Here is a 72,089-nt window from a genome sequence, read left to right on the forward strand (position 1 = left end):
GACAATTCAGGAATTAAAATTCCTGTTTCCATATTAACCCTTCATTGAATGCTGCTTTGGTAATTGTAAAACTTTGTTGAGATGTGTTTTTTGTTGCATCTTAATTTATATGCGTAAACTGTTCCTTATTACCTAGTAGCCTCAATGCCTCTTTGTCATATGACTCAATATCAGAGACTACGATCCCACAACCTTTATCAGCACTCTTAATAATAATATTGTTTATCTGCTGCAACTCTTTCAGTGCTTCTCATGCTTCCTTTTTGTCAGATTACTCCTGAAGAATGGTTTTCTGGAAGTAATTCTTGATCTACCTTTCAGGACTACTTTTTCAAAGGTCAAGACATCCATATGGACCTGGTTGTTAATTGGTACAAACATCAATTTTGGTTTTCCATCCTGAACCATTCTCTGAGGGGGACAATGTCATTCTGACCAAAGAAATCTCTCGCTCTAACTTTTCTTAAAAAAACAAAACTCCTAATTTTTTTTGGAGTTCAATTGTTTGTCGATACCATGATTTATCCTCTGTCTCTTTTATCTTCGATAGGCCTTTCTCCTGGTCCTGAAGAGATTGGATTCATTCAAACGTTCCCCTTCAGGTTGCTCCCTGGTAGCCATATTATGCAATGTCATGGGCTGTGGGCTTTGATTGCTCCCATCTTCGCCACTTGTCGGGACCAGGATCAAACCGTGCAGGTAAGTACAGATTGTTTATTAGAATACAAGCAGGTACAGGTTATCAGAGCATGCAAGAGTACCTGCATAATCTTTCTGTGCTATACCGCACAGCATGATGTTACAGCACACTGTTATTTAAATTGCCTTTCCTGGGATGGCCTGGAAACTTGATGTTCACAACATCCCCAAACTTCAAGGATACATTTTGGCTCCCTTGATAAGATCGTATCAGCTCTCCACTTTCCTTGCTAACCAAGAGGTCTTGCCCCTAGATGACGACACTTGATTTGCATTATGATTTGAAACAGGGATACTTTCATGACCAAATCCAGAATGCACTGCTACAGGGAGAGCAGTTTCTTGACTTCCACCTGCAAGGGACAAGGCTAGTCCACTCTCACTGAATACACCTAATTGAACAAGCTTATTGGCTTATGGATGGTACAGCACGAGGGTTAGATGTTCCATGCCCCAAATTTCAGTTTAGTATCCAAAATAGGTTGCAAATAATTGTTCATGATTACGGTCTCCAGAAGCCCTTCCTGCTTAAAGATAGATCTTCTCAAGAAAGCCATCCTTTTGACATACTCCACTAATCTGGCTTCAGGCTACTTAAATTCATAGTCAATCACTACCCAAGTAAAGTGTAAGTAGCAGGGTAGAGTCTCAGAAGGGCCAAAGATATTGAATGCTACCATGAGCAATAGCCACTTTAGTGTATCAAAAGATTAAAAGGTGCCCTGGATGCCCTGAGTACTTTGTCATTGTACTTTGTCATTGTTAGAGCAGCGGAAGCAGCTTCTGACCTCCAAGTTTATCTGGTGATCCACCACAAGCCACCCTACTAATTTTGTGACTACAATCTCCAGGTGACTGGAATTAGCTTAACGGATGACATGTTTCCAGACACACTCCAGTAGAACTATAAGGCCCCCCTTACCAAGTGAGGCCCAGTTACAGATTATTCATTGGAGAGCTCATTGAAGTGGTGATTTTCCAAGGTATGGACAAAGTTGGGGCCAGCTTTTCCTCTCCAACCATGTATTTTGAGGACCCAATTCACCTTCTCCTCTCACACGCATTTGTCTTCTGGGATATCTGCAGCCAACTCACAGACATAAAGCCTTTCTATGTGTAAAGCCCCTGCAGCATCAGGCTTTGGAATCCTTGAAAAACAATATTGATGAATTTTGAGATCATAAATATACTCTTAGAGCCACAAGGATATAAACAACACTCTGTGTGATGCTTTGATTGTGCCACCCAACACTAGTATTTGCATGAACGGCAATAGTCTGTCATAAGGGAAAATGGAGTGTGCATGATGTATTTCCAAAAGTGCTGCATGCCTCACCTGCATGCCAGTGCCTCACCCTCAATGACAGAGTCAATGAACTCAACTCGCCCGAGGGTCCTGAAAGTGAAAGCCACACCATGTTATATTCCACCTGCCAACTGGCACAACGCAGCTCTTTGACCTTTACTGATGGCATGGATGGACCAATGGTTGCTCTTCCAGTGTGGAAATGCTGAAGCAATAGAGCATTAGTGCTATCCCATCAGTTGGCATTAAAGGCCTGTTTCCAAATAAATCTCACTCTGGTTTGAAATTGTTCTAGGGCTGTATCTAAGTAAATGAGAGAGGTTTTATGTTAGGTTCTAAAAGTTACTGTGATTTTTTTTCTTGTTTGAACTGTCCAAGATCTTTGTTGTTACACTTTTGTCTATTCAGCTATCTTATTGATTCTCTACCTATTATGCCCACTATGAATATGTATTTTATGCAAAACAATGAATCCTTTTGACTATCTGATTTTTATTTTGTAAACTTATCTTATTCTGAAACTGATTCAATTGTGTTTTAAATTCACTTGAGATTATGTTTTTTTTTTCGCTATCATATTGTTTTGTGCTTTTCATTTAGTTTATTCATGTATATTCGCAGTTGATTTTTTTTTCTTGTATCTTTTTGTAAAGGTTTGTTATAAACCAAAACAAATAAAATAAAAAAAAAATAATAAAAACAAAATCTCACTCATTTATTGAGAAGTCTCCATAACTGTTCCACCTTTGTAGGAAAAATGGGAAGTAGGTGTTTTTTGTGGGGGGAAAACACAGTCTAAAAGAGTGCTGCTTATATCATGTAAAAAGTGCCTCTCAAGAATAGTCATGTCACTGATAGATCAATGTGGTTTCTACAAATATGTATAGTTGCAAGCTTCGAAACATCACCATGAACTTGTGTCAGGAATCAGGGGCCATACGGGACATTTTCTATCCTTCTCGCCATGTCCTCTTTCCCCTACCCCTAGAAAGCACATAATGTCTTAAGGAACATCTGGAAAGTCTTCTTGCCAGGGTTACAAACAACATTGTTTTCTATTTGTATCATGAGCAGGCCAAGGCTGTAAATAAACAGATATATATATTTGTATTTGCGCCGGGGAAGGGCGCTCAGCCAATCAGGTGGCTTGTACAGAGGGTGAGAATACACAATACCCATCCGCAGTTTCAGTCCCCCACAGCCCTTCCCCAGGTGGTGCTTATTTTTCCTTTTCTTTTCTAATACTGGGGAGGCAACAGGGAGCCTCTCCCTGTTGACACCCCATTCCCCCAAATCACATGATTCCCCTTCCCACACCCCACTTACCTGCGGGACCGGAGCGTTGCACTCCAGTCCCTGAGCTAGGCTCCTTTTCGGGTGACGGGAGATGGGTTCACGCTGAGCTAATCTCCTGTCGGAAGGGGAAAAAAAAGAAATCTATCCACAGCCCGGTAAATCTCAGGGTGCAAATACCTTTCAGGCCCCAGCAGGAGGGGTAGACATGGCCTTTAACGGCCCACAGCCCGAGGTGAGGCATAACCTCGGGCCTACCAGAGCTTAGGCTGGCGGGGTGTTAAAGCCTATGTGCCCCACCCACCCCCCAACGACACCTCCCCTGCCCGGCGTGAAAGCTATAATCTGGTCCTCAGTCCAGAAATAGAAACGTTTGTGTTTCTTCTATTTCAAGCACGGGACCTGACCGTGCTATAAAGATTTGTTTCTATTTCCATCATTGGCAGGCGGTCTGCTGAAATTATATTTCAGTCATGCTGCAGCATTCCCCCACTCAAACCCAAACTAATCTTAACCCAGGTTCCAAAGAGGAATGCACATGATATATATTTGAACATTGGATAGTATACACATGGTGAGCCTTTTCTTTCAGAGCATTGCTGAATTTCCACAGTTAAAGGCAGTAGAATGATCTATAAGCACACACTATACTATTTTGAAATCGATTTGTTCCTCCTTTATTGTGTTGATAAAAAGCTAGGTAGACTATCCCTTTTGAAATCCCAGTTTACTGGAAGGAATCGTAAAATAACCTTCTGTCCATCTTTTTCATACTTCTTAGACAATCTTTGTGTTTTACCTCTTTGATTCAGTTGTTGCCTGGCAGACGTAGGTGTTGAATCAAGGCACCGCCTTTTCAGCTTTAATACCAACGCTCTAAAGTCTATTCTATATGACATCATTGAACCATCCAGCCAATTAGGGGGCTCGGAATGGGGTATGTATGGCACAAGGTAGCCTAGTCCATAGATTCTAGGAGCCGCAGGTTGTAAAGGAAATCTTCATTAGTTACCGATATGTTAGCCCACAGGGTTACAGATCACAACAGTTCAACTATAATGAGGAATATCCGCAGGCCACCGTCTCACTCCGCCAGCCTCTCTCCAACTGTCATGGATGGAACATTCAGCAGGGAACACTACCAAACACATTCTACTCGTGACATCACATCTATACAGAGCAGACAAAGCAGGAAGAAGGTACATCACAACACATCTCCCTGCCCTATGTGGAATCACAGATGACCACAATAAAAGAGATGTACACTTCAAGAATAGCACATGAACAAATATGCATCTCTCAATACTGCAATTCTAAATCCATTGTTTCCAAAACCTTGAGCACCACACGATCCAACCACCAAAATCCTACAACCATCCTCTAATGCCAAACAAACACACGACCACACGACAATGGGACAAAACAACATCAAACCCTGCCACCCCTCAAATTACACGAGATAAGATTCGAGGTGACAACCTACAACTATGAAAAAGGGTACATTAACAAAACCTCTCAACCACTCTCATTACGAGTTGGGCGGTAGCCCTTAAAGGCGGCTGTAACACTTTACCGCCACATTTAAGGGAAGGTCCTTATACGAGTTGGGCGTAAAGTTTGAAGTTTTACCTCCAGCTTTTTGCTGGAGGTAAAAATCCTACTTTACGCCCGTTTTCAGACCTTTTCGGCGCTATTACCACTGGCACAATTACTGCCTTTGGTAATAGCACCTCCCAACCCCAACTCCCAACCACTAGCTACAAATTACCTGCTGCTAATAGCACAGGATCGAGCAGCGTTATTTGCGCTGGTGGTATCCTGGCGGTATTACCGCCAGGATACCGCCTGACTGGTGATGCAGCCCTTAGACCCTCTGACTAAATGGCTCACTGTTCAGTAACCACCCTAGGACAGCAAACAGATCATGCACAATTGAGACATACACATGTGATGTGCGCACAAATCAGACTTCAAATTTGATCTAAACTCCAACAGCCGGGGACACCAAACATATCTCGCACTACAACATCCACTGTGTTAGCGGAAGAACCATAATGTGACCCAGTCACTTGGCATGTTTCCACGACTGTGGCATGTTCTCGTATGGTGTCCAATACCACTTTAAGTCATCAACTATTGTCCAACACTACCTTGACTTGCCAGATTTAACACTTTTTGCACTTTGCAGTGAAAATGGGCAAAAGTGCATGATGGAGGCCAAAGTGCACAGAAGTGCAAAGTAAGCGGTCCCCTTCATGCGAATTTCACTTCTTTTAAAACACTGTTTTTGAGTCCTTACGGTCTTGAACTTGCCTAACATATTATTTCACTATTATCTTAATGTTTTTTTCATATGCAGGCTCCTCTAACATATAGAACAAGTTCAGGAGCAAATGTCAAAAATAATCCTTGAACGGAAGGAAACCTCTCTCCAATTAGTAGAAAATGGCATGAGTGCCCCGTTTTCTCACATTAGGGCTCAATTTCGGACCTGCATACTAAAAATATAATGTGTGAAATCCCTGTTTAAGGTGTTTTCGAATTGCATTTCTGGTAAACCACATTTTCGTCAATTTGTATGGCAGAGAGGAAGGGGGGTACACAACTTGTGTTTCCTCCGATCCCTTCCTATGCGCCATGCAAATACTCCTGCATTTGCACTGCATGCATTTTCATGCAAGCACAAATGCTGGGGATCCCCTTGGAGCCGTCGGCAAATTCCACATGGATCCATTGTAGACATAGTCTGTCATGCATGTCAGACAGCCTTTACAATTACAAACTTTTGTAATGTAAGTCAGTGTTCAAAAAATGAAAATGAAATGCTCTCTGACATGCGACCATGCCAAGAGCATTTGATTGTATTTGTGATCACCGCTTGCCATTCAAGTATAGCAATGGCGCTCACAATCAAAAGTAAACGGTGCAAAGAAGCGTTTTCTCACTTTGAACTTCAAAGTGCAAACGTGAAGGGCAAAAGACAGCATACACGCTTCTATGCTGCCTTTCGCACTTTACATATACACCCTGCTGTGCAAATAACAAAAATGTGCTCTAACACCTTGAATCGTGTCTTGTGCTAGATGTAATTACCAATACAGATCTCAGACCAAATAGCAGGACAGACTCAAGGAATATGGCAATGTATTACTTTATTCTCAGTTTAATAAAGCAGGGTCAACGGGCAAATATCAGACGGATGCTTGCACACTCACAAACACACTTGATTAGACAGAGATCTTATACCACAATATGCATCATCTATGGCATCATCCTACGTAACAATCCATAAAAAGTATTACTGGGAGTGCTTGGTTAGGGGAACGTATCTACTTATGGAATATATATGGGTTTATACTTCATTAGCTGTCTCTTATCTGTAACAACCCTCAAATTACCTCTAAATACATATAATACTGACTATTTCGGACACAATGACAGCAGATTGGTCTATTCAACATTGTATAGCAGGTTGCCCCATAGACCCATTGATTGGTTGGCATTCTACCCCAACCTTGGACTTTCGGCTCGGCTATCAGCATGTAAGGAAACCGAAACCCAGGTGCTTAGATCCCATCAGATTACTCCCTACTTTCCCAATTAGTCAATCATCTCTCATCAGACCGGCCATCAGCCAAAGTTTCCCAACTGTTGTTGACCTTGTAACCTATCCTCTGTTCTAGGGCATTCAAGGGAGTGAAGGCACATCACTATCTTCATCCAAAGTATAATGAATAGCCCTTGTTTTCAACTTCTGAGTCACATGCAAAGAGACCACAAATGTGTCCATTACTTATTTACTGCTAGTTAATTTAATTATACTGGTTGTCATTGCTCCTCTTGTCCTCTTGAGACTTGCTCACTCTACCTTGTACAAACTGTATACACTTTTAATTGTCCAATACTTGGCTCTTGCAGATGTTTTTCTTCTTCTTTAATCTAAGAGAAATATGTCCCATCCATGACTTATCCATCTGCCTCCCTTTGTACTGTGCAGCTATTCCTTAAAAATAGCATCCTTGATCCCAAGCCAACATTGGGATTCATTCTAAGCTCACCGGCACCCTTGTATCCAGACCAGCCAACTACATGTTTGCCTGCCATGGCCACTGTGCCCAACAAGTCTGACCCTGCATTACCAGATGTGGTATTGTGCCTCAAAGGAAAAGCACAGACAGGCTCCTGCCTTTGCTGTGTGCCTTCACTGGGTGACTTTGCTGGGTGACATTGGTGTTTCTGCAAGTCCAGTCTATTCAAAGATTACTACGTCCTCCAGTGCTAAACGTATATGTCCTTTTCCACCTTCAATGTAATGGTGGAAATGGAGGATGTACATTAGTAGTACATACCACTATTTACATCTCTTAATGCAGAAAAGGGTCTATATTGACCCTTTGTTCCATAACAAGAGAAAGGTGGTGGGTGCCGGGCATCAAAGATATCCTCCTTTTCACCCCTTCCCATGGCCCATTCTAAAAACATGTTTCACTGTATTGATGTGTAGAGAGGCGTGACCCAAAACTGGTACAATAAAAATAATCCAAGAAGGCCAAACAACCAATGCATGGTTTTTCAAGGGAAAGCAAGGTTTATTGTATGCAAAGGTCTCAGACAGTCCTGTAGAACCAAACTGATACAGAGCTAGTCACGCCCCAAGAAGTTACAGGTTATATAGCGGAAAACCACACATAAGTCACACCTTCATCCCACCACCCTCATTGGCTACCACCTTTATGACATGCTAATACCCCCCTATAGTACCTGGATCTGTAGGCCACACCTTATCTAGTCCCATTCCCTTATGCACGTGGTCCACTACATTGTCACTATTGAATCCTAGTACATGATTGGCTAACAGGTATATTGAAACATTAATACATCTTAAAAGTCACATGATGTGCACCCCTCGGACCCAGACACGTTCAAAGTAAGACTGGTGAGGCCAACTCTGCTTTGATAAGGCAATGGCCTTATCATTATACCAGAGGCTGCAGGGCACACAAGCTGCACCCCGACCTTGGACTAAATGTACTGGAATCACCTCTGCTCCTACTATTCCAAATCACGGTATGTTCCAGGCACAGCTCAACCCTTATATATTCAGACCCCAGGTGCCCAACAATGACTTGACCAGGGAAGCACTCTTGAAGCTGAATTTCAAGGATGTATTTACCAGGTTAAGTGTCTACTTGTAATTCAAATGGGATGACCACTCATTGGGTGAGGGAAGTTGTGCTCAAAATCTTCACCTGGCCTTTTGGCATCAGAAAACCTTCTGCCTTGTATTCATGAATTCATCCTTCAAAGAGTGCATCCCTACCTACACGCCCCACATCTAACAGTCCATTCCCAACGCCTTTGAGCTCCGCAGCAAGATACAATTAGCATTTATCTGCACCACACTGGTGCCTCAGACATTGGCTTCTTTCTTGGAGAATGGGAAGGGGATTTGTCTTGGGACTGAGTTAAACAGAGCCACAGCTCCACATCAAAGCCTTCAGTAATCCGATAGTTTTACAGTTTAAATGCAATTTTTTGTGGCTTTAAATTAAGACGTGGTAGCCTTCACTATCATGTTAGGGATGGAAATAGCATAAAATTGTATTTTCTGAGGAAAGTGTATATGGTACCACTTTGTAATTCAATACTAACATGCCTTATGACAATATGTACACATGTATACAGTTATAGAATTGTAAGTGAAATATTTCCCACCAAAAAGTGCACAAGATTATTAGAAGGATGAAACAAAGTTGTGCAAACCTGGGGGTTGGACTGCCATGCTCTTTGTGGAATATGTCATTTGCCTATGTGATTTGCAAAAGTGCCACAACTGTAAAAATGTGTGATTTATGGCCTAACTGATTTTTGGCAAAAAGGACTGGGGATGGCTCTATGCCTCATAAAAACACACCCGATAAAACTCATTTCCCTCCTTCAGCCCAATCTGATTCCAAGGAGGAGGTGACATGACATAGGCTGACCTATCCGATTCTTAGGGGTAGGTCTAGCTTACTTCTGCCCCACAGTAAATCCTGTGATGCCACCCGTCTTATAAAAGGGAGAAGCTCACAGAGACAAAGGACACACTCATCTGAATTTTCCAGCTGCTGCGTATCCAGACATTTCATATTCATCCTGCAGATTCCAGATCAACTGCCAGGCCAGAGCATTGCTGTCAGGAGTGGCACTCTATTAAGAGTGGCACAGGACACCCAGAAAGGGTTTGGGTGGTTGTACCAAATAAAGTGGACAGACAAGAACACACACAGCGGAAAGGAAAGAGAACGAAGAGTAGGCAAGAGTAGCAAGGGAAAAGATACAGAATGAATACCCTCTTGGGGTGTATGCAGATATAGGAAAAGAGTATTCCACGAACCTTGGTAATACTCTAGCCTTCTGCACAGTTTGCTATAACAGAGGCCCACGCTGTTTGCTCATGACTTGGAACAGCAGCTATGGATGTCTGTAATGTAGAAACGAGACAAGGGAAGGGGCAGAGGTTGACTGATGGGAACCAACAGACAAGCTCTGTACAAAAGGGTCTACAAACAGTACAAGAGAAGATACTACAGACAAATCCAGGAAAGGAGGTGATAGCAAACTAGCAGAAGGAAATGAAGGGAAAGTCGTGTAACAGGATAGGATAGCAGAGGACAGTAAGGAACAAGGTTGAGAGCTCAGAGGAGCAGGGAAGCAATGAGTAAGCCCACAGGAGAAGGACTGTAAGGTAGAAAGCCCAGAGGAAAAGGGCTTAGGGCAGCAGAGTAAAGCAAGCTGCACGGCAAGGAACCCAGAAGGCCCGGGCAGTAAGGAGTGAACCCTGAGGGACAGGGCCGCTGAACGTAGAAGGTACCAGAGGACTGTAGAGGGCTGCTAGGCCGAGAACCCAGCGGAAAAGGTAGGTAATAGGCAGCAGAGCGTGATAAGCTGCAAGTAGGAAGGCCCAGAGGACAAGGGCTGTAGGCAGCCAGAGTGAGGTAGGCTGCAGAGCAGGGAGCCCAGAAGACAAGGGCTGAAGGCAGCCGGAGTGAGGCAGGCTGCAGAGCAGGGAGCCCAGAAGACAAGGGCTGAAGGCAGCCGGAGAGAGGCGGGCTGCAGGGCAGGGAGCCCAGAGGACAAGGGCTGAGGCTGGAAAGCAGCAGAGCGTGATCAGCTGTAATGTAGAGGGTCCGCAGGGCAAAGGCGGAGGCTGGAAGGCAGCAGACTGGAAGGCAGCAGAACGTGATCGGCTGCAATGTGGAGAGCCCGGCAGGGCAAGGGCGGAGGCTGGAAGGCAGCAGAGCGTGATCGGCTGCAAGGTGGAGAGCCCGGCAGGGCAAGGGCGGAGGCTGGAAGGCAGCAGAGCGTGATCGGCTGCAATGTGGAGAGCACGGCAGGGCAAGGGCGGAGGCTGGAGGGCAGCAGAGCGTGATCGGCTGCAATGTGGAGAGCCCGGCAGGGCAAGGGCGGAGACTGGAGGGCAGCAGAGCGTGATCAGCTGCAGTGTGGAGAGCCCGGCAGGGCAAGGGCGGAGATTGGAAGGCAGCAGAGCGTGATCAGCTGCAGTGTGGAGAGCCCAGAGGAGCAGGGCTGTGGGGCAGGGAGCCTGGACGGCTATGGCTGGAGGCAGCAGGGTGGAGCAAGCAACAAGGCAGGGTCCAAGCAGGAGTGAAGGTAAGCAGCATACAAGATCCGTAGGAAGATGCAAAAGGTGGAGGAAGGACTCTCAGATGCAAGAGGCTGAGCCACTGCAGGCAGCAGCCTTTATACTGCCTACCCCAGCACAGAGGCAGGCTAATTGGTTGCACCTGGCTAAGCACACCTGCAGGCAATCGGCCACCTCCCTTTCTGTTCCTGGGTTGGTGGAAGCAGGGCAAGTCTCTAGGGCTTCTAGGGGGTGTAGTTCCTTTGATAACCAATAGGAACAGCCAGGAATCGATACTTGTAGCCAGGTGCATTATGGTATGCGTAGTTTGTTGGAAATAATAATTAAGCAGCAAAGTCTCGCAAATGGGAAATAAAGTTCCCAAAGTAAATATAGATGGATCCAAGAGTCTGTTGTAAATAAATGATAAACATATAGTCCAAATTGAGCGTAAATGGATACGCCCATGGCGCAGGCATGACAATTGCTGACCCTATCCAGGCAGAATCACCCTTCAGAACTAAACCCTTTAAACTGTGACCCCCAACTGGCCCACAGAGCTGGGGTTTGCCCAATTGCACTTAGACAAGATAGCAGCACCCGTGAGATGGATGGGTATGCAGATTAATACTCCAACACCAAATCAATAATGACAACTCAATGTTTTGGCAATGGGAGTCTGTTTAATGACAAGTACAAAAACGGGGAGTCTCATGAATATCAGCGGATGCGTGACCTTCTCTCTCGCTTCACAACTCCAACGAACTTCATAAAAAAACATCATTTATACTAAAAACTTGTCATCACTGACATTTAATGCTTAAAATGTTGGCATGCCATTCTATTGGTTCTAGAAAGGTAACTTTAATTTAGGTACTATATCTGTATATGGTAACGGAGTAAGGTGATTGGGTAAACACTGTCAGGTGGGGCATCTAAGCCCTTCCTTCAAAATGGCTACTGTAGACGTCACTAAAAGTATGATGTCCCATTGTTTCTACTAACTATAGGACCCTAAATTACTTTGTTCACTATGATTGGGTTGGCATCAACCCCACTCATACCTTTCCACTTTGCCTAGCAGCACGCAGAATGGTCGGCCAGGAGCAGGGTCCCCCCCAGCCCCCCAGCCTTCCTCCTCTTATTGTTACAATCAATCATCACTTTAGTGGCCATGTGTCAATTATTTCACTGTGGCTGGCCTCAAAACTGCAGCTCTGTCTCGAAAAGTTCTGATATCTTTGCCTGGACCACTGCCATGCATAGGTGTGAAAGTCTAACTTCTTCTCGCTCGGCTGGTCAAGTGATTCAGACTCAGTGAATTTGCTTCTTCTTCATGTAATTTGTGTATTTGATTTTCGTTTCACCCACCACCTGCCTTCAGTTTCTTATCTTGACCTTTCTGAAGCAGGATATTCTGTTCTTTGCTTCAATTAATTGTATCTACTGTTCATCTTTTTTAGCTGATATGACATTGGTCCTTCTGGCATGATTTGCCTCTGCTGAGTTTCATTCTTCCTTTTATTCTCGATTCGTTAAATATGAACCTTTCCTTGTGTGGCCTTTAGTAACCTTTGGTTAATTCTGCTTCTCGTGCAAAGTGGAATTATACTTATATGACGTGCTTCTTTTGAGTAGATATGTATAGGTGGCGCTTGCCGCACTCTATTTTACTACTAAGCATAGCAAGCCGCACGATTTTCTTAGCTTTCTTGCGGTTCCAAGCATATGTGAATGCATAAACTGGTTGAACATCTTTGTCATGCTTACAGCTTAAGCTTCTTACATTTGACATTTTCCTTTCACTTTAGGTCCACGATGTCCCCCGTTCATGGCGTTTCGTTTCTTTACGTCATTCTCTGGTCGTCATCTCTTCTATATTTGAGTCAGTCCGGGTTCTTGTGTCGTCACCGTTCGTCTTCCATTAAGACCTTTTTGGTTTTTTCAGGGATTGTATTCAGACGTTCTTCATTTCATTTCCTTTGTTGATATGGTTTTCTCAATGGGTACCTTACTGTCCATGGTTCTTTACGTATAGGTATTTTACTAGGTGCTGCTCTTCTGATAGGCACTGGACAGAGCCCCACTGCAGCTCTCTGCTAGTTTATTTGTTCATCATACGTCAAATATTTCAGCGTGAACGTTCCTGGTACTTCAAAATGGATGGTTGGAGTGCGGGCTGTACTTGGGACCTCCTCTACACACCCCCCTCTGCGTGATTCATCGACCACTTTCACCTCTTTCTTTGGATTCATCTTCTTTGGTTCCTCTATATTCCCTTTTGCTTCATTGCTTGGGTCCATTCATTCTTCATCTTCTGGGTCTGTACATGAGGGTCTGAAAAAATTTCTCTTTGGGGTCCATATTTTTATGACTCCTTTTACACGTCCTGCTGTTCTCACCTGTTCGTCCTTGTTCCACATCATCAGTTGACATTGTCCATTTGGGCTGCAGTAAATCCATCTTCCCACATAATTTCTATGCTTCTTGGGATATAGAAACTTTGTTCCTTCTGGTGCATGAATGCTGCCCTTCACAAAGTCTCTTATTTCTTCATCAGTTATGTCCTTGGGCTTCCATCCTGGTTCGACATCAATCATGATCTTCATCCCTATGGCCTTTTTCGAAGTTTTCCTGCAATGAGAGATTATTATCTTGATAACACTGAATCCTAGCAATATCATCACTAGCAGGGCTCCTAGGAATTTGAATGCATCTGCCATCCATTGTGGAACCCACGAGAATAGTGATCCAAACCAATTGTCGTCATCCACTTTGTCAGTTTCATCAATCATTTGATTCTGTAGTTTTGTCAGCATACCTATGGCTTCTGTTAAAGTTCCATTGTCTTCGTCATGAGAAGGTCTAAATGTGCAACATGATTGTTCAATGTTTGCACAAACACCTCCATCCATATCTGTGATCATGTCAAGTACATATCTGTTCTGGAGAATCATCAGTCGGATCGCCCTTAATTCTTCCTTTATGGTGTTGAATCCTTTTATGGTTGTGTTGATGGTCTGCAGTAACTCCCATCTGGCTATCTGCAACCATTTAGTATTTGCTCCAACTTGAAATCTTGGCATGAAGATTGTCGTGAACACTGATGAAGTGAGGCTGAACAGCCTGCGCTCATAATGGCTTGCATGAAAAGCTTCTTCTGATTTGGCAGAAAAGAAATTTTCTCTCTTCATTCTGTTCATTATTTTAACAGATCTCTTCTTCCTCAAGTGAGCATCTGCTTTCTGAAAGCTATCAATATTCAAGTCACTCTTTGTGACCACCAAAGCCGGAACACGGACATTCTCTATTGTGCACATACCTCCCCAATTTCTCGGCAGTCTGATATATGCTTTGGATCCACATGCCCAATTATGATCCATGATCACTGCAGTTCCATGTACCATTCCTGGAGCATCAAAGACGCGTCCACAGTACTGATTCTCTCCCATCTTCTTAGTGCCATTATTCCTGAAGCAGAAATTTGGGCTTTCCAGTGGCACTATCTGTAAGGGTCCTCCTCTCTCCTAGACCCATGTTAGCAGTTTTGCAAGTTTTGGCCATAATGGCTTGCATCCATTTCACACTATGTTGATGGTGGCCACGTAGTGACCGAAGAGCATCCATGCTCTGCATATCACTATTCCTTTCTCCCATCCGTCTGGTGAAAGCACTGTTCCCCATATTTGCATGTGTCCTCTATTCTTCCATCTCTGAGCTACTTCTGGAGTTTTTCCTTGGGCATTTAGCTTCTGGTTCGCTTCTCTTCTGATTTCTGCTCCTTTAACTCCAGGCTTCTCATATCTGATCACAACGTGTTTCGTCTTTCCATTGTTTCTTGTTTTTTATGTCCTGGACATAATTGTTTTCATTTGGATCAGTTGCTTCAGTCACCCATTTCAGTGAAGCATCACTTCCCATGAACTGGCCTCTAGTCTTGCACATTGCCACATGTGATAGACAGTGTGCTCTCTGGACATCAATTTCTACAGCAACAAAGTTCTTTGACTTCCCTATGCTGTAAGGTAGGAGTCCACAAACAAAGCATTCCCTTCTGAATTGCGTCTTCCAACTTCTATCATGTGCTGGTACCATATGTTGTTTCCCAAATGTGCTGTAATGTCCAAGTAATCGTTTAGTTCACTGTCATCTCCCTGTATGCTTCTCTTGATTCTTAAGGTTTTCCTGTAGTTTGCTACAACTACATCACTGAATGCATCCGTATGGCTCCTTCTTGCTGGAGGATTCGTAGGTATCCTGATCCATGATGCAGGTACCTTCATCTGTGCTAGTTGAGGGGAGGAAAGTCTGGCAATTCATTTCTTCTCCTCTTGCATTCTTTTTCTTTTGGATAGAAATGTCCATATCCACTCTGCCATTGGTCCAGTGTATGGCTGTAGTGTAGAACTTGTACTTGTCCCCCTCATGGGATCACGTGTGCCTGTCAATGTTGGTTTATTCTCCAACTCCTCTTGTCTCTTCGGGAGCTCAGCTTCCTTCACGTGACTCTTAACTTCGCTACTCGTGGAGCTTCTCATTGTTGGTACTGCAACTTTCCCCTCTTCTTTGACCTGTGGTTCTGTAGTTATTGACACTAGGCCTGGCGAATGTGCAGTCAATCTTTGCATGCGTGTGGTTATCAGTAACCTTTTTACATTCATAGTCTGCCAACCCAGTCTATGGCTTTTCGATTTGCTTGTTACCATAAGTGTGTGTGTGTCATTGCTAATCACATCCATCTCAAGTTCATTCATTCCACCATCATACCTCCTAGGGACTGGAATGACTATGTAAGGTCTGGGTGCCTTTGTAGTCTTCATGCATGCATCATTAGGTGGGTGTACTGGAATTGGAACGCTTTGTACACCAATCCAAAATGCAGTTCTAACCGTCAGTGACAGTAAAACAATGATGAATATAATGCATAAATACATAATACGCCTGTAGGTTAATCTGCAGAATTTAGTTCTGGAAAAATACAATCGTTCTCCTCCTGAGGGAGGAAAAGGTTGCTGCTTTGAATCCCCATCTTGATCATCCACTGAAAGATACTATCTTCTAATACACTCTTAAACAATATTATTTCTGGATTCTGCCAGTTCGGTTTGTGTGTTGCAGGTACTAAAACAACAGGGGATCCAAGCTCTTCTTCCTTGCAGCTTCACTGCAGAGGGAGTGTAGTCTTCCAAAGTAAAGGGCTGTTAAACCTTGGCTCGTCCGACCTTTTACTCATGTGGTTCTTCACCAGGACGGTGTTTCCAGGGAAGATTGATGGAATACATAGTACATGAACATGGTCACTTATAGTATCTCCTTCTGTGTTCGTGCTGCCCTGCACCATTTTCGTCATCGCTGCAGCTGGCCTGAAATTAAAGTAAGACAAGATGTCATGCAATTCAAGTAATTTTGCATTTTAGACCCTAAGATTTCTCTTGTCGGCTGGGCATCACATCTAGCTCTGTCTCGGGTGTCAGGGGAGTGCGCATTCTTCTTCCTGTTGCTATTTCGTGCGGGGTAAGATGATGGTCATAACCAGGTTGGTTTCCGAATGCATACAGTACCAAAGGAAGACAGTGTAACCATCCCTTTCTTAGAGTAAGCTTCAACTTGGCTATACTTTCCTTTAACAAGCCGTTGTGCTTCTCACATAATCCGTTACCTTGCGGCTGATACGCCGACAAGAACTTGTGTTTTATACCAAGCTAATCTGTTCAAAAACTTAATTTACAAAATGAGTCCATTATCTGATCTCATGACTTCACATACTCCCAACCTGGGAAATACCTCTCTCACTACAAATTTGCCCGCACAGGTAGAGACTGACAGGGTAATTCATACAATTTCGCAGAAAAGTGTCGCAAGCGGCTGGCGCAGAGTGTCCGCGTGCGATTGTCTGCGCCAGGCGCGTGCGCCAAAACCGATTTCCGTGCACAGCGTATTCATGGATTTTAGGCTCCCAAACCAGCCGTGGCGCAGAGTATCGCAGCGACCCTGCAGCAGCGCCAGTAACGCCCCCAAGAACGCCCTCGCGCAAGGAAAAGCCATCAAAATCGCTAAATCATCGCAAAGGGCTGCGCTAACCCTGGACCAATTTACAGGGCTGCCAAACAAGAAACGCAAAGCGGGTAACGTTCATATCAGGGGTACGCGGGAAGTTTTACATGCGATTAGCCAGGGTAAGTGTATTACAGGGGTACGCGGGAAGTTTTAAACGCGATTAGCCAGGGTACGTGTATTACAGGGGTACGCGTGAAGTTTTACACGCGATTAGCCAGGGTACGTGTATTACAGGGGTACGCGGGAATTATCACACGCAATTTGGCTGGGTACGTGTATTACAGGGGTGCTCGGGAAGTTACACACACGATTCGGCTGGGTACGTGTATTACAGGGGTGCGTGGGAAGTTACACATGCGTTTAGGCTGGGTGGGTCCTCACAGGTGTTCCCTGTACACCCTTCACGGCCCCTGCAGGCAGCCCACAAAACAGGGGACTACCCTGCACACCTGCTCATGTCTCCCCCCCCAGCAGTGTGGGGCACCCTCTACCAGGCCCCCACTCATGTCCCCTATCACCCCCACCCCCAGCAGTGCAGGGGCAGCCTCCACCAGGCCCCCACTCATGTCTGTCACCCACCCCACCCCCAGGACTGTGGGGCAGCCTCCACCAGGCCCCCACTCATGTCTCCCACCACCCCCACCCCCTAGCAGTGCAGGGGCAGCACCACCAGGCCCCCACTCATGTCCCCTATCACCCCCAACCCCTAGCAGTGCAGGGGCAGCCTCCACCAGGCCCCTACTCATGTCTCCCACCACCCCCCTAGCCACCAGGGGCACCCTCCACCAGGCCCCCAACCATGTCGCCCACCACCCCCACCCCCCAGCAGTGCAGGGGCAGCCTCCACCAGGCCCCCACTCATGTCTCCCACCACCCCCACCCCCTAGCAGTGCAGGGGCAGCACCACCAGGCCCCCACTTATGTCTCCCACCACCCCCACCACCCAGCAGTGCAGGGGCAGCCTCCACCAGGCCCCCACTCATGTCTCCTATCACCCCCACCCCCTAGCAGTGCAGGGGCAGCCTCCACCAGGCCCCCGCTCATGACTCCCACCACCCCCCCAGCCACCAGGGGCACCCTCCACCAGGCCCCCAACCATGTCTCCCACCACCCCCACCCCCCAGCAGTGCAGGGGCAGCCTCCACCAGGCCCCCACTCATGTCTCCCACCACTCCCACCCCCTAGCAGTGCAGGGGCACCACCACCAGGCCTCCACTCATGTCTCCCACCACCCCCACCCCCCAGCAGTGCAGGGGCAGCCTCCACCAGGCCCCCACTCATGTCTCCTATCACCCCCACCCCCTAGCAGTGCAGGGGCAGCCTCCACCAGGCCCCCACTCATGTCTCCCACCACCCCCCCAGCCACCAGGGGCACCCTCTACCAGGCCCCCACTCATGTCTCCCACCACCCCCACCCCCCAGCAGTGCAGGGGCAGCATCCACCAGGCCCCCACTCATTTCTCCCACCACCCCCACCCCCTAGCAGTGCAGGGGCAGCACCACCAGGCCCCCACTCATGCCCCCTATCGCCCCCACCCCCCAGCAGTGCAGGGGCAGCCTCCACCAGGCCCCCACTCATGTCCCCTATCACCCCCACCCCCTAGCAGTGCAGGGGCAGCACCACCAGGCCCCCACTCATGTCCCCTATCACCCACACCCCCCAGCAGTGCAGGGGCAGCCTCCACCAGGCCCCCACTCATGTCTCCCACCCCCCACCCCCAGCCACCAGGGGCAGCCTCCACCATGCCCCCACTCATGTCTCCCACCACCCCCAGCCCCCAGCCACCAGGGGCAGCCTCCACCAGGCTCCCACTCATGTCTCCCACCCACCCCACACCCCAGGACTGTGGGGCTGCCTCCACCAGGCCCCCACTCATGTCTCCCACCACCCCACCCCCTAGTAGTGCAGGGGCAGCCTCCATCAGGCCCCCACTCATGTCTCCCACCACCCCCACCCCCCAGCAGTGCAGGGGCAGCCTCCACCAGGCCCCCACTCATGTCTCCCACCACCCCCACCCGCCAGGCAGTGCAGGGGCAGCACCACCAGGCCCCCACTCATGTCTCCCACCACCCCCACCACCCAGCAGTGCAGGGGCAGCCTCCACCAGGCCCCAACTCATGTCTCCTATCACCCCCACCCCCTAGCAGTGCAGGGGCAGCCTCCACCAGGCCCCCGCTCATGACTCCCACCACCCCCCCAGCCACCAGGGGCACCCTCCACCAGGCCCCCAACCATGTCTCCCACCACCCCCACCCCCAGCAGTGCAGGGGCAGCCTCCACCAGGCCCCCACTCATGTCTCCCACCACTCCCACCCCCTAGCAGTGCAGGGGCACCACCACCAGGCCTCCACTCATGTCTCCCACCACCCCCACCCCCCAGCAGTGCAGGGGCAGCCTCCACCAGGCCCCCACTCATGTCTCCTATCACCCCCACCCCCTAGCAGTGCAGGGGCAGCCTCCACCAGGCCCCCACTCATGTCTCCCACCACCCCCCCAGCCACCAGGGGCACCCTCTACCAGGCCCCCACTCATGTCTCCCACCACCCCCACCCCCCAGCAGTGCAGGGGCAGCATCCACCAGGCCCCCACTCATTTCTCCCACCACCCCCACCCCCTAGCAGTGCAGGGGCAGCACCACCAGGCCCCCACTCATGTCCCCTATCGCCCCCACCCCCCAGCAGTGCAGGGGCAGCCTCCACCAGGCCCCCACTCATGTCCCCTATCACCCCCACCCCCTAGCAGTGCAGGGCAGCACCACCAGGCCCCCACTCATGTCCCCTATCACCCACACCCCCCAGCAGTGCAGGGGCAGCCTCCACCAGGCCCCCACTCATGTCTCCCACCCCCCACCCCCAGCCACCAGGGGCAGCCTCCACCATGCCCCCACTCATGTCTCCCACCACCCCCACCCCCCAGCCACCAGGGGCAGCCTCCACCAGGCTCCCACTCATGTCTCCCACCCACCCCACACCCCAGGACTGTGGGGCTGCCTCCACCAGGCCCCCACTCATGTCTCCCACCACCCCACCCCCTAGTAGTGCAGGGGCAGCCTCCATCAGGCCCCCACTCATGTCTCCCACCACCCCCACCCCCCAGCAGTGCAGGGGCAGCCTCCACCAGGCCCCCACTCATGTCTCCCACCACCCCCACCCGCCAGGCAGTGCAGGGGCAGCACCACCAGGCCCCCACTCATGTCTCCCACCACCCCCACCCCCTAGCAGTGCAGGGCACCCTCCACCAGGCCCCCACTCATGTCCAACTCATGTCTCCCACCACCCCCACCGCCCAGCAGTGCAGGGGCACCCTCCACCAGGCCCCCACTCATGTCTCCCACCACCCCCACCCCCTAGCAGTGCAGGGACAGCACCGCCTAGCCCCCACTCATGTCTCCCACCACTCCCACCCCCTAGCAGTGCAGGGCACCCTCCACCAGGCCCCCACTCATGTCCAACTCATGTCTCCCACCACCGCCACCCCCCAGCAGTGCAGGGGCACCCTCCACCAGGCCCCCACTCATGTCCCCCTGCACCCCCACCCCCCAGCCACCAGGGGCAGCCTCCACCAGGCCCCCACTCATGTCTCCCACCACCCCCACCCCCTAGCAGTGCAAGGGCAGCACCACCAGGCCCCCACTCATGTCCAACTCATGTCTCCCACCACCCCCACCCCCCAGCAGTGCAGGGGCACCCTCCACCAGGCCCCCACTCATGTCTCCCACCACCCCCACCCCCTAGCAGTGCAGGGGCAGCACCACCAAGCCCCCACTCATGTCTCCCACCACCCCGACCCCCCCAGCCACCAAGGGGCAGCCTCCACCATGCCCCCACTCATGTCTCCCACCACCCCCACCCCCCAGCCACCAGGGGCAGCCTCCACCAGGCCCCCACTCATGTCTCCCACCCACCCCACCCCCCAGGACTGTGGGGCAGCCTCCACCAGGCCCCCACTCATGTCTCCCACCACCCCCACCCCCTAGCAGTGCAGGGGCAGCCTCCACCAGGCCCCCACTCATGTCTCCCACCACCCCCACCCCCCAGCAGTGCAGGGGCAGCCTCCACTACGCCCCCACTCATGTCTCCCACCACCCGCACCCCCTAGCAGTGCAGGGGCAGCACCACCAGGCCGCCACTCATGTCTCCCACCACCCCCACCCCCCAACAGTGCAGGGGCAGCCTCCACCAGGCCCCCACTCATGTCTCCCACCACCCCCACCTATTAGCAGTGCAGGGGCAGCACCACCAGGCCCCCACTCATGTCTCCCACCACCCCCACCCCCTAGCAGTACAGGGCACCCTCCACCAGGCCCCCACTCATGTCCACCTCATGTCTCCCACCACCCCCACCCCCCAGCAGTGCAGGGGCACCCTCCACCAGGCCCCCACTCATGTCTCCCACCACCTCCACCCCCTAGCAGTGCAGGGGCAGCACCACCAAGCCCCCACTCATGTCTCCCACCACCCCCACCCCCTAGCAGTGCAGGGCACCCTCCACCAGGCCCCCACTCATGTCCGAATCATGTCTCACACCACCCCCACCCCCCAGCAGTGCAGGGGCACCCTCCACCAGGCCCCCACTCATGTCCCCCTGCACCCCCACCCCCCAGCCACCAGGGGCAGCCTCCACCAGGCCCCCCTCATGTCTCCCACCACCCCCACCCCCTAGCAGTGCAGGGGCAGCACCACCAGGCCCCCACTCATGTCTCCCACCACCCCCACCCCCTAGCAGTGCAGGGCACCCTCCACCAGGAACCCACTCATGTCCAACTCATGTCTCCCATCACCCCCACCCCCCAGCAGTGCAGGGGCAGCCTCCACCAGGCCCCCACTCATGTCTCCCACAACCCCCACCCCCCAGCCACCAGGGGCAGCCTCCACCAGGCCCCCACTCATGTCTCCCACCCACCAACCCACCCCCTAGCAGTGCAGGGGCAGCATCCACCAGGCCGCCACTCGTGTCCCCTATCATCCCCACCCCCTAGCAGTGCAGGGGCAGCACCACCAGGCCCCCACTCATGTCCCCTATCACCCCCACCCCCCAGCAGTGCAGGGGCAGCCTCCACCAGGCCCCCACTCATGTCTCCCACCACCCCCCCAGCCACCAGGGGCACCCTCCACCAGGCCCCCACTCATGTCTCCCACCACCCCCACCCCCCAGCAGTGCAGGGGCAGCCTCCACCAGGCCCCCACTCATTTCTCCCACCACCCTCACCCGCTAGCAGTGCAGGGTCAGCACCACCAGGCCCCCACTCATGTCCCCTATCGCCCCCACCCCCCAGCAGTGCAGGGGCAGCCTCCACCAGGCTCCCACTCATGTCCCCTATCACCCCCACCCCCTAGCAGTGCAGGGGCAGCACCACCAGGCCCCCACTCATGTCCCCTATCACCACCACCCCCCAGCAGTGCAGGGGCAGCCTCCACCAGGCCCCCACTCATGTCTCCCACCCCCACCCCCTCAGCCACCAGGGGCAGCCTCCACCATGCCCCCACTCATGTCTCCCACCACCCCCACCCCCCAGCCACCAGGGGCAGCCTCCACCAGGCCCCCACTCATGTCTCCCACCCACCCCACCCCCCAGGACTGTGGGGCAGCCTCCACCAGGCCCCCACTCATGTCTCCCACCACCCCCACCCCCTAGTAGTGCAGGGGCAGCCTCCACCAGGCCCCCACTCATGTCTCCCACCGCCCCACCCCCAGCAGTGCAGGGGCAGCCTCCACCAGTCCCCCACTCATGTCTCCCACCACCCCCACCCCCTAGCAGTGCAGGGGCAGCACCACCAGGCCCCCACTCATGTCTCCCAACACCCCCACCCCCTAGCAGTGCAGGGCACCCTCCACCAGGCCTCCACTCATGTTCAACTCATGTCTCCCACCACCCCCACCCCCCAGCAGTGCAGGGGCACCCTCCACCAAGCCCCCACTCATGTCTCCCACCACCCCCACCCCCTAGCAGTGCAGGGGCTGCACCACCAAGCCCCCACTCATGTCTCCCACCACCCCCACCCCCTAGCAGTGCAGGGCACCCTCCACCAGGCCCCCACTCATGTCCATCTGATGTATCCCACCACCTCCACCCCCCAGCAGTGCAGGGGCACCCTTCACCAGGCCCCCACTCATGTCCCCCTGCACCCCCACCCCCCAGCCACCAGGGGCAGCCTCCACCAGGCCCCCACTCATGTCTCCCACCACCCCCACCCCCTAGCAGTGCAAGGGCAGCACCACCAGGCCCCCACTCATGTCTCCCACCACCCCCACCCCCTAGCAGTGCAGGGCACCCTCCACCAGGCCCCCACTTATGTCTCCTACCACCCCCACCCATAGCAGTGCAGGGACAGCACCACCAGGCCCCCACTCATGTCTCCCACCACCCCCACCCCCCTAGCCACCAGGGGCAGCCTCCACCATGCCCCCACTCATGTCTCACACCACCCCCACCCCCCAGCCACCAGGGGCAGCCTCCACCAGGCCCCCACTCATGTCTCCCACCCACCCCACCCCCTAGCAGTGCAAGACACCCTCCACCAGGCCCCCACTCATGTCCAACTCATGTCTCCCACCACCCCCACCACCCAGCAGTGCAGGGGCACCCTCCACCAGGCCCCCACTCATGTATCCCACCATCCCCACCCCCTAGCAGTGCAGGGTCAGCACCATCAAGCCCCCACTCATGTCTCCCACCACCCCACCCCCCCCAGCCACCAGGGGCAGCCTCCACCATGCCCCCACTCATGTCTCCCACCACCCCCACCCCCCAGCCACCAGGGGCAGCCTCCACCAGGCCCCCACTCATGTCTCCCACCCACCCCACCCCTCAGGACTGTGGGGCAGCCTCCACCAGGCCCCCACTCATGTCTCCCACCACCCCCACCCCCTAGCAGTGCAGGGGCAGCCTCCACCAGGCCCCCACTCATGTCCAACTCATGTCTCCCATCACCCCCACCCCCCAGCAGTGCAGGGGCAGCCTCCACCATGCCCCCACTCATGTCTCCCACCACCCCACCCCCCAGCCACCAGGGGCAGCCTCCACCAGGCCCCCACTCATGTCTCCCACCCACCAACCCACCCCCTAGCAGTGCAGGGGCAGCATCCACCAGGCCGCCACTCGTGTCCCCTATCATCCCCACCCCCTAGCAGTGCAGGGGCAGCACCACCAGGCCCCCACTCATGTCCCCTATCACCCCCACCCCCCAGCAGTGCAGGGGCAGCCTCCACCAGGCCCCCACTCATGTCTCCCACCACCCCCCAGCCACCAGGGGCACCCTCCACCAGGCCCCCACTCATGTCTCCCACCACCCCCACCCCCCAGCAGTGCAGGGGCAGCCTCCACCAGGCCCCCACTCATTTCTCCCACCACCCTCACCCGCTAGCAGTGCAGGGGCAGCACCACCAGGCCCCCACTCATGTCCCCTATCGCCCCCACCCCCCAGCAGTGCAGGGGCAGCACCACCAGGCCCCCACTCATGTCCCCTATCACCACCACCCCCCAGCAGTGCAGGGGCAGCCTCCACCAGGCCCCCACTCATGTCTCCCACCCCCACCCCCTCAGCCACCAGGGGCAGCCTCCACCATGCCCCCACTCATGTCTCCCACCACCCCCACCCCCCAGCCACCAGGGGCAGCCTCCACCAGGCCCCCACTCATGTCTCCCACCCACCCCACCCCCCAGGACTGTGGGGCAGCCTCCACCAGGCCCCCACTCATGTCTCCCACCACCCCCACCCCCTAGTAGTGCAGGGGCAGCCTCCACCAGGCCCCCACACATGTCTCCCACCGCCCCACCCCCAGCAGTGCAGGGGCAGCCTCCACCAGGCCCCCACGCATGTCTCCCACCACCCCCACCCCCTAGCAGTGCAGGGGCAGCACCACCAGGCCCCCACTCATGTCTCCCAACACCCCCACCCCCTAGCAGTGCAGGGCACCCTCCACCAGGCCTCCACTCATGTTCAACTCATGTCTCCCACCACCCCCACCCCCCAGCAGTGCAGGGGCACCCTCCACCAAGCCCCCACTCATGTCTCCCACCACCCCCACCCCCTAGCAGTGCAGGGGCTGCACCACCAAGCCCCCACTCATGTCTCCCACCACCCCCACCCCCTAGCAGTGCAGGGCACCCTCCACCAGGCCCCCACTCATGTCCATCTGATGTATCCCACCACCTCCACCCCCCAGCAGTGCAGGGGCACCCTTCACCAGGCCCCCACTCATGTCCCCCTGCACCCCCACCCCCCAGCCACCAGGGGCAGCCTCCACCATGCCCCCACTCATGTCTCACACCACCCCCACCCCCCAGCCACCAGGGGCAGCCTCCACCAGGCCCCCACTCATGTCTCCCACCACCCCCACCCCCTAGCAGTGCAGGGGCAGCACCACCAGGCCCCCACTCATGTCTCCCACCACCCCCACCCCCCAACAGTGCAGGGGCAGCCTCCACCAGGCCCCCACTCATGTCTCCCACCACCCTCACCTATTAGCAGTGCAGGGGCAGCACCACCAGGCCCCCACTCATGTCTCCCACCACCCCCACCCCCTAGCAGTGCAGGGCACCCTCCACCAGGCCCCCACTCATGTCCACCTCATGTCTCCCACCACCCCCACCCCCCAGCAGTGCAGGGGCACCCTCCACCAGGCCCCCACTCATGTCTCCCACCACCTCCACCCCCTAGTAGTGCAGGGGCAGCACCACCAAGCCCCCACTCATGTCTCCCACCACCCCCACCCCCTAGCAGTGCAGGGCACCCTCCACCAGGCCCCCACTCATGTCCGAATCATGTCTCACACCACCCCCACACCCCAGCAGTGCAGGGACACCCTCCACCAGGCCCCCACTCATGTCCCCCTGCACCCCCACCCCCCAGCCACCAGGGGCAGCCTCCACCAGGCCCCCCTCATGTCTCCCACCACCCCCACCCCCTAGCAGTGCAGGGGCAGCACCACCAGGCCCCCACTCATGTCTCCCACCACCCCCACCCCCTAGCAGTGCAGGGCACCCTCCACCAGGAACCCACTCATGTCCAACTCATGTCTCCCATCACCCCCACCCCCCAGCAGTGCAGGGGCAGCCTCCACCAGGCCCCCACTCATGTCTCCCACCACCCCCACCCGCCAGCCACCAGGGGCAGCCTCCACCAGGCCCCCACTCATGTCTCCCACCCACCAACCCACCCCCTAGCAGTGCAGGGGCAGCATCCACCAGGCCGCCACTCGTGTCCCCTATCATCCCCACCCCCTAGCAGTGCAGGGGCAGCACCACCAGGCCCCCACTCATGTCCCCTATCACCCCCACCCCCCAGCAGTGCAGGGGCAGCCTCCACCAGGCCCCCACTCATGTCTCCCACCACCCCCGCAGCCACCAGGGGCACCCTCCACCAGGCCCCCACTCATGTCTCCCACCACCCCCACCCCCCAGCAGTGCAGGGGCAGCCTCCACCAGGCCCCCACTCATTTCTCCCACCACCCTCACCCGCTAGCAGTGCAGGGGCAGCACCACCAGGCCCCCACACATGTCCCCTATCGCCCCCACCCCCCAGCAGTGCAGGGGCAGCCTCCACCAGGCTCCCACTCATGTCCCCTATCACCCCCACCCCCTAGCAGTGCAGGGGCAGCACCACCAGGCCCCCACTCATGTCCCCTATCACCACCACCCCCCAGCAGTGCAGGGGCAGCCTCCACCAGGCCCCCACTCATGTCTCCCACCCCCACCCCCTCAGCCACCAGGGGCAGCCTCCACCATGCCCCCACTCATGTCTCCCACCACCCCCACCCCCCAGCCACCAGGGGCAGCCTCCACCAGGCCCCCACTCATGTCTCCCACCCACCCCACCCCCCAGGACTGTGGGGCAGCCTCCACCAGGCCCCCACTCATGTCTCCCACCACCCCCACCCCCTAGTAGTGCAGGGGCAGCCTCCACCAGGCCCCCACTCATGTCTCCCACCGCCCCACCCCCAGCAGTGCAGGGGCAGCCTCCACCAGGCCCCCACTCATGTCTCCCACCACCCCCACCCCCTAGCAGTGCAGGGGCAGCACCACCAGGCCCCCACTCATGTCTCCCAACACCCCCACCCCCTAGCAGTGCAGGGCACCCTCCACCAGGCCCCCACTCATGTCCGAATCATGTCTCACACCACCCCCACACCCCAGCAGTGCAGGGACACCCTCCACCAGGCCCCCACTCATGTCCCCCTGCACCCCCACCCCCCAGCCACCAGGGGCAGCCTCCACCAGGCCCCCCTCATGTCTCCCACCACCCCCACCCCCTAGCAGTGCAGGGGCAGCACCACCAGGCCCCCACTCATGTCTCCCACCACCCCCACCCCCTAGCAGTGCAGGGCACCCTCCACCAGGAACCCACTCATGTCCAACTCATGTCTCCCATCACCCCCACCCCCCAGCAGTGCAGGGGCAGCCTCCACCAGGCCCCCACTCATGTCTCCCACCACCCCCACCCCCCAGCCACCAGGGGCAGCCTCCACCAGGCCCCCACTCATGTCTCCCACCCACCAACCCACCCCCTAGCAGTGCAGGGGCAGCATCCACCAGGCCGCCACTCGTGTCCCCTATCATCCCCACCCCCTAGCAGTGCAGGGGCAGCACCACCAGGCCCCCACTCATGTCCCCTATCACCCCCACCCCCCAGCAGTGCAGGGGCAGCCTCCACCAGGCCCCCACTCATGTCTCCCACCACCCCCCCAGCCACCAGGGGCACCCTCCACCAGGCCCCCACTCATGTCTCCCACCACCCCCACCCCCCAGCAGTGCAGGGGCAGCCTCCACCAGGCCCCCACTCATTTCTCCCACCACCCTCACCCGCTAGCAGTGCAGGGGCAGCACCACCAGGCCCCCACACATGTCCCCTATCGCCCCCACCCCCCAGCAGTGCAGGGGCAGCCTCCACCAGGCTCCCACTCATGTCCCCTATCACCCCCACCCCCTAGCAGTGCAGGGGCAGCACCACCAGGCCCCCACTCATGTCCCCTATCACCACCACCCCCCAGCAGTGCAGGGGCAGCCTCCACCAGGCCCCCACTCATGTCTCCCACCCCCACCCCCTCAGCCACCAGGGGCAGCCTCCACCATGCCCCCACTCATGTCTCCCACCACCCCCACCCCCCAGCCACCAGGGGCAGCCTCCACCAGGCCCCCACTCATGTCTCCCACCCACCCCACCCCCCAGGACTGTGGGGCAGCCTCCACCAGGCCCCCACTCATGTCTCCCACCACCCCCACCCCCTAGTAGTGCAGGGGCAGCCTCCACCAGGCCCCCACTCATGTCTCCCACCGCCCCACCCCCAGCAGTGCAGGGGCAGCCTCCACCAGGCCCCCACTCATGTCTCCCACCACCCCCACCCCCTAGCAGTGCAGGGGCAGCACCACCAGGCCCCCACTCATGTCTCCCAACACCCCCACCCCCTAGCAGTGCAGGGCACCCTCCACCAGCCCTCCACTCATGTTCAACTCATGTCTCCCACCACCCCCACCCCCCAGCAGTGCAGGGGCACCCTCCACCAAGCCCCCACACATGTCTCCCACCACCCCCACCCCCTAGCAGTGCAGGGGCTGCACCACCAAGCCCCCACTCATGTATCCCACCACCCCCACCCCCTAGCAGTGCAGGGCACCCTCCACCAGGCCCCCACTCATGTCCATCTGATGTATCCCACCACCTCCACCCCCCAGCAGTGCAGGGGCACCCTTCACCAGGCCCCCACTCATGTCCCCCTGCACCCCCACCCCCCAGCCACCAGGGGCAGCCTCCACCAGGCCCCCACTCATGTCTCCCACCACCCCCACCCCCTAGCAGTGCAAGGGCAGCACCACCAGGCCCCCACTCATGTCTCCCACCACCCCCACCCCCTAGCAGTGCAGGGCACCCTCCACCAGGCCCCCACTTATGTCTCCTACCACCCCCACCCATAGCAGTGCAGGGACAGCACCACCAGGCCCCCACTCATGTCTCCCACCACCCCCACCCCCCTAGCCACCAGGGGCAGCCTCCACCATGCCCCCACTCATGTCTCACACCACCCCCACCCCCTAGCAGTGCAAGACACCCTCCACCAGGCCCCCACTCATGTCCAACTCATGTCTCCCACCACCCCCACCCCCCAGCAGTGCAGGGGCACCCTCCACCAGGCCCCCACTCATGTCTCCCACCACCCCACCCCCCCCAGCCACCAGGGGCAGCCTCCACCATGCCCCCACTCATGTCTCCCACCACCCCCACCCCCCAGCCACCAGGGGCAGCCTCCATCAGGCCCCCACTCATGTCTCCCACCCACCCCACCCCTCAGGACTGTGGGGCAGCCTCCACCAGGCCCCCACTCATGTCGAACCACCACCCCCACCCCCTAGCAGTGCAGGGGCAGCCTCCACCAGGCCCCCACTCATGTCCAACTCATGTCTCCCATCACCCCCACCCCCCAGCAGTGCAGGGGCAGCCTCCACCAGGCCCCCACTCATGTCTCCCACCACCCCCACCCCCCAGCCACCAGGGGCAGCCTCCACCAGGCCCCCACTCATTTCTCCCACCACCCTCACCCGCTAGCAGTGCAGGGGCAGCACCATCAGGCCCCCACTCATGTCCCCTATCACCCCCACCCCCCAGCAGTGCAGGGGCAGCCTCCACCAGGCTCCCACTCATGTCCCCTATCACCCCCACCCCCTAGCAGTGCAGGGGCAGCACCACCAGGCCCCCACTCATGTCCCCTATCACCACCACCCCGCAGCAGTGCAGGGGCAGCCTCCACCAGGCCCCCACTCATGTCTCCCACCCCCACCCTCTCAGCCACCAGGGGCAGCCTCCACCATGCCCCCACTCATGTCTCCCACCACCCCCACCCCCCAGCCACCAGGGGCAGCCTCCACCAGGCCCCCACTCATGTCTCCCACCAACCCCACCCCCCAGGACTGTGGGGCAGCCTCCACCAGGCCCCCACTCATGTCTCCCACCACCCCCACCCCCTAGTAGTGCAGGGGCAGCCTCCACCAGGCCCCCACTCATGTCTCCCACCGCCCCACCCCCAGCAGTGCAGGGGCAGCCTCCACCAGGCCCCCACTCATGTCTCCCACCACCCCCACCCCCTAGCAGTGCAGGGGCAGCACCACCAGGCCCCCACTCATGTCTCCCAACACCCCCACCCCCTAGCAGTGCAGGGCACCCTCCACCAGGCCTCCACTCATGTTCAACTCATGTCTCCCACCACCCCCACCCCCCAGCAGTGCAGGGGCACCCTCCACCAAGCCCCCACTCATGTCTCCCACCACCCCCACCCCCTAGCAGTGCAGGGGCTGCACCACCAAGCCCCCACTCATGTCTCCCACCACCCCCACCCCCTAGCAGTGCAGGGCACCCTCCACCAGGCCCCCACTCATGTCCATCTGATGTATCCCACCACCTCCACCCCCCAGCAGTGCAGGGGCACCCTTCACCAGGCCCCCACTCATGTCCCCCTGCACCCCCACCCCCCAGCCACCAGGGGCAGCCTCCACCAGGCCCCCACTCATGTCTCCCACCACCCCCACCCCCTAGCAGTGCAAGGGCAGCACCACCAGGCCCCCACTCATGTCTCCCACCACCCCCACCCCCTAGCAGTGCAGGGCACCCTCCACCAGGCCCCCACTTATGTCTCCTACCACCCCCACCCATAGCAGTGCAGGGACAGCACCACCAGGCCCCCACTCATGTCTCCCACCACCCCCACCCCCCTAGCCACCAGGGGCAGCCTCCACCATGCCCCCACTCATGTCTCACACCACCCCCACCCCCCAGCCACCAGGGGCAGCCTCCACCAGGCCCCCACTCATGTCTCCCACCCACCCCACCCCCTAGCAGTGCAGGACACCCTCCACCAGGCCCCCACTCATGTCCAACTCATGTCTCCCACCACCCCCACCCCCCAGGAGTGCAGGGGCACCCTCCACCAGGCCCCCACTCATGTATCCCACCACCCCCACCCCCTAGCAGTGCAGGGTCAGCACCATCAAGCCCCCACTCATGTCTCCCACCACCCCACCCCCCCCCCAGCCACCAGGGGCAGCCTCCACCATGCCCCCACTCATGTCTCCCACCACCCCCACCCCCCAGCCACCAGGGGCAGCCTCCACCAGGCCCCCACTGATGTCTCCCACCCACCCCACCCCTCAGGACTGTGGGGCAGCCTCCACCAGGCCCCCACTCATGTCTCCCACCACCCCCACCCCCTAGCAGTGCAGGGGCAGCCTCCACCAGGCCCCCACTCATGTCTCCCACCACCTCCACTCCCCAGCAGTGCAGGGGCAGCCTTCACCAGGCCCCCACTCATGTCTCCCGCCACCCCCACCCCCTAGCAGTGCAGGGGCAGCACCACCAGGCCCCCACTCATGTCTCCCACCACCCCCACCCCCCTGCAGTGCAGGGGCAGCCTCCACCAGGCCCCCACTCATGTCTCCCACCACCCCAACCCCCTAGCAGTGCAGGGGCAGCACCACCAGGCCCCCACTCATGTCTCGCACCACCCCCACCCCCTAGCAGTGCAGGGCACCCTCCACCAGGCCCCCACTCATGTCCAACTCATGTCTCCCACCACCCTCGCCCCCCAGCCGTGCAGGGGCACCCTCCACCAGGCCCCCACTCATGTCTCCCACCACCTCCACCCCCTAGCAGTGCAGGGGCAGCATCACCAAGCCCCCACTCATGTCTCCCACCACCCCCACCCCCTAGCAGTGCAGGGCCCCCTCCACCAGGCCCCCACTCATGTCCCCCTGCACCCCCACCCCCCAGCCACCAGGGGCAGCCTCCACCAGGCCCCCACTCATGTCTCCCACCACCCCCACTCCCTAGCAGTGCAGGGGCAGCACCACCAGGCCCCCACTCATGTCTCCCACCACCCCCACCCCCTAGCAGTGCAGGGCACCCTCCACCAGGCCCCCACTCATGTCCAACTCATGTCTCCCATCACCCCACCCCCCAGCAGTGCAGGGGCAGCCTCCACCAGGCCCCCACTCATGTCTCCCACCTCCCCCACCCCCCAGCCACCAGGGGCAGCCTCCACCAGGCCCCCACTCATGTCTCCCACCACCCCCACCCCCTAGCAGTGCAGGGGCAGCCTCCACCAGGCCCCCACTCATGTCTCCCACCCACCCCACCCCCCAGGACTGTGGGGCAGCCTCCACCAGGCCCCCACTCATGTCTTCCACCACCCCCACCCCCTAGCAGTGCAGGGGCAGCCTCCACCAGGTCCCCACTCATGTCCCCTATCACCCCCACCCCATAGCAGTGCAGGGGCAGCACCACCAGGCCCCCACTCATGTCCCCTATCACCCCCAGCCCCCAGCAGTGCAGGGGCACCCTCCACCAGGCCCCCACTCATGTCTCCCACCACCCCCACCCCCCAGCCACCAGGGGCAGCCTCCACCAGGCCCCCACTCATGTCTCCCACCCACCCCACCCCCAAGGACTGTGGGGCAGCCTCCACCAGGCCCCCACTCATGTCTCCCACCACCCCCACCCCCTAGCAGTGCAGGGGCAGCCTCCACCAGGCCCCCACTCATGTCTCCCACCACCCCCACAACCCAGCAGTGCAGGGGCAGGGTCCATCACGCCCCCACTCATGTCTCCCACCACCCGCACCCCCTAGCAGTGCAGGGGCAGCACCACCAGGCCCCCACTCATGTCTCCCACCACCCCCACCCCCCAGCAGTGCAGGTGCAGCCTCCCCCAGGCCCCCACTCATGTCTAACCACCACCCCCACCCCCTAGCAGTGCAGGGGCAGCACCACCAGGCCCCCACTCATGTCTCCCACCACCCCCACCCCCTAGCAGTGCAGGGCACCCTCCACCAGGCCCCCACTCATGTCCAACTCATGTCTCCCACCACCCCCAACCCCCAGCAGTGCAGGGGCACCCTCCACCAGGCCCCCACTCATGTCTCCCACCACCTCCACCCCCTAGCAGTGCAGGGGCAGCACCACCAAGCCCCCACTCATGTCTCCCACCACCCCCACCCCCTAGCAGTGCAGGGCACCCTCCACCAGGCCCCCACTCATGTCCAACTCATGTCTCCCACCACCCCCACCCCCCAGCAGTGCAGGGGCACCCTCCACCAGGCCCCCACTCATGTCCCCCTGCACCCCCACCCCCCAGCCACCAGGGGCAGCCTCCACCAGGCCCCCACTCATGTCTCCCACCACCTCCACCCCCCAGCAGTGCAGGGGCACGTCCACCAGGCCCCCACTCATGTCCCCCTGCACCCCCACCCCCCAGCCACCAGGGGCAGCCTCCACCAGGCCCCCACTCATGTCTCCCACCACCCCCACCCCCTAGCAGTGCAAGGGCCGCACCACCAGCCCCCCACTCATGTCTCCCACCACCCCCACCCCCTAGCAGTGCAGGGCACCCTCCACCAGGCCCCCACTCATGTCTCCTACCACCCCCACCCCCTAGCAGTGCAGGGGCAGCACCACCAGGCCCCCACTCATGTCTCCCACCACCCCCACACCACCAGCCACCAGGGGCAGCCTCCACCATGCCTCCACTCATGTCTCCCACCACCCCCACCCCCCAGCCACCAGGGGCAGCCTCCACCAGGACCCCACTCATGTCTCCCACCCACCCCACCCCCTAGCAGTGCAGGGCACCCTCCACCAGGCCCCCACTCATGTCCAACTCATGTCTCCCACCACCCCCACCCCCCAGCAGTGCAGGGGCACCCTCCACCAGGCCCCAACTCATGTCTCCCACCACCCCCACCCCCTAGCAGTGCAGGGGCAGCCTCCACCAGGCCCCCACTCATGTCTCCCACCACCCCCACCCCCTAGCAGTGCAGGGGCAGCACCACCAGGCCCCCACTCGTGTCTCCCACCACCCCCACCCCCTAGCAGTGCAGGGCACCCTCCACCAGGCCCCCACTCATGTCCAACTCATGTCTCCCACCACCCCCACCCCCCAGCAGTGCAGGGGCACCCTCCACCAGGCCCCCACTCTTGTCTCCGACCACCTCCACCCCCTAGCAGTGCAGGGGCAGCACCACCAAGCCCCCACTCATGTCTCCCACCACCCCCACCCTCTAGCAGTGCAGTGCCCCCTCCACCAGGCCCCCACTCATGTCCAACTCATGTCTCCCACCACCACCACCACCCAGCAGTGCAGGGGCACCCTCCACCAGGCCCCCACTCATGTCCCCCTGCACCCCCACCCCCCAGCCACCAGGGGCAGCCTCCACCAGGCTCCCACTCATGTCTCCCACCACCCCCACCCCTAGCAGTGCAGGGGCAGCACCACCAGGCCCCCACTCATGTCTCCCACCACCCCCACCCCCTAGCAGTGCAGGGCACCCTCCACCAGGCCCCCACTCATGTCCAACTCATGTCTCCCATCACCCCCACCCCCCAGCGGTGCAGGGGCAGCCTCCACCAGGCCCCCACTCATGTCTCCCACCACCCCCACCCCCCAGCCACCAGGGCAGCCTCCACCAGGACCCCACTCATGTCTCCCACCACCCCCACCCCCTAGCAGTGCAGGGGCAGCCTCCACCAGGCCCCCACTCATGTCTCCCACCCACCCCGCCCCCCAGGACTGTGGGGCAGCCTCCACCAGGCCCCCACTCATGTCTCCCACCACCCCCACCCCCTAGCAGTGCAGGGGCAGCCTCCACCAGGTCCCACTCATGTCCCCTATCACCCCCACCCCATAGCAGTGCACGGGCAGCACCACCAGGCCCCCACTCATGTCCTCTATCACCCCCAGCCCCCAGCAGTGCAGGGGCACCCTCCACCAGGCCCCCACTCATGTCTCCCACCACCCCCCCAGCCACCAGGGGCACCCTCCACCATGCCCCCACTCATGTCTCCCACCACCCCCACCCCCGAGCCACCAGGGGCAGCCTCCACCAGGCCCCCACTCATGTCTCCCACCACCCCCACCCCCCAGCAGTGCAGGGGCAGCCTCCACCAGGCCCCCACTCATGTCTCCCACCACCCCACCCCCTAGCAGTGCAGGGGCAGCCTCCACCAGGCCCCCACTCATGTCTCCCACCACCCCCACCCCCCTGCAGTGCAGGGGCAGCATCCAACAGGCCCCCACTCATGTCCCCTATCACCCCCACCCCCTAGCAGTGCAGGGGCAGCACCACCAGGCCCCCACCCATGTCCCCTATCACCCCCACCCCTCAGCAGTGCAGGGTCAGCACCACCAGGCCCCCACTCATGTCCCCTATCACCCCCACCCCCAGCAGTGCAGGGGCAGCCTCCACCAGGCCCCCACTCATGTCTCCCACCACCCCCACACCCCCAGCCACCAGGGCCACCCTCCACAATGCCCCCACTCATGTCTTCCACCACCCCCACCCCCCAGACAGCAGGGGCAGCCTCCAGCAGGCCCCCACTCATGTCTCCCACCCACCCCACCCCCCAGGACTGTGGGGCAGCCTCCACCAGGCCCCCACTCATGTCCCCTGCACCCCCAGCCACCAGGCGCAGCCTCCACCAGGCCCCCACTCATGTCTCCCACCACCCCCAGCCCCTAGCAGTGCAGGGGCTGCACCACCAGGCCCCCACTCATGTCTCCCACCACCCCCACCCCCTAGCAGTGCAGGGGCAGCCTCCACCAGGCCCCCACTCATGTCCCCCTGCACCCCTACCCCCTAGCCACCAGGGGCAGCCTCCACCAGGCCCCCACTCATGTCTCCCACCACCCCCACCCCCCAGGACTGTGGGGCAGCCTCCACCAGGCCCCCACTCATGTCTCCCACCACTCCCACCCCCTAGCAGTGCAGGGGCAGCCTCCACCAGGCCCTCACTCATGTCTCCCACCACCCCCACCCCCCAGCAGTGCAGGGGCAGCCTCCACCAGGGCCCCACTCATGTCTCCCACCATCCCCACCCCCCAGCCACCAGGAGCAGCCTCCACCAGGCCCCCACTCATGTCCCCTATCACCCCCCCAGCCACCAGGGGCACCATCCACCATGCCCCCACTCATGTCTCCCACCACCCCCACCCCCCAGCAGTGCAGGGGCAGCCTCCACCAGGCCCTCACTCATGTCTCCCACAACCCCCACCCCCCAGCCACCAGGGGCAGCCTCCACCAGGTCCCCACACATGTCCCCCTGCCCACAGGCCCTGACAATCCTCAAGCATGTGCTTCATGGCCAGCCACCACAGCCCAAAGACACAACCAAGTATCACATGCGCCCATGATACTACTCCAATGGAAACAATGTAAATGAACACATGTGTCTCACAAACACACAATGGTTGCAAGTGAACCTGAAAAGCCATATCATGACATGCATGAAAACAATGAGATGAAACCACATATTGAAGAATGAAAAAATCAAAACAATGTATTAAAAACAACAGTAATGGCAATCAAAATTAAACAATATACACAAGTATAAAATAAAGAAAATTAAGCTGGCTGTCCCTTTTCAAAATAAAATCAATAAATGATAATCCAAAAAAATGTCTTCCAAAGTTCAAGTCCATAAAAAGGAAATGAAGGGAAAAAAGAAACAGAAAACCATTGCTCCATGGAAAAAAAATATTCATAGTAAAAAAAATATCCAAATGCAAAGTCCAACTATGTACAAAGTATTCAGGGTCCATCATCCCAACAGAAGAAAGGAAACCTACAAAAAAACCTATCTAAAATGGAAGTGTATACAAAAGGTGGAGCAGTGTCCGTCGACTCCAAATAAAAATACACAATAAAGGAAATCTATCGCTAAATAACTATATACAATGGCGGCGGGCCAGTCCAGCGGCTCACTCAGTGGTGTTCTGGGCCAGGGCATCATCGAACTCCTCGTCCATGTCCCGGAGGCGGTCCTGTTCCATAGCCCCGAGGGTCCGCAGGGACGCCGACATGTTCACCTCCAACTCCCTGCGGATTGCCTCGAGGCACTCGGCCCGCCTCAGAGCCCTCTGCATGGAGTTCTCCGCCCTGACCATCGTGAGCCGCGCCTCTTCCGCCCGCCGCCGTTCTGCATCTATGGTGTGGCCCAACCGCTGCCACACGGAAGACACTGCCCGTCCAGGGTCCTCCTGCCCTCCGGCCGATGCCTGCCCCTTCGATGTTGAAGGCCCCGAGCTATCGTGGCTCCCACCTACAGCCTCCTGCTGCTGCAGCTGCTGCTGTCCATGTACCCTGTCCGATGGTGCCTGCACATCCTCCTCCAGCTGGGGTGCAGTCGTTGATGTGGCCACCTCTGCTGGACGTCCGACTCCCGACTGTGGCAGGGATCTGTTGTCCACCAGCCTGGCCGCACGGTCGGAGGCAGCTCCACAGGGCACCCAGGTGACACATGGGTGAGAAGATGGCATGGAGGACGACTGGGGCATAGGGGGTTCTGTGGAGAAGGTGGTCGGAACAAGGTCCAGGAAACGGAGGAATCCAGCCCTGGTGAGCTGTCCCAGTGGGTCAACGCAGTCAACGAGCCATGCGAGAAGACGTGCAGACTCATCATGAAAAGACTGCAGGTCAGCTCGCATGGCCCGTTGACGCAACGCCACCCCACCCTGGACAGGCTCAACCTGGTGCAGGATAGCCACATCCGCAGGGAGAGGAAGGCCAGGTGTTGTAAGCCAATCCCCTCCCTGAGAACGGGTCTGGAGGTAGGCATCCCCGTTGGGGCAAGATGATGCAGTGACAGGAGCAGGGACAGGATTGCACACAGGCACCTCCACGGCGGCCTGTGCTGCCTCCTGTCCCTGATCCTGCACTGCACCACTAGCACCAGTGGAATCCCCACCTCCAGACCCCACCTCTGTCGCTTGCACGGCCTCCTCCTCCACCAAACCCCCCACCAACCTGGATGACTCCATGCCATCTTCCCCCGTTGGGCCCTGTGGGGTCCCAGCTGCCCCTTCTGCTGCCGAGGAGTCCAACTCCAACCTCCGCCTCTTGGACCTCCCCGCGGCAGCTGCGGCCTGGGACACGGCACCGGACTCCTCACTCCCCGACGAGATCAGAACCTGGGAGGGGATCCGGGCCTTGCGTCTCCGGCTGGTGGTGTGACCCCTGCCGCTGTGCTCCACAGCACCTTCTCCGCCCTCTTCATCAGTTGACGCTTCATACAGGGAGAAAGAAAACACAGGCATTAGGGCACTGTAAAATGGACTCATACACACATGACAGTTATACATGAGTGGCATTGGTAAACCTCAGACATGGCATCACAATCCCCAACACACATGTCATTTCAACTTGCACACATGAGCCATACCACAGCCATATTGCAACAGCCAGCACCATCCATTCACATACAACAACATGAGCAGCCAAAGGTCATCCACACATCACATGCAACATAGGGAGTACACTACACATGCACACAGACCACCAAACTTGCATGCATGTGTACACCTCGGCCAACTGTCGCAGTGTTTTGATCGACATCCATGTCACACCTGACAATCATTCCTCCACATCCTGTGCCATGCAAGCCCACACATACAAGCAACATCCATGTGTCACACATGAGACCCCTCGCATGTTTCACCCTCACAGCCCTGTACACCCCTCCCTACTTGCCCACATAAAAATACATGTTCCACCTGCACACTCCTGGCACACAACACCACACGCACAGCTTACAATCAGTATGCATGTACACTTACCGCTCGACTCCAGACCGGTCTGCCTCTCAAGGACCTGGATGTGGAGCGCTGGGGATATGCGTTCCAGGACCCTCATCTGATCTTCCGACAAGTGGCCCCGGCGCCCCTTAGCATCCGCTGCCTTCAGGAGGCGCCGGGCCTTGTTGAGGGTCCTGGACCTGAAGTCCTCCCAGCGCTTCCTGACACATTCGTAGTCGCGGACTGTCACCTCCTCCGCATTGATGGCAGTCACGATGTCCATCCAGATCTGAGTCCGTCCTTCCTTGTCAGCGCGCAACCTTCCGAAGAGGGCATCATACTGCCCCAGGACATGCTCCACCAGGACACCAACTTCGGTGCCAGTGAAGCTGGTGCCCCTCTGCCTCCTTGGCCGGGGGTTGCCACTGGTGCCAGATGTTGCAGTGCCCGACATGGCAACCCCAGAGGCAGGAGTGGGTGGGCAACTGGGTCCTGGGGCTGGGCTGTGGGGCGATGGAAAAGCAGTCGGGAGTCTTCGGTTCCAGCAGGGGTGGTCATAGCAACAGCACCCTGGCTGATGTGCAGGCAGCAAATGGCAGGGCACGTGGGCAGCAGGCAGTCAGGCAGCAGCAGATGGCAGGTGGGAGCATGCTCAGGGCTCTGGGGGGCAGTAATTTGGCCTTCTGGGCAGGAGCGTGGTCTTCCGTGTGTGAACGCGTGGCCAGCTTGATACGGAGTGATTTTGCATGTGAAAATCCAGCAGGTCTGCGTGTAATTCGAGGAAAGGCCCTTAGCGCGTAAGCACGTCAGCACACGTCTGTACATTCATTGGCCCAAAGGCCACCAGCGTATGCGCGTCTATGAAGTCACGTGCACGTTGAATATGGCACACCTTTGAAATGTTGCGTGTTAAAAAAATGAAAGACACGTCCGAGTGTCAAAGCGTGTAATTGGTGGAAATGGCCTTAGCGCATACACGCGGAAGTGACAAAGTGTGTAATTGGTGGAAATGGCCCTACACGCGGAAGTGACGAAGCGTGTAATTGGTGGAAATGGCCCTAGCGCATACATGCGGAAGTGACGCTGGACGCGTGGGCCTGCATAAAAGGTACGTGTAGAACACCATTTCCTTGTACGTGCTTTTCGTGGAGAGCGAGTGGGTGAAATCTGTACTTCTTGTCGTTTCACACGCGATTTACTTCACGGCGTTTCAAGTTCGTACTCCCTGTTACCTCTGACAGCTTTTTCTCTTTTTTCTCTTTTTCTGGTTTTCCTGGGCCTGTTCCCTCAAACAGCGTTAACTTCTACTGTTGTCCTGTCTCCTCAGACAGCGTACAATTCTTCTTTTGGCGGGGGTGTTGCAACGCGCACATGCACTTCTTTTTCACGCTCTTTTTCCTGGCAGACGGTGAGTCACCCACGTATCTAACATCTGTGCTTGCCCCGTGTGTAGCCTACCCCTTCAGAGGTCATTCTAGGCTGCGTGTGACACGCAGACGTTCATTCTTGTTTTACTGGGTGCCACAGCGTAGTGCAGGTTTTTTTTCGGCACACGTGGTCTAGGAGGGGTTGCGTGCACGTCATCTCCCTTTTTTGGGCTTCCTGTGCGTTGCGTGACCCGTCATCTTTCCCCAGGGGTCACATTCAGCCTTGCTAGAGCACTAGGGTACAATTACCATCTGGTACCCAACCCCTTTGACCCCCAATTGCCCAGGACAATAGTTTACAGCCACTCCCATACGCACATTAACATCAGTGCCATGGTCGGGAGGAGAGGAATCCGTAAGGGTGGCAAAGGTGGACAAGCCACAAGCGGTGGCCGTGGTGGATCCGGTAGGGGACGTGGTCGTTACTTGCAGGGTGACCCTGTCCCCCCATGTGTGGAGGACCAGTCAAGGGCACCCATAATCCACCCCCCACCCCCCTTGGTTGAGGCTGATGTGGCTGACACCATCCATGCTCAGCCCTTGTTGGACCAGCCCATTGTGGCACCAGACCTGGCTGACTCCATGGCTGACTTCCAGGTCAGCAGGCCTATGACACGTGCACTGGTGCACGTTGATGTCATCAGGCCACGTGGATCAGGGGCAGCAAGGTCATCTGCTGCCCCAAGTAGGCAGGGTGGAGAGGCTGCAGGGGCAGCTGCGGCTCCATCCACCCCAGCTCTCACACACCCAGCCAGGACAGTGTCGGTCCTAGTCCATCCTGCTGACATTCCCCCTGACACCATTACACTTGAGCCAATGCCTGCACCAACTCCCATGCTGAGTGTGCAATCCCACACTCCTGATACAGAGTCCACCAGGGCTCCTGCCCCTAGTGTCCAGAGCGGCGTAGGACACTCAGGATCACCATCACCTTCCAAGCGGAAGAGGAAGAGTGCTCGTCCGGCACAGGCTGATGCCCCAGACACGGCTACACAGTCCGGCCCGTCGAGGAAGCCCAGCTTCACGGATGCCGAACTGAATGCACTTGTCGAGTATGTGTCCGCACATGATAACGAAATGGTCATTGTTGCAGGATCCAAGACCACACCTGCACAACGCCAGGCACACTGGCAGACCGTTGCGGACATCGTAAGTGCCGTTGGAATCGTGAGGCGCACAGCCAATGATTGCTATAAGCGCTGGAATGACCTAAAGCGCAGGGCAAAGAATGAGCTGGCCTCAAGTCATGCCGCAACTCTAGTGACTGGAGGTGGGTCTCCAGTAGAAGACATGGAACTCACTCCACATGAGTCAGTCGCTGGAACCTACGTCACGGAGGAACAGATCCAAGGTGTGGGAGATTTGCCTGATTATGAGGCATTGTCCGGTGAGTGCACATGCATGTGTGTGTCATCCAGGTGCATTGTGTGTGTGTGAGGGCTTTTGTTTGTGTGCCAGGTGAGGGTGTGTGCGCCTGGTCGTTTGGGTCACCCATGTGCTTCATGCAATACATTCTGCACAGCAGCATTTGGCCATAACAGTATCCCTTCTGCCAACAGTAGACATCTAGCCCAACAGCACGCCAGTTGCCCTTGAAGTGTCACCTTGCCACAACATTGTTGCTTATTTTTCTCTGTTCATTCAGGCAGATTGTTTGCATTCCACCACTTTTACTAGGCATTTCTCAGTCCTCTAGTCACATGTCTGACATGGCTATGGTAAAGTGGAGTGACTTTGTTACCTGAATATCATTTGTTTAGACATGTCCCTGTGCAATCGGACCATTTTGGAATGGCAGCTCCAGGTGAAAAATCAGACCTGTTTGAATTAGAAAAGCTATTACATGAGGGAACTGGACTGAATGAATAAGTGCTGCCCTCCTCTCCATCTTCACTCAATAGCAATGGTACATGCCATCTGTGTGATGGCATGTGTATTTCACCTGGCAATCACAGGCCAACGTGTGATGCCACTGCCAGGCAGCATGCAGAAAATGTGTTCATCTTCCATCTTGGTGTCATCAGTGTGTGCCATTTTCCTACCCTTCATACGCAGTGAGGGTGCATACATGGGAGGTTTTTAGTCATGTGGGACATGTGTCAATCAAGTACTGGTTCTGTTGCTTCTCAGCCCTCATTGTGTGCCATGGTGCTAATGCCTGTTTCCATTTGTTTGCTTTTATGTTTTTGCATGGGAAGACGCGCCTGATACTGCTGGGGTTGTGGAGATGGTGCAGACCCAGGAGGGGTCTGAGGGCCGACCGACCACCAGTGAGGGACGTGGTGTGGTGGTGGGTGAGAACCCACAACTGCTGCAGATCGTGCTCTCAAGGGGTGTCTCTGGCTGCACCTCCCCCAAGCTGTACTCAGGTGTTGATTCGGATGATGAGACCTACGTGCCGTCGCAGGTGAGTGTTCCTGGGAGGGATTCTGTTCTGTCCCACCCACCTGCACCAGGGTCAGAACCCTATATGGGGATGTCAGTGTTGGCAGCTACGCCTTTGGTGGTTACGGATGCAGGGTCACACACCGCGACATCTGATCCTGTTCCTGGGCCAGCAGATCAGAGGGGGAATGCAGTCCTGCAGCCTCAGGCAGTGCCGACACACCAAGGCGCAGTTCGCCTTGCCCCAGACAGGTGTGGTGACCGCCGACGTGGTGGCCGTATGCCACCTGGCAATACCGCATGGGAGCAATCCATTTACGGTATGGCAACCCAACAGGCAGCATCATCAGAGATGATGGCTCAGGCCATGGATAGGGTGGCCACTTCCATTGTCCCCCCTGAAAGGCTGATGGAGCGACTACAGCAGGCAACCAACTCCATCTGCCAGTCACACAGGGAGGACATGTTGGCGTCCAACAGGGACAGGCGGGCGGCACTGGCGACTCTGCAGGAAGCCATCTCCATAGAGTCCCAGGGCCACAGGGAAGCCCTGATGCTGGAACTCTTTCACCTCAGGACGACTCTTGTTGAGCTTGAGGCTTCAACAAACTGAAGAACAGAACAGCAGCTGGAGCGTCTCACCCGTACGCTCTCAGCTGAGATGCAGGCAACAAGGGCGGAGGTCCGGGCATCCTGTGAGTTGTTGCATGGGGACCTCCGCACACTCATCCTCCAGAATGAGACCTACCACACCCGCATGCTTGCAGCCATGGAGGAACAGACTAGGGCCTTGCGTGGGCTGCCTCCCATAGTGCCACCAACTCCGGATGCAGCTGCACAGGGTGATAATAGCGACAGCAGTGATACTCCCACAATAGGGTAGCCGTGTGGGCCATGAGCCCATGGAGGTGTTTTTTTTTTTCACAAGATCCACACAGGTGGGTTTTGGTGTGCACCCTGTCCTCGGACCTCCTGGGTGGCCTCCCCAACCCCCCCCCCCCCGGGCCCATTAATGGCCATTTTTGATTTTTTTTTTTTTTTTTTTTGGGACAGTGTGTTGCCTTGTGTGGCTCCCGTGGGCATACGCTGCATTGTGGCTGGGCACATGCAGGCTTGTCATGTATTTGGTTCAGATGCTTGGGTTTTTGTCACACACACCCCTCCTGCTTCCCGTTTCCATGGGCTTCCAAAGGGTGTGCCCAAGTGACATTGACGTACATGGTGACATTGGACTCCCACTACATGTGTGGGTAGTGTAGGGGAGGAGTGGTCCAAGGGACCCCCCCTGGCTTACATCTCCACCCCAGGTGAGGGCCATGGCTCATCGGGCATCCCCTCCTTACCACCAGGGCCCAGGTGGTGGACGGCTCACCTGCTGAAGACATTGCCTGCACGTATTAAATTTAGCTAGGCCTCAGAAACCATTTTTGTCTACTAAAGATGGTGTGAGCTCAGCGCGCTGTAGCGCGGCCCCCACCTTCGGAAAGTTTCAGTCCTCCCTGTCCCCGCAGCACCATGGCAGATCCGCTGTAAGCCCGTTCCCACGAACAAGACGGACATGATCTAGCGTAATACACTAACATTGTAACAGTTCACCTTCCACAGTGTATCACAGCTCCCAGAATGACCCGGTCAGCAAGGCCTGGGCGATGGGAAGATCTGTAGAATGGTCATCTGATGAAAGCAGACAGGTACCCAAATATGAATGTAAAAAACACTTTTAACACATGTATCCTCTCCATACAACCACTTTTACTAAAGAAACCTGTAAAATTGTGTAATTATCGTACATGACACCAGCCGTGACGGACCCACACCCCTGCAGGGGTGTGCAAATGATAAAAGCATTCCGGGGGATTATTATTCATATGTATCATTGAAAGCCGTACACCCCGCGGTCCCGCGCCGTAACTGGACTAATGCTGCTAGGGTACACAAGAAAACGAATGTAACCATACCAAGGGCACATGTGAAGAGTGTGCGAGAATGCACTCGTCACGCGTGTATGTCTAAGCCCCTTATGTGCCACCACCGCCACGTACAGTGGCGGGTTACTTTCTATGTACTCCACCAACCCTGATACTACCTCACTTACTGCAAATGTATATGCATATAACTAATTACTATAGTTGTTAAAACATAGTGTATGAATAAGGTGTCCAGACTGAATATAATCGAGACACATTCAGCAAAGTTGAAATGCATGTTTTAAAGTGATTTGAATAAGTATTATCGAGCGTTCAAATGTTTGCGATGTTTTTTACCTAAAGTTGGCAACACACGAGGGAGATACCTTTGTGAATATGTGCAAGGCCATTCCCCCTCCCACCCTGCAAAGACTGCCAAACATGAGAGCAGAGGCCCGCGCCACACTGCTCCACCTCCCCCAACTAGACTGGAGCCACTTCAAAGATGTGTAGCCCCCTCTGCAGCACCCAAGGCCACGGGCCGCCACCTGCATTATTTACAGCACAGCAGTAAACCCCTGCCTGAACCCACACTTCCAAAGGCGCCCCCTCGTAAACCCCACAACCCACCAGATCATCTTAGACTTATGGCCCTGTGCAATCAGGACACCCAACACTGTGGCAACACACAGCGGCACATTTATAACCACATCTAACAAGACAGGGAGGCTTGTACCGTCCGTCCCATGCCCTGAAGCTTAGCCCCTCAACCTATGGCTCCGGTCAACAGGACACTGGTAACCATGCCCTGACGAATGACCATTAGACCCCTCACAAGGTGCATTCCTCCTGTGTTGCATTAACCTGTAGAATAACCTATTGGAAGATTTACTAAAGAAGATAATATTGCAATGACTGACTGATTGCAGTGTGCATGGCCTAGGGCAAATAAGTCAGGAAAAGACATTCATCTCTGACACTGGCCGCGATGGCACAACAACACCGCCTGGATGAACTCTGCCAACCTGCCAGGCCCAGCCCAACCCACGAGGCTGACCAGTGACGTTCTCCAGCCACGGCCAACCACATCGCAGCAGCACCTATAGTTAGTCGTCGCCACCCAATCCCATTGAACTTGTGCCCCCTATAGTGTGTAGGTTCTTATGACGTTTTTTGTAAATATATACGCCTGTCTTTGCGATTGTCAGACAGAGCGCTCTCGGAGTTTGCAGAGTTCTTTGCATGCCATATTCTTATTGATAAACTCCCATTTAAGCTCACCCGCACTCTGTCTTGGCCTTATTCCCGATTTGGGAGAGTCCTTCATTGTCTCTCATTGTGGGGAGGATCGTGCTGGCTGGGGACGCTCGCCTTCAGTGGTGACCCCGAAAGCGTGATTATTACTATTATTTTTTCCCGATCTAACATTACCGTCCCCTTTTGGCACGAGAATCTCCGGTCGAAAAGGGATACGCACAGTGAGCCGGCTCCGGGAGGCTGGCCGCCAACGGCGACCGGTACACTAAGAAGTGCGCACTCAAAAGAGAGAGGGTACGGGATCCCTGTTGAAAAATCCCCTTTGAGTACCGCTCGCCGGAGCGGGGCTGACTGTTGAGCTGACGGCAACACTGCCTGGACGGACCCAGTTTCGGAGACTATCGGTTCAAGACGGGCACGTGAGTACTGAGTGCGAGCGATTGTAAAGGGAGTGGGGGAAGAAGTGTAGGACAGGGAACGAAGAGGGGGTACGCAGATCTACTAAGGATCATCCTAAAATTTCCTTGCTTTTTCTTTGCATATGGCCATTTGGATTAAGAGGTGAATAAGAGATAAAAGTGACGGGAACCTAGCTCCGAAAGGGGGTGGAAGGCGGCGCCGCATAGTGCTATCTTGACTAGTACTGGGAATATATGAAGAAGTGGAATATAAGATAAAAGTGTCCAGCAAAAGGGGGCACTGAGAATATATTAGTGACCGCTATTACTTCTTTCTTTTCTTTTCTTTAGGGTTAGGGGGGAAAATAAAAATGAGATTAGTGCCAAATTTAGAGAGAAAGTAAGAAAAAGAGAGTCCTACTATAAGAGGGAAGAGCAGACCAATATATATATATATATATGCGCATCCATACATCCGAATAAGAAGGACAGGGACAGCCGGCTAGGGAGGAAAGGGAGGACAGTTCGAATTGTGACTAGAGTGTTACGGGAGGTGTGTGTGTGTGTGCCTCGTATGTGTCAGACGTCAATCTGATGTTGTAAGTGTGCAAAATGGCTATAAATGTATAGAAATCTAATGGTCATGGTAAGTATGACCGGATAGAATTTTTTGTAGAGAAAAGTGACAAGGTGAAGAGAGTGTGTACCTATTTGATTTCCGGGTTAAGATTGTCGAAATAACTGGCGGTTTGCTCTTGTATGTGCCCCAAAAGAAAAAGAGAATAGATACTGTGTACAGCCAGTTTTGTATTGCGCAAGTAGAGGGCAGAGCACAAATGAGCCCATTATTGAATGTGAAGTAAAGGACGAAACCCATAGTGGTAAGAGGTTTACATTGTAATTGTGAACACACAGAGAGAAACAAGTACTAGGAAAATACACAAGATGGGGGCCGAAACACCCTTATCACATATTTGTAAAAACCTGCCAGGCTATGCGGAGCGAATTAAGAAATATCATGACCAATGGATAACCGAGTTGAAGGGAGAGGGGTTACCCCAGATATGGCCCGAGGGAGGGTCATTTGATAAAAGTGTTCTGGATATGGTGGCCACATGCATTTGTTTGAAGTACAAGGGGAAGCAGTTGCAAAATAGGAGAGAAGTATTAGATCTCTGGAGGTTATTTGAAGAGATACCACCACCTAAAACACCAGCATTAAATCCTGATCTCCCGTCCACCACAGACAATCCACTAATGATACAGAAAGATGTTAAAGAATTGTCAAGTGTAGCACCACCAGTAGAGGTAATAAGTTTGTACCCGATATTAAACAAGCCTGTGCCCGCAGAAGGATACAGTGACCCCACATATGTGCCTCCCCCGACAAATACTACACCCCGCCGGCCCACGGCACCCCCGCCATATGAAAGTACAAGAGAGCGAGGCCAGACAAGTACACAAAGGGTGGACATAGAGAAACTCACAGATGATTTACAATCAAGACTCTCAATAGCAAAAGATGAGCTCTCGAGGATAAAAGATATGTGTGGACAAACAGCACTTAATGCGGCTAGATCAGGGCGCACGTCTAGAGCGCCAGGTGAGAATAGAAAACCTGAAGAGGGGTGGAAAAAAGGTGAGATACTGTTCAGAATTGAAGAAGAACCGACACGAATAATAGAAATAGGGACACGAGAGGGAGATATTGACAATGAAGAAAGGCCTATGGGGGACAGAGAGGAATTACTATGTGATATAAGGGACGATTTAGAAGAAAGCGACAGGTTGAGCATGGCAATGGGAGGGGGAAGCGAAGGGGGGGATGGTACATGTTCAATGAGAACACTGGATGATGAGTGGACGGGGCGATTAAGGAACAGGGTGGGGAAAATGGCATCACTGGGGACCTCAGCAGCCAAAACGGGTCCGGATGCAACGACAAAAGGAAGGCTACAGCTCCCATTGATACATAGGGGAGGAGGGAGGCCGAATTATATCCCATGGGCGCAGATGGATAAAGCCAATTTATTAAAGCTATTGCCCCCGTTATCAGGAGGGGCAAGTAAGTGGATATACGCCTTTGAGAAGCACACTGCCGGGGTACCCCTAGCAATAGGAGATGTGAAGAGCTTGCTTGCATCAGCAGTGGGGGATCAGGCTGAAAGAGTATGGGTCAAGGCCGGTTTCCCGGGAGTAACATTAGACTGCGACCGCCATGACGGAGCCTCCTTTAACACAGTGCGTGCAAGGGTGTGGGATGCCTTGCGAGAAACGTTTCCAGACACGCCAGACTTACAGTCAGTAATGCAGTGTACAATGAATGACGGGGAGGAGGCTATGGATTACATTTTCCGGGTCCAAGAGATGTGGAGAGCAGAAACGGGCACGCCCTGGTATCAATCGACATCTTTATTTTATTTCATTATAAAAAGAGGGCTGCCCAAAGAAGTGCAAAAGGCGCTCGACAAAATAGCAGGTATTGAAGCAAAGGGATGGCCTGAGATTCAGAGCATAATAGTACACCATTGTAAGCGAATAAAGGAGAGGGAGAAGGAGGTGGCGCAGAAAAGATTGGCAGACGAAGCGAAATTAGTACAGACAAAGTTGGTGAAGGTTGCAGCAGCAGTAGCCGCGCTCCCACACAGCAGGGAGGGAGATGAGGAAGAGGAGGGGCCGATAGCAATACAAGAAAGGGTGGCAACTAATTGGGTTGGAGCAGGACAGCGGCAGTGGAATGAACAGGAGCAAGGCGGAGGTCCGCAGTGGCAAGAGTGGACCCCTCGAGGGGGACGAGGTGGGTACAGGGGCCGAAGAGGAGGTGGACCGGGATACGGAGGAATGGGAGGAAATGGATGGCAGGGCCCTAGAGGTGCACAAGGGAGTTGCTGGAACTGTGGAAGATGGGGGCATTACTCTAGGGAGTGCAGAGCTAGACCCAACAACGGGTTCCAAGAGGTAGAACAGTATGGCCATCCCCACCCGGGGAGCCCATATGGTCTTCCAATGGGACAACAACAACTGAGAAATCTAGGCCAGGGTAATGCTGAGCAGCAACAGGGGCACCAGTATAGAACACAGAACCACCCACAAAACAATGACAATATGCAGTATACGCCGGGCAACCCTTTCGCGACCACAGCAAACGGGGCCCCCGCACCAGCACCTTACAACGGCATGTCAGTGGTTTCGGGAAGTGTCTTTAATCAGGGGGGAGCAATGAGACACCCTGCATAGGACAGCCCACAGAGAACACTTGCGTGTCCAGTTCTATCTACAACCTACAATGCAGCAGAGGAACCATTGGTAGGGGCGCAGATAGGAGACAAGCAGTTCATATTCATGGTTGATTCGGGAGCGGAGAAATCATGTATCCGGGAGGGCTGGTTCCCGTTATCTAACAGGAAGTTAGAGAGGCAGGGGTTCTCTGGGGCTGTAATTGAAGTTCCTTACACAGAAGCTTTGGATGTAACAGTGGGGGGTAAAACTGTAAAGACACCCTCACTGTATTATGAACACTCACCAATAAATCTATTAGGGAGGGATCTCCTAAGTAAACTTAACATGACCATATCATTTACCGAGAGAGGAATAATTGTTCTACACCCGGGATATGTCCCTTGCGTGCGATGTTGGAAGTGCAAGCCTACACAACCACACAGGAAGTATGAGGGCTGCCGGAAAATGAGGAAATGTTTATTGAAGGGCTAAAGACTTTAGCCCTCATAATTCCAGAGCTAAGAAGAATGGACTAGAGGATTCCAGCGGAGTTCCTCTTCCGCCCTATAGTGTGCCCTGACACCGCACCAGGATCAGTGGTATCATTAGACTTGCAGGCTGTACAGGTATCAGCGAAAAGGATCGCTGCGATCGGAGTGGATAGGGAAGGATGTGAGTGGCGCACAGTGCTGTTTACAGATGCCAGCATCGCCCTACGAGAATTAACAGATGAAGATCTCTTTTCAGACACAGAAGGGGATGGTGAGATAGTCATGGAAATAGAGATGCCCTGTGACATTTTGATTCAAGCCAGGGAAACCCCCGTCCAATTGATGGCAGTGGTAGGAGCACCGCCGTCATTTTTTGATGATGACATGAGGCTCGTACCAAATAATTTGTGGACGATAGGCCCCCATGATGTAGGACTGTTGCATGGAGTACAACCTGTGGTAATAAAGCTAAAGCAAGGAGCAATTTTACCCCGAGTGAAACAGTATCCATTGTCCCGTGAGGCTGAAGAAGGAATAAAAGAGACCATAAATGCACTGCTAGCACAAGGGATAATAGTGCCTTCAACCTCCCCATGTAACACATGTATTTATCCAATCAAAAAAGCAAAAGGAGGGTCTTGGAGGATGATACAGGACTTACGCCCCCTAAATGATGTAATTCAGAAAGAGTTCCCTTTGGTCCCGAACCCTGCATCAATATTATGCAGCATCCCGAAACTGGCGTCCCATTTCACAGTAGTAGACTTGAAAAACGCATTTTTCTCAATACCCCTGGCTGAAGAGAGTAGATACCTTACAGCATTCACACTGGGGGGAAAAAGATATGAACACTGCAGACTACCACAGGGATACTGTGAGAGCCCGAGCATATTCAACCGCATATTGCATGAAGACTTGGGAAACCTATCAGTTGTGAGTACAATCATTCAGTACGTAGACGATTTACTAGTGTGTGCACAAGACGAAGAAACATGTAGGAAGGATTCAACAACGCTCCTGACTCTATTGGCCAATAAGGGGTACAAAGTAGACAAGGAGAAATTACAGTACTGCCTGACAGAGGTCTTATACTTGGGACAACTGATATCAAAAGATGGAAAAAGAATAATTCCCGACAGGGTAGAAGCAATAAGATCAGTAGCAGAACCCACAACAGTGAAAGAGATGCAGAAATTCTTGGGAATGTGCAACTATTGCCGAGCATGGATATTAGATTATGCAGCATACACGAGACCCCTACTACAAGCGCTCAAAGAGGCACAACAGGAAAATAAAACGATCAAATGGTCAGAAGAAATGAGCACGTCATTCAAATCATTAAAAAAGTTAATTTCAAGCGCTCCAGTGCTAGCCAACCCTGATTATGGACGTGAATTTTACCTATTCTCACACTGCAAAGGAACACTCATGACAGCTGTACTGACACAAAAGACGTCTCTAGGACACAAGCCTTTGGCTTACTATAGTGGTACCTTGGATGCCGTGATGCAAGGCCATTTCGCGTGCGAGCAATCACTCGCTGCAGCCGCGTTCGCGATTGAGAAGAGTGCCACAATAGTAATGGGTTGCCCTGTAACATTGTTTGTGGAACATTCATTATTTGCAATCCTTGAGAGGTCAAAAAGCACACTGACAACACAGCGGGCAACAGCTTATGAAATCATATTGTCCAGCACCAACATCCATGTGGTGAGATGTAAAACAGTAAACCCAGCGACATTCATTACAGAAGCATGCACACTAGAGGACATGCAGGACCACGATTGCGCAACCTACACAGGAGAAAGAGGGGAGGACACAGTGGTGTGTGAGAACGCTCTGAGCGAGGGGGAAGTGTACTTCGTGGATGGGTCTGCATCGATTGATGTGGACACGGGAGAAAAACATGTTGGTATGGCGGTGGTGAGATTAGAAGATATTGAGTATGAAACATTAGTTCAATACCGCCTCCCATCGCATTACTCCGCACAAGCGGCAGAACTGATTGCGCTCATAGAAGCACTACATGCAGCAAAGGGTTGCGCAGTGACAATTTACACAGACTCAGCTTACATGACGACGACAGTACATGGAGGACTAGCGAGATGGGGGCGCAGGGGATTTCGACGGGCAGACGGAACACCAGTACAGCATGCAGAATTGTTGAAAGAGTTAATTGAGGCCCTACAAAACCCTACTGCAGTAGCAAAAGTGAAGTGCCAAGCACATACATCCAACACAGATGTTGTGTCTTTGGGGAACGCGGCAGCGGACGCTGCCGCCAAGGAGGCTTCCTATTTCCAGAAATATGAAGCAGGTTAGTACATGCTGCAGCACAAGGCAAACGAAGAGCCCCCAGAAGGGTACAACATGATGCCCATATCACAAATACTAGAAATACAGGAAGGAGCTAGTGCAGACGAAAAATTGATGTGGACAAAACGAGGGTGCAGCAAGTCGGGAACAGACTTACTGTGGCGGCAAAATAATTCAGGAAAAGTGGTAATGCCAATCCAGTTACTAGAAATTGCGTTTCAACAACTACACTTCCCTGCACATAATACCAAACAGCACATTGCAGCAGAAATACAAGAAGAATGGTTCGTGCCCTGTCTCCAGGAGCACGTATCTCGATTGGCAATGGAATGCACAACATGTCAGATCTACAATTCAGGAATGACATTACGCACACTAAGAGGAACAATTCCTAAACCCATTGGCCCATTTAGAGAACTGCATATTGATTACGCGGACATGGGGTAGAGGTGTAATGGCGCACGGTACATGATCGTGGTTGTGTGCCCATTCTCAAGGTGGGTGGAAGCAGGCCCATGTGCGCGACCTGATGCCAAAAGCGCTGCAAAGTTCCTAGTGAGGGAAGTGTTCCCGCGCTGGGGAATTTGTGACGTAATTCGCTAAGACAACGGCACTCACTTTGTGAATGAACTTTTCAAGGAACTCACTACATTATTGGGAATAAAACATAAATTGTGTTCGATTTATCATCCTCAAAGTAATGGCGTAGTGGAAAAGATGAACGGACTGTTAAAGGGCAGGTTATCAAAACTATGCTTTTCATTGAAGAAAAATTGGATATACTGTCTGCCCCTTGCGCTATTTGAATTGAGAAATCAGCCAAGCAAAGATCACCATTTGTCCCCGCACAACATTGTGACTGGGAAAAGAACGCACACAGCACACTCCCCCCTGCGTGAACACTCAGATGCACACAGGAGCGCCGCGATATTGGGAGAAGAATTCACAGACTATTTGAAAAAATTAACAAGGGCAGCGCGCGCAATATCAAAGCAGCTCTCCCCACCCTTCACTAGAGAGGAGGGAAACATAACAAGGTCTGTCACAGAGCCTGAGCAACAGCTACAGCTAATGCCGGGCGAACTAATTTATGTCAGGAGTTTTGTGCGTCGATGGAATGCACCGCGGTTCCACGGCCCATACGAGGTACTGTTCTGCACGCCCACAGCTGTAAACGTGAAGGGCTTGAGGTACTGGGTACACTTGACAGATGTGTGAAGAGCTTATAGTAATGTGCAAGAGGAGGAAGATGAGGAGGCACAGACAACAGCAACCGATTGAACTGAACAGAATGTCTGAATGTTAACTTGTGTTTGGGCGTCAGCAATGCACGTGAATGGGAAAGTGACTGATGAGGTATTGCGGCATTGTCTTTTTATATATCACTAAAAAAAAAAATGTTTGGACTTATATGTAATTAATGAAGCGATCGAATTATGACATGTTTACACCCTTGTCTGTGAATACTCTTCCCTAAAACCCTACCCGCTTCCATTACCCGTCAATATATATTGGCACTAATGGTGCCGACAAAATGTTTACATGCATGCACTTAATGCACTTTTATATCTCAAACAGGAACTACCATGGCATCTAACAGGCAGCCTGCAATGGATAGAATTAGTAGAATGAGAGAATTATTAAATGAGAGATGTAGATATTCGTATGAGTGCGGATTATCTGTATGCATTACAATGTTTTTTATGCTAATGTTTGGTCTGGTTACATATTGGTTTATAGCGTTCATCTCTATCGAGATGAACGAGGGGGGAGGGATTAACAGCACAACTGGGACCAATGTAACTGCAAGTGTCACTATAAGGGAAGGTGATTTTCTGGTATGGGACGGAGCTAAACTTGTATGAGGATATCACACCACACCATCCAATGTTGTCATATCAGAAAAGAAAGAGCCACAGGGTGGAATGCAAAACAACACAGTATCTCCACCAGTGATGTATAGGTATAATGCTCGCAGTTTAAATGACCGAAACCCGTCTGCCATGTCATGGTTGTATGATACCCCCACCAGTCAACCTGCCCCCGTCTTAAAAAACAACCTGCAAGATAAACTCAGGGACGAGAAGGAAAAGATGCTAGCAGCACACGAAATCCTATATGATAAATGGGCAGAGGGGGCCGGGAATGAGAAAGGGGGGTCTATTTTTTCCCTCACCCAGGAGGCTGGGAAGTACATGAGGAACAAGAACAACAGACGGAAAAGGGAAACCGGGAGGAGGAAGTATGATGAGTACTATGGGTTAGGATTAGATAAAATGGAAGACCCATGACACCCCCACCAGACAAATAAGTGGTATGCAGATATGAGTTCCACCGCAAGACAAACAACAAATGAGAGCTGTTATGTCTGCTCTCTTATTCCTCATGCTTCAGGTACACCCAAAGTATTGCTACCCAAAGAATTGCCAATTATAGATGCCCAATGTCTCCTTCATCTCACGTTATGCAGGATTAAGAACACCTTCCAGGCACATGAAGTTACTTTTAAAATGCTGCAGAACGAGAAAACTTGCTACCCAAAAACGGCAGGGGTGGTATGTCTGGAGGAACCATTTTTTGTAATACAAGGGACACTTTTTTCAGACAACAAGTGGAAGGATGAAGAAGTAATGTGTAAAGCTGAAGCACTGAGAGGTGTGGCACTAGAGAAACTGCAGTGGATAGAAGAAACATGCACACCAGTATGGAAGGAACACATTTCAAAACTAACTTGGGTAACCGCCATTGAAAAACCCTTCAAACTACAGAGCGAAATAGACTATGAACTATGTTTCAAAGGAGAGGGGAAAACCACCATGGGAACAAACAAGAGCTGCAACAAGACCCTCACCATCCCAGATCTGAGAAAAGGGACAGCGGCCCTAATGGACAAGTACTGTGTATGCGGCAATCAGGCATACCTGCACCTTCCCCCGTCATGGAGTGGCAGATGCTCAATGGCCACCCTGCACTCAGCCCTAATGGTAATACCGGAAAGCCAGATCGATGGAAGCAAAAGGACACAGGAACGCAGACAACAGAGTGCAGCCCAGCCGACTGCGGAGTCACAAATGTATGTCCTGTCTTCCGGAAACAAGGGAGAGGTGCTGACCCGTAACAAAAGAGCATCAAATTACATATCAAAGGCATCATCAGAACTGTTGGCTCAGATCCCAGACAGATATCGATTATTCAGCTCAGCAGAAACATTCTTCGCCTCACTCATCTCAAGTGTCCAAGCAAGGGCAAACGCAAAATGGCTCCAGATAACACGCTGGGAACTGATTCAGCTGGCCAATGACACTGAAGAAGGGTTCAACGTAATAAAAGTGGAACTAAGGGCTTTCCGCCTGATGACAATGCAAAACAGGTATGTCTTGGACCTGTTAACGGCGATGGATGGAGGTGTTTGCCGAAAAATTGGAAGTGCCTGTTGCACTTTCGTACCTTCCGAAGACGCAGAAAACGGCTCCCTGTCCCATGTGATCGAAGCAGTGCACAACCTAGGAGAAAAAATGAAAATGCAAGCTGGAGCAGAAGACAGTACGTGGTTCGATAACATTTTCTCCTGGGTCCCCTCGTGGCTTGGAACAACTGTGAAATTTTTTATGCCAGCTGTGGTGTTCCTCCTTTTTATTTTTTGCCTGTGCCAGGCGGGCCTTCGATGTTGTGCTAACGCAGTACCTAATGATGCAATGATGATGGTGACAATGGGCAACACTCGTGGGACAATACAAAACATGCAGGAAGTGCAGGTGCAAACAGGAGCAGATGACACACCAAGATATCAGCTAGTGCCTATCTATCACGACAAAGATATCATAGATAAAGCGTGGCACACCACCATTAGAGAGCCCCGTGTACTAGAATGGTACCAGGAAGTGTGGGTAGATCTGGCGGGAGATGGTGGATGTATATACCTGACTTGCACCCCAGATGAATATGCCAGAAGAGGGGAAAGCTTACGAGGGGTGTGCAGAGCATGGATGCCCATAAAAGGCACACCTGCATGGGATGAGGCGGTGATGGACAAAGCAGAATGTAGAAGGCTGGAGGAGTTAAAGTATTCGTTACTTAAGTAACGAAAGGGGGGAAATGTAGGGGAGGAGTGGTCCAAGGGACCCCCCCCTGGCCTGCATCTCCACCCCAGGTGAGGGCCATGGCTCATCGGGCGTCCCCTCCTTACCACCAGGGCCCAGGTGGTGGACGGCTCACCTGCTGAAGACATTGCCCGCACGTATTAAATTTAGCTAGGCCTCAGAAACCATTTTTGTCTACTAAAGATGGTGTGAGCTCAGCGCGCTGTAGGGTGGCCCCCACCTTCGGAAAGTTTCAGTGCTCCCTGTCCCCGCAGCACCATGGCAGATCCGCTGCAAGCCCGTTCCCACGAACAAGACGAACATGATCTAGCGTAATACACTAACATTGTAACAGTTCACCTTCCGCAGTGTATCACAGCTCCCAGAATGACCCGGTCAGCAAGGCCTGGGCGATGGGAAGATCTGTAGAATGGTCATCTGATGAAAGCAGACAGGTACCCAAATGTGAATGTAAAAAAACACTTTTAACACATGTATCCTCTCCATACAACCACTTTTACTAAAGAAACCTGTAAAATTGTGTAATTATCGTACATGACACCTGCCGTGATGGACCCACACCCCTGCAGGGGTGTGCAAATGATAAAAGCATTCCGGGGGATTATTATTCATATGTATCATTGAAAGCCGTACACCCCGAGGTCCCGTGCCGTAACTGGACTAATGCTGCTAGGGTACACAAGAAAACGAATGTAACCATACCAAGGGCACATGTGAAGAGTGTGCGAGAATGCACTCGTCACGCGTGTATGTCTAAGCCCCTTATGTGCCACCACCGCCACGTACAGTGGCGGGTTACTTTCTATGTACTCCACCAACCCTGATACTACCTCACTTACTGCAAATGCATATGCATATAACTAAATATTATAGTTGTTAAAACATAGTGTATGAATAAGGTGTCCAGACTGAATATAATCGAGACACATTCAGCAAAGTTGAAATGCATGTTTTAAAGTGATTTGAATAAGTATTATCGAGCGTTCAAATGTTTGCAATGTTTTTTACCTAAAGTTGGCAACACACGAAGGAGATACCTTTGTGAATATGTGCAAGGCCATTCCCCCTCCCACCCTGCAAAGACTGCCAAACATGAGAGCAGAGGCCCGCGCCGCACTGCTCCACCTTCCCCAACTAGACTGGAGCCGCTTCAAAGATGTGTAGCCCCCTCTGCAGCACCCAAGGCCACGGGCCGCCACCTGCATTATTTACAGCACAGCAGTAAACCCCTGGCTGAACCCACACTTCCAAAGGCGCCCCCTCGTAAACCCCACAACCCACCAGATCATCTTAGACTTATGGCCCTGTGCAATCATGACACCCAACACTGTGGCAACACACAGCGGCACATTTATAACCACATCTAACAAGACAGGGAGGCTTGTACCGTCCGTCCCATGCCCTGAAGCTTAGCCCCTCAACCTATGGCTCCGGTCAACAGGACACTGGTAACCATGCCCTGACGAATGACCATTAGACCCCTCACAAGGTGCATTCCTCCTGTGTTGCATTAACCTGTAGAATAACCTATTGGAAGATTTACTAAAGAAGATAATATTGCAATGACTGACTGATTGCGGTGTGCATGGCCTAGGGCAAATAAGTCAGGAAAAGACATTCATCTCTGACACTGGCCGCGATGGCACAACAACACCGCCTGGATGAACTCTGCCAACCTGCCAGGCCCAGCCCAACCCACGAGGCTGACCAGTGACGTTCTCCAGCCACGGCCAACCACATCGCAGCAGCACCTATAGTTAGTCGTCGCCACCCAATCCCATTGAACTTGTGCCCCCTATAGTGTGTAGGTTCTTATGACGCTTTTTGTAAATATATACGCCTGTCTTTGCGATTGTCAGACAGAGCGCTCTCGGAGTTTGCAGAGTTCTTTGCATGCCATATTCTTATTGATAAACTCCCATTTAAGCTCACCCGCACTCTGTCTTGGCCTTATTCCCGATTTGGGAGAGTCCTTCATTGTCTCTCATTGTGGGGAGGATCGTGCTGGCTGGGGACGCTCGCCTTCAGTGGTGACCCCGAAAGCGTGATTATTACTATTATTTTTTCCCGATCTAACATTACCGTCCCCTTTTGGCACGAGAATCTCCGGTCGAAAAGGGATACGCACAGTGAGCCGGCTCCGGGAGGCTGGCCGCCAACGGCGACCGGTACACTAAGAAGTGCGCACTCAAAAGAGAGAGGGTACGGGATCCCAGTTGAAAAATCCCCTTTGAGTACCGCTCGCCGGAGCGGGGCTGACTGTTGAGCTGATGGCAACACTGCCTGGACGGACCCAGTTTCGGAGACTATCGGTTCAAGGCGGGCACGTGAGTACTGAGTGCGAGCGATTGTAAAGGGAGTGGGGGAAGAAGTGTAGGACAGGGAACGAAGAGGGGGTACGCAGATCTACTAAGGATCATCCTAAAATTTCCTTGCTTTTTCTTTGCATATGGCCATTAGGATTAAGAGGTGAATAAGAGATAAAAGTGACGGGAACCTAGCTCCGAAAGGGGGTGGAAGGCGGCGCCGCATAGTGCTATCTTGACTAGTACTGGGAATATATGAAGAAGTGGAATATGAGATAAAAGTGTCCAGCAAAAGGGGGCACTGAGAATATGTTAGTGACCACTATTACTTCTTTCTTTTCTTTTCTTTAGGGTTAGGGGGGAAAATAAAAATGAGATTAGTGCCAAATTTAGAGAAAGGGGTAAGAAAAAGAGGGTCCTACTATAAGAGGGAAGAGCAGACCTATATATATATATATATATATATATATGCGCATCCATACATCCGAATAAGAAGGACAGGGACAGCCGGCTAGGGAGGAAAGGGAGGACAGTTCGAATTGTGACTAGAGTGTTACGGGAGGTGTGTGTGTGTGTGCCTCGTATGTGTCAGATGTCAATCTGATGTTGTAAGTGTGCAAAATGGCTATAAATGTATAGAAATCGAATGGTCATGGTAAGTGTGACCGGATAGAATTTTTTGTAGAGAAAAGTGACAAGGTGAAGAGAGTGTGTACCTATTTGATTTCCGGGTTATGATTGTCGAAATAACTGGCGGTTTGCTCTTGTATGTGCCCCAAAAGAAAAAGAGAATAGATACTGTGTACAGCCAGTTTTGTATTGCGCAAGTAGAGGGCAGAGCACAAATGAGCCCATTATTGAATGTGAAGTAAAGGACGAAACCCATAGTGGTAAGAGGTTTACATTGTAATTGTGAACACACAGAGAGAAACAAGTACTAGGAAAATACACAAGATGGGGGCCGAAACACCCTTATCACATATTTGTAAAAACCTGCCAGGCTATGCGGAGCGAATTAAGAAATATCATGACCAATGGATAACCGAGTTGAAGGGAGAGGGGTTACCCCAGATATGGCCCGAGGGAGGGTCATTTGATAAAAGTGTTCTGGATATGGTGGCCACATGCATTTGTTTGAAGTACAAGGGGAAGCAGTTGCAAAATAGGAGAGAAGTATTAGATCTCTGGAGGTTATTTGAAGAGATACCACCACCTAAAACACCAGCATTAAATCCTGATCTCCCGTCCACCACAGACAATCCACTACTGATACAGAAAGATGTTAAGGAATTGTCAAGTGTAGCACCACCAGTAGAGGTAATAAGTTTCTACCCGATATTAAACAAGCCTGTGCCCGCAGAAGGATACAGTGAATCCACATATGTGCCTCCCCCGACAACTACTACACCCCGCCGGCCCATGGCACCCCCGCCATATGAAAGTACAAGAGAGCGAGGCCAGGCAAGTACACAAAGGGTGGACATAGAGAAACTCACAGATGATTTACAATCAAGACTCTCAATAGCAAAAGATGAGCTCTCGAGGATAAAAGATATATGTGGACAAACAGCACTTAATGCGGCTAGATCAGGGTGCACGTCTAGAGCGCCAGGTGAGAATAGAAAACCTGAAGAGGGGTGGAAAAAAGGTGAGATACTGTTCAGAATTGAAGAAGAACCGACACGAATAATAGAAATAGGGACACGAGAGGGAGATATTGACAATGAAGAAAGGCCTATGGGGGACAGAGAGGAATTACTATGTGATATAAGGGACGATTTAGAAGAAAGCGACAGGTTGAGCATGGCAATGGGAGGGGGAAGCGAAGGGGGGGATGGTACATGTTCAATGAGAACACTGGATGATGAGTGGACGGGGCGATTAAGGAACAGGGTGGGGAAAATGGCATCACTGGGGACCTCAGCAGCCAAAACGGGTCCGGATGCAACGACAAAAGGAAGGCTACAGCTCCCATTGATACATAGGGGAGGAGGGAGGCCGAATTATATCCCATGGGCGCAGATGGATAAAGCCAATTTATTAAAGCTATTGCCCCCGTTATCAGGAGGGGCAAGTAAGTGGATATACGCCTTTGAGAAGCACACTGCCGGGGTACCCCTAGCAATAGGAGATGTGAAGAGCTTGCTTTCATCAGCAGTGGGGGATCAGGCTGAAAGAGTATGGGTCAAGGCCGGTTTCCCGGGAGTAACATTAGACTGCGACCGCCATGACGGAGCCTCCTTTAACACAGTGCATGCAAGGGTGTGGGATGCCTTGCGAGAAACGTTTCCAGACACGCCAGACTTACAGTCAGTAATGCAGTGTACAATGAATGACGGGGAGGAGGCTATGGATTACATTTTCCGGGTCCAAGAGATGTGGAGAGCAGAAACGGGCACGCCCTGGTATCAATCGACATCTTTATTTTATTTCATTATAAAAAGAGGGCTGCCCAAAGAAGTGCAAAAGGCGCTCGACAAAATAGCAGGTATTGAAGCAAAGGGATGGCCTGAGATTCAGAGCATAATAGTACTCCATTGTAAGCGAATAAAGGAGAGGGAGAAGGAGGTGGCGCAGAAAAGATTGGCAGACGAAGCGAAATTAGTACAGACAAAGTTGGTGAAGGTTGCAGCAGCAGTAGCCGCGCTCCCACACAGCAGGGAGGGAGATGAGGAAGAGGAGGGGCCGATAGCAATACAAGGAAGGGTGGCAACTAATTGGGTTGGAGCAGGACAGCGGCAGTGGAATGAACAGGAGAAAGGCGGAGGTCCGCAGTGGCAAGAGTGGACCCCTCGAGGGGGACGAGGTGAGTACAGGGGCCGAAGAGGAGGTGGACCGGGATACGGAGGAATGGGAGGAAATGGATGGCAGGGCCCTAGAGGTGCACAAGGGAGTTGCTGGAACTGCGGAAGATGGGGGCATTACTCTAGGGAGTGCAGAGCTAGACCCAACAACGGGTTCCAAGAGGTAGAACAGTATGGCCATCCCCACCCGGGGAGCCCATATGGTCTTCCAATGGGACAACAACAACTGAGAAATCTAGGCCAGGGTAATGCTGAGCAGCAACAGGGGCACCAGTATAGAACACAGAACCACCCACAAAACAATGACAATATGCAGTATACGCCAGGCAACCCTTTCGCGACCACAGCAAACGGGGCCCCCGCACCAGCACCTTACAACGGCATGTCAGTGGTTTCGGGAAGTGTCTTTAATCAGGGGGGAGCAATGAGACACCTCGCATAGGACAGCCCACAGAGAACACGTGCGTGTCCAGTTCTATCTACAACCTACAATGCAGCAGAGGAACCATTGGTAGGGGCGCAGATAGGAGACAAGCAGTTCATATTCATGGTTGATTCGGGAGCGGAGAAATCATGTATCCGGGAGGGTCGGTTCCCGTTATCTAACAGGAAGTTAGAGACGCAGGGGTTCTCTGGGGCTGTAATTGAAGTTCCTTACACAGAAGCTTTGGATGTAACAGTGGGGGGTAAAACTGTAAAGACACCGTTACTGTATTATGAACACTCACCAATAAATCTATTAGGGAGGGATCTCCTGAGTAAACTTAACATGACCATATCATTTACCGAGAGAGGAATAATTGTTCTACACCCGGGATATGCCCCTTGCGTGCGATGTTGGTAGTGCAAGCCTACACAACCACACAGGAAGTACGAGGGCTGCCGGAAAATGAGGAAATGTTTATTGAAGGGCTAAAGACTTTAGCCCTCATAATTCAAGAGCTAAGAAGAATGGACTGGAGGATTCCAGCGGAGTTCCTCTTCCGCCCTATAGTGTGCCCTGACACCGCACCAGGATCAGTGGTATCATTAGACTTGCACGCTGTACAGGTATCAGCGAAAAGGATCGCTGCGATCGGAGTGGATAGGGAAGGATGTGAGTGGCGTACAGTGCTGTTTACAGATGCCAACATCGCCCTACGAGAATTAACAGATGAAGATCTCTTTTCAGACACAGAAGGGGATGGTGAGATAGTAATGGAAATAGCGATGCCCTGTGACATTTTGATTCAAGCCAGGGAAACCCCCGTCCAATTGATGGCAGTGGCAGGAGCACCGCCGTCATTTTTTGATGATGACATGAGGCTCGTACCAAATAATTTGTGGACGACAGGCCCCCATGATGTAGGACTGTTGCATGGAGTACAACCTGTGGTAATAAAGCTAAAGCAAGGAGCAATTTTACCCCGAGTGAAACAGTATCCATTGTCCCGTGAGGCTGAAGAAGGAATAAAAGAGACCATAAATGCACTGCTAGCACAAGGGATAATAGTGCCTTCAACCTCCCCATGTAACACATGTATTTATCCAATCAAAAAAGCAAAAGGAGGGTCTTGGAGGATGATACAGGACTTACGCCCCCTAAATGATGTAATTCAGAAAGAGTTCCCTTTGGTCCCGAACCCTGCATCAATATTATGCAGCATCCCGAAACTGGCGTCCCATTTCACAGTAGTAGACTTGAAAAACGCATTTTTCTCAATACCCCTGGCTGAAGAGAGTAGATACCTTACAGCATTCACACTGGGGGGAAAAAGATATGAAAACTGCAGACTACCACAGGGATACTGTGAGAGCCCGAGCATATTCAACCGCATATTGCATGAAGACTTGGGAAACCTATCAGTTGTGAGTACAATCATTCAGTACGTAGACGATTTACTAGTGTGTGCACAAGACGAAGAAACATGTAGGAAGGATTCAACAACGCTCCTGACTCTATTGGCCAATAAGGGGTACAAGGTAGCCAAGGAGAAATTACAGTACTGCCTGACAGAGGTCTTATACTTGGGACAACTGATATCAAAAGATGGAAAAAGAATAATTCCCGACAGGGTAGAAGCAATAAGATCAGTAGCAGAACCCACAACAGTGAAAGAGATGCAGAAATTCTTGGGAATGTGCAACTATTGCCGAGCATGGATATTAGATTATGCAGCATACACGAGACCCCTACTACAAGCGCTCAAAGAGGCACAACAGGAAAATAAAACAATCAAATGGTCAGAAGAAATGAGCACGTCATTCAAATCATTAAAAAAGTTAATTTCAAGCGCTCCAGTGCTAGCCAACCCTGATTATGGACGTGAATTTTACCTACTCTCACACTGCAAAGGAACACTCATGACAGCTGTACTGACACAAAAGACGTCTCTAGGACACAAGCCTTTGGCTTACTATATGGGACCTTGGATGCCGTGATGCAAGGCCATTTCGCGTGCGAGCAATCACTCGCTGCAGCCGCGTTCGCGATTGAGAAGAGTGCCACAATAGTAATGGGTTGCCCTGTAACATTGTTTGTGGAACATTCATTATTTGCAATCCTTGAGAGGTCAAAAAGCACACTGACAACACAGCGGGCAACAGCTTATGAAATCATATTGTCCAGCACCAACATCCATGTGGTGAGATGTAAAACAGTAAACCCAGCGACATTCATTACAGAAGCATGCACACTAGAGGACATGCAGGACCACGATTGCGCAACCTACACAGGAGAAAGAGGGGAGGACACAGTGGTGTGTGAGAACGCTCTGAGCGAGGGGGAAGTGTACTTCGTGGATGGGTCTGCATCGATTGATGTGGACACGGGAGAAAAACATGTTGGTATGGCGGTGGTAAGATTAGAAGACGGTGAGTATGAAACATTAGTTCAATACCGCCTCCCATCACATTACTCCGCACAAGCGGCAGAACTGATTGCGCTCATAGAAGCACTACATGCAGCAAAGGGTTGCGCAGTGACAATATACACAGACTCAGCTTACATGGCGACGACAGTACATGGAGGTCTAGCGAGATGGGGGCGGAGGGGATTTCGACGGGCAGACGGAACACCAGTACAGCATGCAGAATTGTTGAAAGAGTTAATTGAGGCCCTACAAAACCCTACTGCAGTAGCAATAGTGAAGTGCCAAGCACATACATCCAACACAGACGTTGTGTCTTTGGGGAACGCGGCAGCGGACGCTGCCACCAAGGAGGCTTCCTATTTCCAGAAATATGAAGCAGGTGAGTACATGCTGCAGCACAAGGCAAACGAAGAGCCCCCAGAAGGGTACAACATGATGCCCATATCACAAATACTAGAATTACAGGAAGGAGCTAGTGCAGACGAAAAATTGATGTGGACAAAACGAGGGTGCAGCAAGTCGGGAACAGACTTACTGTGGCGGCAAAATAATTCAGGAAAAGTGGTAATGCCAATCCAGTTACTAGAAATTGCGTTTCAACAACTACACTTCCCTGCACATAATACCAAACAGCACATTGCAACAGAAATACAAGAAGAATGGTTCGTGCCCTGTCTCCAGGAGCACGTATCTCGATTGGCAATGGAATGCACAACATGTCAGATCTACAATTCAGGAATGACATTACGCACACTAGGAGGAACAATTCCTAAACCCATTGGCCCATTTAGAGAACTGCATATTGATTACGCGGACATGGGGGAGAGTTGTAATGGCGCACGGTACATGATCGTGGTTGTGTGCCCATTCTCAAGGTGGGTGGAAGCAGGCCCATGTGCGCGACCTGATGCCAAAAGCGCTGCAAAGTTCCTAGTGAGGGAAGTGTTCCCGCGCTGGGGAATTTGTGACGTAATTCGCTCAGACAACGGCACTCACTTTGTGAATGAACTTTTCAAGGAAGTCACTACATTATTGGGAATAAAACATAAATTGTGTTCGATTTATCATCCTCAAAGTAATGGCATAGTGGAAAAGATGAACGGACTGTTAAAGGGCAGGTTATCAAAACTATGCTTTTCATTGAAGAAAAATTGGATATACTGTCTGCCCCTTGCGCTATTTGAATTGAGAAATCAGCCAAGCAAAGATCACCATTTGTCCCCGCACAAAATCGTGACTGGGAAAAGAACGCACACAGCACACTCCCCCCTGCGTGAACACTCAGATGCACACAGGAGCGCCGCGATATTGGGAGAAGAATTCACAAACTATTTGAAAAAATTAACAAGGGCAGCGCGCGCAATATCAAAGCAGCTCTCCCCACCCTTCACTAGAGAGGAGGGAAACATAACAGGGTCTGTCACAGAGCCTGAGCAACAGCTACAGCTAATGCCGGGCGAACTAATTTATGTCAGGAGTTTTGTGCGTCGATGGAATGCACCGCGGTTCCACGGCCCATACGAGGTAGTGTTCTGCACGCCCACAGCTGTAAAAGTGAAGGGCTTGAGGTACTGGGTACACTTGACAGATGTGCGAAGAGCTTATAGTAATGTGCAAGAGGAGGAAGATGAGGAGGCACAGACAACAGCAACCGATTGAACTGAACAGAATGTCTGAATGTTAACTTGTGTTTGGGCGTCAGCAATGCACGTGAATGGGAAAGTGACTGATGAGGTATTGCTGCATTGTCTTTTTATATATCACTAAAAAAAAAATGTGGACTTATATGTAATTAATGAAGTGATCGAATTATGACATGTTTACGCCCTTGTCTGTGAATACCCTTCCCTACAACCCTACCCGCTTCCATTACCCGTCAATATATATTGGCACTAATGGTGCCGACAAAATGTTTACATCCATGCACTTAATGCACTTTTATATCTCAAACAGGAACTACCATGGCATCTAACAGGCAGCCTGCAACGGATAGAATTAGTAGAATGAGAGAATTATTAAATGAGAGATGTAGATATTCGTATGAGTGCGGATTATCTGTATGCATTACAATGTTTTTTATGCTAATGTTTGGTCTGGGTACATATTGGTTTATAGCGTTCATCTCTATCGAGATGAACGAGGGGGGAGGGATTAACAGCACCACTGGGACCAATGTAACTGCAAGTGTCACTATAAGGGAAGGTGATTTTCTGGTATGGGACGGAGCTAAACTTGTATGGGGATATCACACCACACCATCCAATGTTGTCATATCAGAAAAGAAAGAGCCACAGGGTGGAACGCAAAACAACACAGTATCTCCACCAGTGATGTATAGGTATAATGCTCGCAGTTTAAATGACCGAAACCCGTCTGCCATGTCATGGTTGTATGATACCCCCACCAGTCAACCTGCCCCCGTCTTAAAAAACAACCTGCAAGATAAACTCAGGGACGAGAAGGAAAAGATGCTAGCAGCACACGAAATCCTATATGATAAATGGGCAGAGGGGGGCGGGAATGAGAAAGGGGGGTCTATTTTTTCCCTCACCCAGGAGGCTGGGAAGTACATGAGGAACAAGAACAACAGACGGAAAAGGGAAACCGGGAGGAGGAAGTATGATGAGTACTATGGGTTAGGATTAGATAAAATGGAAGACCCACGACACCCCCACCAGACAAATAAGTGGTATGCAGATATGAGTTCCACCGCAAGACAAACAACAAATGAGAGCTGTTATGTCTGCTCTCTTATTCCTCATGCTTCAGGTACACCCAAAGTATTGCTACCCAAAGAATTGCCAATTATAGATGCCCAATGTCTCCTTCATCTCACGTTATGCAGGATTAAGAACACCTTCCAGGCACATGAAGTTACTTTTAAAATGCTGCAGAACGAGAAAACTTGCTATCCAAAAATGGCAGGGGTGGTATGTCTGGAGGAACCATTTTTTGTAATACAAGGGACACTTTTTTCAGACAACAAGTGGAAGGATGAAGAAGTAATGTGTAAAGCTGAAGCACTGAGAGGTGTGGCACCAGAGAAACTGCAGTGGATAGAAGAAACATGCACACCAGTATGGAAGGAACACATTTCAAAACTAACTTGGGTAACCGCCATTGAAAAACCCTTCAAACTACAGAGCGAAATAGACTATGAACTATGTTTCAAAGGAGAGGGGAAAACCACCATGGGAACAAACAAGAGCTGCAACAAGACCCTCACCATCCCAGATCTGAGAAAAGGGACAGCGGCCCTAATGGACACGTACTGGGTATGCGGCAATCAGGCATACCTGCACCTTCCCCCGTCATGGAGTGGCAGATGCTCAATGGCCACCCTGCACTCAGCCCTAATGGTAATACCGGAAAGCCACATCGATGGAAGCAAAAGGACACAGGAACGCAGACAACAGAGTGCAGCCCAGCCGACTGCGGAGTCACAAATGTATGTCCTGTCTTCCGGAAACAAGGGAGAGGTGCTGACCCGTAACAAAAGAGCATCAAATTACATATCAAAGGCATCATCAGAACTGTTGGCTCAGATCCCAGACAGATATCGATTATTCAGCTCAGCAGAAACATTCTTCGCCTCACTCATCTCAAGTGTCCAAGCAAGGGCAAACGCAAAATGGCTCCAGATAACACGCTGGGAACTGATTCAGCTGGCCAATGACACTGAAGAAGGGTTCAACGTAATAAAAGTGGAACTAAGGGCTTTACGGCTGATGACAATGCAAAACAGGTATGTCTTGGACCTGTTAACGGCGATGGATGGAGGTGTTTGCTGAAAAATTGGAAGTGCCTGTTGCACTTTCGTACCTTCCGAAGACGCAGAAAATGGCTCCCTGTCCCATGTGATCGAAGCAGTGCACAACCTAGGAGAAAAAATGAAAATGGAAGCTGGAGCAGAAGACAGTACGTGGTTCGAAAACATTTTCTCCTGGGTCCCCTCGTGGCTTGGAACAACTGTGAAATTTTTTATGCCAGCTGTGGTGTTCCTCCTTTTTATTTTTTACCTGTGCCAGGCGGGCCTTCGATGTTGTGCTAACGCAGTACCTAATGGTGCAATGATGATGGTGACAATGGGCAACACTCGTGGGACAATACAAAACATGCAGGAAGTGCAGGTGCAAACAGGAGCAGATGACACACCAAGATATCAGCTAGTGCCTATCTATCACGACAAAGATATCATTGATAAAGCGTGGCACACCACCATTAGAGAGCCCCGTGTACTAGAATGGTACCAGGATGTGTGGGTAGATCTGGCGGGAGATGGAAGATGTATATACCTGACTTGCACCCCAGATGAATATGCCAGAAGAGGGGAAAGCTTACGAGGGGTGTGCAGAGCCTGGATGCCCATAAAAGGCACACCTGCATGGGATGAGGCGGTGATGGACAAAGCAGAATGTAGAAGGCTGGAGGAGTTAAAGTATTCGTTACTTAAGTAACGAAAGGGGGGAAATGTAGGGGAGGAGTGGTCCAAGGGACCCCCCCTGGCCTGCATCTCCACCCCAGGTGAGGGCCATGGCTCATCGGGCGTCCCCTCCTTACCACCAGGGCCCAGGTGGTGGACGGCTCACCTGCTGAAGACATTGCCCGCACGTATTAAATTTAGCTAGGCCTCAGAAACCATTTTTGTCTACTAAAGATGGTGTGAGCTCAGCGCGCTGTAGGGTGGCCCCCACCTTCGGAAAGTTTCAGTCCTCCCTGTCCCCGCAGCACCATGGCAGATCCGCTGCAAGCCCGTTCCCACGAACAAGACGGACATGATCTAGCGTAATACACTAACATTGTAACAGTTCACCTTCCGCAGTGTATCACAGCTCCCAGAATGACCTGGTCAGCAAGGCCTGGGCGATGGGAAGATCTGTAGAATGGTCATCTGATGAAAGCAGACAGGTACCCAAATATGAATGTAAAAAAACACTTTTAACACATGTATCGTCTCCATACAACCACTTTTACCAAAGAAACTTGTAAAATTGTGTAATTATCGTACATGACACCAGCCGTGACGGACCCACACCCCTGCAGGGGTGTACAAATGATAAAAGCATTCCGGGGGATTATTATTCATATGTATCATTGAAAGCCATACACCCCGCGGTCCCGCGCCGTAACTGCACTAATGCTGCTAGGGTACACAAGAAAACAAATGTAACCATACCAAGGGCACATGTGAAGAGTGTGCGAGAATGCACTCGTCACGCGTGTATGTCTAAGCCCCTTATGTGCCACCACCGCCACGTACAGTGGCGCGTTACTTTCTATGTACTCCACCAACCCTGATACTAACTCACTTACTGCAAATGTATATGCATATAACTAAATATTATAGTTGTTAAAACATAGTGTATGAATAAGGTGTCCAGACTGAATATAATCGAGACACATTCAGCAAAGTTGAAATGCATGTTTTAAAGTGATTTGAATAAGTATTATCGAGCGTTCAAATGTTTGCAATGTTTTTTACCTAAAGTTGGCAACACACGAGGGAGATACCTTTGTGAATATGTGCAAGGCCATTCCCCCTCCCACCCTGCAAAGACTGCCAAACTTGAGAGCAGAGGCCCGCGCCGCACTGCTCCACCTCCCCCAACTAGACTAGAGCCGCTTCAAAGATGTGTAGCCCCCTCTGCAGCACCCAAGGCCACGGGCCGCCACCTGCATTATTTACAGCACAGCAGTAAACCCCTGCCTGAACCCACACTTCCAAAGGCGCCCCCTCGTAAACCCCACAACCCACCAGATCATCTTAGACTTATGGCCCTGTGCAATCAGGACACCCAACACTGTGGCAACACACAGCGGCACATTTATAACCACATCTAACAAGACAGGGAGGCTTGTACCGTCCGTCCCATGCCCTGAAGCTTAGCCCCTCAACCTATGGCTCCGGTCAACAGGACACTGGTAACCATGCCCTGACGAATGACCATTAGACCCCTCACAAGGTGCATTCCTCCTGTGTTGCATTAACCTGTAGAATAACCTATTGGAAGATTTACTAAGGAAGATAATATTGCAATGACTGACTGATTGCGGTGTGCATGGCCTAGGGCAAATAAGTCAGGAAAAGACATTCATCTCTGACACTGGCCGCGATGGCACAACAACACCGCCCGGATGAACTCTGCCAACCTGCCAGGCCCAGCCCAACCCACGAGGCTGACCAGTGACGTTCTCCAGCCACGGCCAACCACATCGCAGCAGCACCTATAGTTAGTCGTCGCCACCCAATCCCATTGAACTTGTGCCCCCTATAGTGTGGAGGTTCTTATGACGTTTTTTGTAAATATATACGCCTGTCTTTGCGATTGTCAAACATAGCACTCTCGGAGTTTGCAGAGTTCTTTGCATGCCATATTCTTATTGATAAACTCCCATTTAAGCTCACCCGCACTCTGTCTTGGCCTTATTCCCGATTTGGGAGAGTCCTTCATTGTCTCTCATTGTGGGGAGGATCGTGCTGGCTGGGGACGCTCACCTTCAGTAGTCTAGTCAATACTGTGTATACATTCCTAGTGCATATTGCTGTTGTGTTGTACACTGCATGTTGCATTGATGTGTAACTCATCATCCATGTCTACCTCCTAATTTGCAGGTCCTTTCCTTATGTCTACACAAGGCCCTCTACTTTGGAGATGGGGTCCATGTTGGCAGCAGTGCACCTACAACTCTACATGGTGGCAACACTGTACAGTTGGAAGTGGTGGGAGTGCAGGCATTTCCAGGTGGTGAGACTACTAATTCCTTACATTCGTAATGTCATGTTAATGGTAGTTTTGAGGGTCAGTAGCTGATAAGTGTTATTGCTAAATACCTGCTCAAGTGTGTTGTTGGTCCTGCATTACTGTGAGCATTTCAGGTGTCGCGAGTTTCAATTAGGGACACTGTACTTTCTGACACTTGTGTCATGTTGTGGGGATTACTTTGTTTACCTGCACATAGCATGACATGGCATGGTGTGTCGTGTGGCGGTGCTATGGATGGGTTGGGTGACATGGCACTGTCCTCATGTTGCATTTTGCAAGTGGGTATTCATTTTAGCTGCATGAATGTGTTTTTTCACGAAACTGCATTGGTGGTGTCTGTGTAGGTAGGGATGCACACATTGTAACACTTCCAGGTGTACAATCTCAGGCTGATATGGTTTTGACGGTTGATTCTCCAGACATTCAGGATCAGTGTCAGGTTGAGTCATCATTGATTGTCAGATGGTATGTGCCAGGGCAGTGTGCACTCCACAGGGGTGTGATTTCTATGTGAAGTAATTAGCCACTAGCTGTGTACGGGCTGCCTCCCCCCGTGCCCTTTCCCATCCCATGCGCAGCGGGTGTGCATGTGGTTGGGGATGTGGGGGCACCACCATGTCCACGGCCAGGCCGCGGCGTGTTGCAACGTTGTGCAGGACACATGCTGCCACTATGATCCTGCACACTACTGGGGGAGCGTATAACAGTTGCCCGCCAGAACGGTCAGGGGAGCGAAAGCGTGACTTAAGCACTCCGAATGTGCGCTCCACTATGCCCCGGGTTGCAATGTGGTCTGTGTTATATCTTACCTTGGGTGGCGTGGTGGGGTTCCGAATTGGCGTCATCATGTGGGGGCTGAGAGGGTAGGCACTGTCCCCTGTGGAGGTGGTGATGGGTATCATTGGTGGGGTTGTGACCTTGCTCAGTATCTGACATGCATGCATGTGCAGTGGCATTCATACTCACCAAGCAGCCATGTATCGCCATGCCGCCCAGCTTCTAGGTCCCGGCTTAGGGTGGACATTCAGTAAATGAAGCTGTTGTGGGTGGACCCGGGATAGTTGGCATATACTGAGGTGATGATGCCCTTGGCATTACATACTACCTGCACGTTGATGGAATGCCAGTGCTTGCGGTTCCTATAGATGTGCTCAGATGCCCTGGGGGGACGTAGAGCCACATGGGTGCAGTCGATGGCACCTAGCACTTTGGGGAATCGTGCCACACCGTAATAATCCAGGGCGGCAGCATGCCTTTCTGCAGGTGTTCTGGGCAGGTATATGTGCCTGCGGACTGATGGGCGTGCAGTGATGATGTTCAAGACCTGGTGTAGGC

This window comes from Ambystoma mexicanum, chromosome 12 (assembly GCF_040938575.1).
Source record: "Ambystoma mexicanum isolate Mex_15411 chromosome 12, UKY_AmexF1_1, whole genome shotgun sequence".
Classification (NCBI taxonomy): domain Eukaryota; kingdom Metazoa; phylum Chordata; class Amphibia; order Caudata; family Ambystomatidae; genus Ambystoma; species Ambystoma mexicanum.